This window comes from Phyllobates terribilis, unplaced genomic scaffold (genome assembly GCF_046119375.1).
Source record: "Phyllobates terribilis strain yellow unplaced genomic scaffold, ASM4611937v1 Scaffold_7__3_contigs__length_470593459, whole genome shotgun sequence".
NCBI lineage: Eukaryota > Metazoa > Chordata > Amphibia > Anura > Dendrobatidae > Phyllobates > Phyllobates terribilis.
The window spans coordinates 207,946,287-208,018,375 of NW_027362767.1; positions in this window are offsets into that span (position 1 = coordinate 207,946,287).

Sequence of the window (72,089 nt, forward strand, 5' to 3'; positions counted from 1 at the left end):
AGGCTGAGGCCAGGCCGGTACATTACCACTCTGGGCCTCACGAAAGGGTATTGGCAGATTCTATGGATTCCAAGTGGAAGATAGCCTATTCAACGCAAGATGGTTGTTTTCAGTATGTCAGGATGCCATTTGGGTTGCAAGGAGCCACCGCCACCTTCCAGAGAGCCATGGTCTGAATCCCAGCTTCCCACAAGAAGTACACAGCAGCCTCCTTGGATGACATTGTGATCTTCAGCCAGGATTGGGGAAGTCATGTGGGCAAGTCCAGTCAGTAATTGATGCTTTAAGGAAGGCAGGTTTTTTTTTTTTATCAACCCAAAGAAATATTCCATGGGGATGGAAGAAGCCAAGTACTTGGGATATGTCGTAGGCAGGGGCAAGATCAAGCCCCAAGTGAATAAAGTTGACGCAATACAGAATTGGGCACAACTGCTCTCAAAGAAGCAGGTCAGAGCGTTTCTAGGCATTAGTGGATTACCACCGTTGATTCATTCCTAACTTCACCATGATAGCGGCACCTCTGACAGACCACCTTTAGGGTTCGAAACCGGCTATGGCCAAGTGGTCCCCAGAAGCTGAGACAATGTTCCAGGAACTGAAGCTAGCCTTGTGTAATCAGCCAGTATTGGTGTCTCTGGACTTCTCCAAAGAGTTTGTGGTCCAGACGGATGCATCAGATGTGGGATTAGGTGTTGTCTTGGCTCAGGAAGTGAATGGCGAAGAACACCCAATAACTTGCTGAAGTCGGAAACTGTCTCCCTTTTAGAAAAACTTCTCCATCGTGGAGAAGAAATGTTTGGCCATCAAGTGGGCAGTGGACCTTTTAGGCAGAAAGTTCAGGTTAGTTTCAGGCCATGCCCCGCTGAGGTGGATGTGGGAGAAAAAGGGCAACAATGCTCGAGTGACCAGGTGGTTCTTAGCTCTTCAGCATTTTAGTTTCCATGTAGAGCATAGGTCCAGGAAACTACATGGTAATGTGGACAATCTGTCAAGGGTCCACTGTTTTGATAGTGGAAGGTGCCAAGCTACCCAGCTTTGGGCAGAGGGGGGAGTATGCAAGATGGCAATTCCTCGAGTGGAGATATGTATCATCGAGGCTGGAAGCCTCAGTGATGTTAGCCTGGAAAAACGGGCTACAGCACGTATAGTGCTGAGAGAGTTAATAGGCGTGTCAAGAGCCAGGTTTACGAGCAGTCAGAGAGAGGGGTGGGACTGGCTGCTCACATATCCTTACCCCAGGGTGCAGGACAGCAGATTTAAGGAAGTCCAGCTGTGTCATTAGGACTCAATGTGGGCAAGGTGAAAAGACCCTGCCTGTGTGGTTTAGTCTCTGCTAGAGGCTCAGTGAAGGCTTGATGTTTAAACAGGTGTGCCATGCTATGTACGGACAGTTAATTTTATGGTTTAATTCTGTTTTATCTTTTGTACCCAGAAGAGGCTGTTTTGTTAAGTTGGGCGGTTTATGGACATTTAATAAACCGCATGTTTGTTTTGAACCAACGAACTGGATCCTTGTGTGTGCACCAGTGTGTACCAGAGAGCCGATCCCTTACAATTGCCAATGTGTTAAGTAAACAATGTCTGACCTTTTCAACTCCCCCTGCTGTTTTTACATTTGTGTTACATGCATGCAGCTCATGCAGCTAGGTTCAGATAGGGCGAGACGGGTTTCATGAATTCTTTGGAATCCTGGGGGAACCATTACTCAGGGCGACCATAGGCTGCAGCTTCTCTCAGGCACACGATAGATTCAATTGCTGACCAGACACATCTGACAAGAGTCTTTTTCAACAGTTTAACAGTGGAATTTAATCTGAAGCACGGGCAGTGCAATTCAGGGATATTACAGCAACAATCTTCATCACAGTACAGTCTGAGTTTCTTGAGCAACCGGCTCCAGTAACAATACAACAGTTTCTTCACAAGGCACAGTATTACAGTCTCTTCAATAGCATAATTCAGCATAGATTAGATCTCTTAGCAGCACACTTCTATGCATACAAAACCACAGGCTTTTCCTTCACATGGACACAATAGTACACAGCATTCTTTATCCTGCATGGAGATGGAGGGGGGAGGGTTCGATGAGGGAGATGATCCCTGTGAGACAATTCCTTCCAGTCCTTATCTTCCTGCCCAATAATACTCTGTACTGTTAGTTCAGGGAGTTTATCTGACCCTTGTTTAGTTTCTCTCATGATCTGAATCCTGTTCAGTTGCCTTCTGTCAGATCCAGATAACACACCACCTTTCCCGTTGGCTTCAGCCAGACTACAATAACAAGTTCCCCACAATCCCCCTGGGGCTCTGCTAAAACACTCCCTGTCTCCTCTGTGACTGTGTTAACCCCTCTAGTTGCTGGATGCTTCTGAAGCACAACACTTCCTGTCTCCTGTACTTGTGTTATTTGGAACAGTTGCTGGATGCTTTTGAAGCAACAGCACTACTTCTGCATGTCACATTTGCAATTGTGTATTTTTTTATGAACTTATATGAACTTTTTTGTTCAGGGATAGTCACTATTTTTTCATACATAAAAAGCCTTTTCCACTAAATAATTTGAACAAATTGCCCTTTTTCTCCAAAAATATTTTTTTGGTTTCCCATATGTCTTGCATTGGTGGCCTAGCACCTTGTGTTGTTCATGCTTGCAAGGTGGAAGCAAAGCTAAACTTTGACATCTTGAAAAGTGCAGAAAAAAGGCAGCAAGAAAAGCAGCAAAAAAGACAGCAAAACCTGTTTTTTTGTTTGCAGCATTTTTACTGCCAAGAGATCAGGATTTGACTGCAGAAAAAAGCGTCAAAAAAGCAACGTGTGAACATAGCCTATTTCTTTTTTTTAACAGTGAAAAGTCACTAAAGCACTGATGGTAAAACTGACATACAAACCAAACACCGATGAAAACTGGATCCAAAACACTGATGAACATTAACAATGAAAAATCACTGACATCTTGAATGAAGCGTTGTATCTTATATACAGTGGTGGCCAAAAGTATTGGCACCACTGCAATTCTGTCAGATAATGCTCAGTTTCTTCCTGAAAATGATTGCAATCACAAATTCTTTGGTCTTATTATCTTCATTTAATTTGCTTGCAAGGAAAAAACACAAAAGAGAATGAAGCAAAAATCAAATCATTGATCATTTCACACAAAACTCCAAAAAAGGGCCGGACAAAAGTATTGGCACCCTCAGCCTAATACTTGGTTGCACAACCTTTAGCCAAAATAACTGCGAACAAACGCTTCCGGTAACCATCAATGAGTTTCTTACAATGCTCTGCTGGAATTGTAGACCATTCTTCTTTGGCAAACTGCTCCAGGTCCCTGATATTTGAAGGGTGCCTTCTCCAAACTGCCATTTTGAGATCTCTCCACAGGTGTTCTATGGGATTCAGGTCTGGACTCATTGCTGGCCACCTTAGAAGTCTCCAGTGCTTTCTCTCAAACCATTTTATAGTGCTTTTGGAAGTGTGTTTTGGGTCATTGTCCTGTTGGAAGACCCATGACCTCTGAGGGAGACCCAGCTTTCTCACACTGGGCCCTACATTATACTGCAAAATTTGTTGGTAGCCTTCAGACTTCATAATGCCATGCACACGGTCAAGCAGTCCAGTGCCAGAGGCAGCAAAGCAACCCCAAAACATCAGGGAACCTCCGCCATGTTTGACTGTAGGGACCGTGTTCTTTTCTTTGAATGCCTCTTTTTTTTTCCTGTACACTCTATGTTGATGCTTTTTCCCAAAAAGCTCTACTTTTGTCTCATCTGACCAGAGAACATTCTTCCAAAACGTTTTAGGCTTTCTCAGGTAAGTTTTGGCAAACTCCAGCCTGGCTTTTTTATGTCTCGGGGTAAGAAGTGGGGTCTTCCTGGGTATCCTACCATACAGTCCCTTTTCATTCAGACGCCGACGGATAGTACGGGTTGACACTGTTGTACCCTCGGACTGCAGGGCAGCTTGAACTTGTTTGGATGTTAGTCGAGGTTCTTTATCCACCATCCGCACAATCTTGCGTTGAAATCTATCGTCAATTTTTCTTTTCCGTCCACATCTAGGGAGATTAGCCACAGTGCCATGGGCTTTAAACTTCTTGATGATACTGCGCACGGAAGACACAGGAACATTCAGGTCTTTGGAGATGGACTTGTAGCCTTGAGATTGCTCATGCTTCCTCACAATTTGGTTTCTCAAGTCCTCAGACAGTTCTTTGGTCTTCTTTCTTTTCTCCATGCTCAATGTGGTACACACAAGGACACAGGACACAGGTTGAGTCAACTTTAATCCATGTTAACTGGCTGCAAGTGTGATTTAGTTATTTCCAACACCTGTTAGGTGCCACAGGTAAGTTACAGGTGCTGTTAATTACACGAATTAGAGAAGCATCACATGATTTTTCAAACAGTGCCAATACTTTTGTCCACCCCCTTTTTAGGTTTGGTGTGGAATTATATCCAATTTGGCTTTAGGACAATTCTTTTTGTGTTTTTTCATTGAAGACAAATTAAATGAAAATAATAATACCAAAGAATTTGTGATTGCAATCATTTTCAGGAAGAAACTGAGTATTATCTTACAGAATTGTAGGGGTGCCAATACTTTTGGCCACCACTGTATATACATATACAGTATGCTCCCACAGGTGTTAGTTTAGCAGTGCATATATAATAATGAGTCCTGCTTAGTATATCAGGTAGGATACCTTCATGAGTAATAAATCATACCACAAAGTAAGTGTAAAATGATCCGAAATCTCATGATGGCAATTTGTATGCCATCAATGCATGACGAGCAGAAGCACAGGGCAGCTTAGAAGTAAGTAGGAACCACAGTACTTTACATGACAATTAAAATCTTTGTTTCTAATTATGATATTCTTTGTATGTATCAATTAGGTTTTCAAATCTGCAATAAAAATAATAGAATTGTAGCAAAATTATCTAACAATAAAAATCAACTAAAAGACTTAAATAGCTCTGCAACACTATTCTTGTAGAAAATACCAAAACCCCTAGACATGGGCTTTACAGACCATATTATCTTTGACCAATGTTATCTGTATGTGTCCAAAAAAATATCTGGAAAATGAGAGGAGAGTGCTGGTAAGTGCGATACCACCAAAGGTGTATGAAAAGGGAAAGTGAGTATGTAAACTCACCTGAAACAAGTGTGAAAGCTCAAACTTCCAAAGGCTGCAGCTGCTTCCACACAGTCCTAATGGGCACAGTCAGGTCTCAGGATAATGTTGCTTGGGAATAAAAAAGCGCTGTCTCGGTGAGTGCTGCCAGTGAAGAGGAGATCCGGGATGCCATAAACAAAACAGATATTTATTCAAACAACGCGTTTCGGAGCACATCTGGCTTCTTCATCAGCTACATAATGAACAGGATGTCAGTCATGATCTTTTATAGGGCTCAATCTTGATGTAAAACAACTTGATTGGTAGATAAAAGACTGTTACAAAAGTATATACAGTCATGGCTGAAAGTGTTGGCACCTTTGAAATTGTTCCAAAAAATGTAGTATTTCTCCCAGAAAATTATTGCAAGATAAACAATGTAAAAGTGCAATAGGGTGTTAAAAAGAAAACAAAGGGTAGTGGGTGCTCACGCTTAGGGGTTATGTGAGACACAACACCTAGAAATGCATAAATCACAGCCACCGCAGCTTCCAAAGGATATATATACAAATGTGCCAAGGGCGATGGATGCAGATAAATGACAAGTTACAATGAAATGAAGAATTGTTGGTTTAATGTCAACGAGTTTTGGAGTCACAATAGAAAGATGTGCTTTACCAAAAAGCTCTATCTTGGTCTCATGTGTCCACAAGAAGCTTTCCCAGAAGGATTTTGGCTTACTCACATACATTTTGGCAAACTGCAGTCTAGCTTTTAAATGTTTCTGTGTCAGCAGTGGGGTCCTCCTGGGTCTCCTGTCAAAATGTCGACGGATAGTTTGTGCTGACACTGATGCACACTGAGCCTGCAGGACAGCATGAATTTCTTTGGAACTTTGGAACCATCCGGACTATCCTGCATTGCAGCCTTTCATCAATTTTTCTCTGCCATCCAAGTCCAGGGAGATTAGCTACAGTGCCATTAGTAGTAAACCTCTTGATTATGTTGCGCACAGTAGACAAAGGAACATCAAGATCTCTGGATATGGACTTGTAACCTTGAGATTGTTGATATTTTTCAACAATTTTGGTTCTCAAGTCCTTAGACAGTTCTCTCCTCCTTTCTGTTCTCCATGCTTAGACACACAATACAAAGATTGAGTCAACTTCTCCCCTTTTTATCTGGTTTCAGGTGTGATTTTCATATTGCTCACACCCGTTATGCCATAGGAGACTTTGAACGAGCATCACTTGCTTTAAATAAAATTATTTGCCCACAATTTTGGAAAGGTGGCAACAATTTTTTCCAGCCTATTTATGGGGTTTTGTGTGAAATGATGTCCAATTTGCATTTTTTTGTTTTTTTCTGTTGTTCCAATACACACAAAGGAAATAAACCTGTGTATAGCAAAACATGTGGCATTGTAATAATGTTCTGGGAGAAATATTTCATTTTCTGGAACAATTTCAAGGGTACTGACGCTTTTGGCCATGACTTTATGTAGCTAGATATACAGATTTAGCAACTTGTTAGAAAGTAATTAAGCTATATATAGCAAATTAAAATATGCATTGGTATACTAAAGAAATCTGTGTTATTAAACAGTGGCACTGCAATTGAATAAAAGACAAAGATATTGTTAGTGTATGTTAAATGATATTTTTTTTGTTTCCGGTTACCATTTTATATACCATTCAGCATACAGAAACAATTTCTTTGTATTTTATTCGGTTGCAGTGCCACTAATAATAATAATAATAATAATAATCTTTTTATTTTGCTTATTAACATATATATAGCACTATATATTTCATTTTATATTTTATCTTATACATTATTTTCCATCTTTATGTAGGCTGTAGCCAGGCCCTTTAGTGATAGTTGGGTGTACTGGGGTGTCTGTCCTTGTGAGGCGAATTCATATAGTGCTGGGCAGCCCGCCTGATCTAATAGTGTGGGCGTCATCAATAGGCTGTAAGCCAGACACTGTGCACCACATCTATCTGTGTGACTGGCGTCCTATGCAAGCCTCAATTGTGTGCATTTTAAATACTAGGCAGCCAGCACCTCCATAAATTGGTAGGTTTGTGAGTGGTTGTTTTCATCAGTATTTTGCACCTGTGCTATCCACGCCTTCATGATGGAGGTCTACCTCCAAACCAGGCAATGTTAATACACTTCCTTCACATTCTCCTTAATAGGCACCTCCTATTCCCCACCAGCAATGGGGCATAACTGACAATGGGACAGAACTATTCATTTCTCCCTCCATCCTCCCCGCTCATCTCACCTCCTCCTCATAACTATTCCTCAATATTCACTCCTGTGTCTCCAAACACAGACAGCCCATTCATGCTCTCTCCTGCTCCCACCTGCTAACACTTTCCCTGCTCCTTCTGATTGCCGGCGATATCTCTCCAAATCCTGGTCCTCCTCACCACATCCCCAGAGTCACTTCCACATCCTATCCACGATCTGTCACAAACTCTTCTAACCTTATTCCCAGCCACCCAGCCCCCGCCTCCCCAGCTCCACTAAAATGAGCTCTATGGAACGCTCGCTCCATGTGCTGGCTCACCCCCTCTGACACGGCCTTCCCAGCTGCATTTTCTTACTGTGGATTCCATCTTTCTCACACCCCTCGCTCCAATGGCAAGCATGGTGGAGGAGTAGGTTTTCTCCTGTCAGATAACTGCTTCTTCACCCCAATTCCACTGCCACCCTCCATTACTCTTCCCTCCTTTGAAGTGCACTTTGTACGCATCTACTCCCCCTCCACCCTCCAAATGGCCATTGTTAACCGCCCCCCAGGACTAGCCACCACCTTCTTTGACCACTTCACCACCTAGCTGCTTCATTTCTTTTCCGCTGACATCCCCACTATCATCATGAGTGACTTCAACATCCCCATTGACACTTCCCACTCATCTGTCTCCAAGCTTCTATCCCTCACTTCTTCGTTCGGCCTTGCTCAATGGTCTTCTGCCCCCACTCACAAAGATGGCCACACACTGGACCTCATCTTCACCCACCTCTATTCCCTATCTAACCTCTCTAGCTCACCTCTCCCTCTTTCTGACCACAACCTACTCACATTCTCTACCCTCTCCTCTCCAGGTGCTCAAGCCCCACTCCACAAACTTACACACCCTCGTAGAAATCTCAAACACCTTGACCTACAATCACTTTCTGAATCCCTTCTCCCTCTCACAGGCATAAATTTATTACACGATGCATATGCTGCTGCCACTTTATATATCACCCAACAGCTGCAGCTCTCAATTCGGTCGCCCCCTTTACACATACCACAGTTCACTTACACAACCGGCAACCCTGGCACACCAACCTAACTAAAGAACTGCGAAGGACCTCCAGAGTTGCTGAGCGGAAATGGAAAAGGTCCCACTCCAACGATCACTTCATCGCATTCAAGCAGTCCCTCACTACCTTCAAGTCCACACTCACTGCAGTAAAACAAACATACTTCTCATCTCTCATATCCTTCCTGTCTCACAACCCTAAACAGCTATTCAAAACGTTCAATTCTCTCCTCCATTCCCCAGCGCCTCCTCCCTCTCCTCTCATTTCAGCCAAAGACTTTGCCACATTCTTCAAGCAGAAGATTGATAACATCAGACAAAGCTTTTGCCTAAAGTCCCCACAGCCCCTCCTCACACCTACTCAATTCTCCTCCTCCAAAACCAGCTTCTCCACCATTACGGAAGATCAACTCTCCTCTTTACTCTCCAAATCACACCTGCGAACTTGACCCAACCCCGTCCCGCCTCATCCCTAACTTTACCACTATCCTCATCCTAACCCTAACCCACCTTTTCAACCTGTTACTAACAACTAGTGTCTTCCCCTCATGCTTCAAACATGCCTCGATCACACCCATCCTCAAAAAGCCATCCCTTGACCCATCCTCTCTGTCTAGCTATTGTCCCATATCACTTCTCCCCTATGCCTCAAAACCACTGGAAAAACATGTCCACTCTGAACTGTCCTCCCACCTCTCCTCCTACTCACTCTTTGACCGCCTCCAATCTGGCTTCCGACTGCACCACTCCACTGAAACTGCCCTGACTAAAGTCACCAACGACCTACTTACTTCCAAATCCAAGCGACTCTACTCTGTCCTCCTCCTCCTGGACCTGTCATCTGCCTTTGACACAGTCGACCAGTCCCTCTTACTACAGACTCTCTCATCTCTTGACATCACAGACTTGGCCCTATCTTGGATCTGTTCATACCTAACTGATAGGACATTCAGTGTCTCCCACTCACACACCACCTCCTCATCTCGCCCCCTATCTTTCGGTGTCCCCCAGAGTTCAGTCCTAGGACCCCTGCTCTTCTCCATCTACACCTTCAGCTTGGGACAGTTCGTAGAGTCCCATGGCTTTCAGCATCACCTCTATGCTGATGACACACAGATCTACCTCTTTGGACCCGATATCTCCTCCCTACTAACCAAAATCCCACAATGTCTGTCCGCTATTTCATCCTTCTTCTCTGACAGATTTCTAAAACTGAACAAAACTGAAATTCATCATCTTTCAACGGTCTCACTCAACCCCCCTAACTGACATATCCATCAAAGTCAATGGCTGCCCACTCTCCCCAGTCCCGCAAGCCCGCTGCCTCGGGGTAACCCTGGACTCTAACCTCTCCTTTAAACCACATATTCAAGCCATTTCCACTTCCTGCCGACTCCAACTCAAAAATATCTCCCGGATCCGCACATTCGTCAACCACGAATCTGAAAAAACACTAGTGCACGCCCTTATTATTTCCCGCCTCGACTACTGCAACCTCTTGCTCTGTGGCCTCCCTTCTACCACTCTCGCACCCCTTCAATCTATCCTAAACTCTGCTTCCCGACTAATCCACCTGTCCCCCCCGCTATTCCCCGCCCTCTCCTCTCTGTCAATCCCTTCACTGGCTCCCCATTGCCCAGAGATTCCAGTTCAAAACCCTAACCATGGCATACAAAGCCATCCACAACCTGTCTCATCCATATATCTATGACCTAGTCTCCCGGTACTTACCTACACGCAACCGATCCTCACAAGATCTCCTTCTCTACTCCCCTCTTATCTCCTCTTCCCACAATCATATACAAGATTTCTCCCGTGCATCCCCCCTACTCTGGAACTCTCTACCTCAACACATCAGACTCTCGCCTACTGTGGAAACCTTCAAAAGGAACCTGAAGACCTACCTCTTCCGACAAGCCTACAACCTGCAGTAACCCTTGCTCCACCTTTTGCTGCACGACCAGCTCTACCCTCACCTACTGTATCCTCCCCCATCCCCTGTAGATTGTGAGCCCTCGCGTGCAGGGTCCTCTCTCCTTCTGTACCAGTCACCGACGTGTATTGTTCAAATTTATTGTAATTGTTTGTGCTATGTATATCCCTTTCACATGTAAAACACCATAGAATGAATGGTGCTATAATAATAAATAATAATAATAATAACATTGTAACAAATTTCACACAGGATGACTCCTAGTCAACTACAACAGGGCAACCTAGTAAACGACAATGCCAAAAATATTATGGCTTCCATGCAATTAGGCAAAGTAATACATGCTTGCTGCATGGCATACGCTCTTAATTTGATTGTGCAACTTTTTTTTAACTATACCCTCTTCAACAAAGTTGTGCTCATTGCCAGAAGAGTGTTAGGGCATTTCAACCATTTTTACATGGGGAAGATCTCCCAGGTGTATTTGTTGACACATACTGTTATGACTGAGTCACTGGCTGATTTCCAAAATTGAATCATGCCGTCACAGCCTGACACTGAGGAGCGCAAGCATGCCTGCGCTTCTCAGTGTCTGCGGGATGACAGGCTGGATGGCAGCTTTCTGCTGCGATCCAGCCTGTCATCTCGATGTAGCAGAGCTGGAGCTGTCCTGGGAACCATCGAAAGGTAAGGATGATGTTGCTTTATTATTTTTCTTTTATTGCAGGAGATCGTTGGCTTCAGCTGGAATGGGCGTGATGGTAAGTATGGTTTAATTTAGAACAATAAAGAATTGTGTGTTTATTTCAATTAAAGGACTTTATTCTGGGTGTTGTGTTTTTTTTAAATACTTTACTAGAAATTCATGGCGGTCTTGTCTAATATTGGCGTGACCCCATGAATTTCAGGCTTAGGGCCAGCTGATAATACCAAGCTGGCCCTAAACCCTTTATTACCCAGTGAGCCACCGCACCAGGGCCCTGGATGAGTTGGGTACAGCGCCAGAAGATGGCACTTCTATGAACGCGCCATTTTCCGGGGTGGGTGCGGACTGCAATTTGCAGCGGGGGGGGGGGGCAGAAAGCTTGGGCCTCCCGGCGCTGCAGATTCCAGCCACCTGCTGCCTAGTTGTACCTGGCTGGACACAAAAATAGGGCGAAGCCCCACGTATTTTTTTTTTTAATTATTTCATGAAATTCATGAAATAATTAAGAAAAAAAGGGCTTCCCTATATTGTTGTGTCCAACCAGGTACAAATAGGCAGCTGGTGGTTGGGGGCAGCCCGTTCCTGCCTGCTGTACCTGGCTGAACACAAATATAGTGTGAAGCCCCACGTCAATTTTTTTTAAATTATTTCAGGAAATTCAGGAAATAATTAAAAAAAAATTGATGTGGGGCTGCGCCCTATATTTGTGTCCAGCCAGGTACAGCAGGCAGGAACGGGCTGCCCCCAACCACCAGCTGCCTATTTGTACCTGGTTGGACACAACAATATAGGGAAGCCCTTTTTTTCTTAATTATTTCATGAATTTCATGAAATAATTAAAAAAAAAAATACGTAGTGCTTCGGCCTATTTTTGTGTCCAGCCAGGTACAGCAGGCAGCTGGGGGCTGGAATCCACAGCGCAGGGAGGCCCAAGTTTTCTGGGCCCCACCCGCTGCAAATTGCAGTCCGCAGCCACCCCGGAAAATGGCACGTTCATAGAAGCGCCATCTTCTGGCGCTGTACCCAACTCATCCAGGGCCCTGGTGCGGTGGCTCACTGGGTAATAAAGGGGTTAGGGCCAGCTTGGCATTATCAGCTGGCCCTAAGCCCGAAATTCATGGGGTCACGCCAATATTAGACATGACCACCATGAATTTCTAGTAAAGTATTTAAAAAAAAACACAAACACCCAGAATAAAGTCCTTTAATTGAAATAAAGACACAATTCTTTATTGTTCTAAATTAAACCATACTTACCATTACGCCCATTCCAGCTGAAGCCAACGATCTCCTGCAATAAAAGAAAAATAATAAAGCAACCTCATCCTTACCTTTCCATGGTTCCCAGGACAGCTTCAGCTCTGCTACATCGAGATGACAGGCTGGATCGCAGCAGAACGCTGCCATCCAGCCTGTCATCCCACAGACACTGAGAAGCGCAGGCATACTTGCGCTCCTCAGTGTCAGGCTGTGACGACATCCCGATGAGCCGAGTCTCTCACGCTCACCGCATGCGCAGGAGAATTCTCCCACGCTGTCAGTGACGTGCATGAGGTGAGCCGAGTTCATTGGACATGAACTCGGCTCATCTGGATGCTGTCACAGCCTGACACTGAGGAGCGCAAGCATGCCTGCGCTTCTCAGTGTCTGCGGGATGACAGGCTGGATGGCAGCGTTCTGCTGCGATCCATCCTGTCATGTGAATGTAGCAGAGCTGAAGCTGTCCTGGGAACCATGGAAAGGTAAGGATGATGTTGGTTTATTATTTTATTTTTATTGCAGGAGATCGTTGGCTTCAGCTGGAATGGGCGTGATGGTAAGTATGGTTTAATTTAGAACAATAAAGAATTGTGTCTTTATTTCAATTAAAGGACTTTATTCTGGGAGGGGGCCAATATTCATGGCTCCCTTCCTGGGCTAATAATATCAGCCCCCAGCTGTCTGCCTAGCCTTTGCTAGCTATTAAAATAGGGGGGACCCAAAGTCATTTTTTTTGGGGGGGGTTCCCCATTTTAATAGCTAGTAAAGGCTAGGTATTCAGCTGGGGGCTGATATTAGTAGCCTGGGAAGCTCTGTGGGTATTACCCCCTTCCCAGGCTTCAAACATCTGCCCCAGCCGTCTGCTTAACCTCCGCTAGAGACTAAAATTAAGGGGAACCCCACGCCAATTTTGTTTTTAATAAATCCTTTATTTTAACACTAAATGACAAGTACAGTAACCAACACTGTCACTGTACTTCATATATATGTGACTGACATGTTTCTATCTATCTAATCTATGTGTGATGCTCTATCTTTCTGTTGTAAATTGTCGGGTACAGATGCTGAATTGCCAGCCGGCTTTTTTAAAGAGACGGTGCATGAAAACACTAATATTTTTTTTAATAAATCCTTTACACTAAATGACAATTACAGTAAGCAACACTGTCACTGTACTTCATATATATGTGACTGACATGTTTCTATCTATCTAATCTATGTGTGAAGCTCTATTCTTTCTGTTATAAATTGTCGGGTACCGGTGTATGCCGCTGCTGAATTGCCGGCTTTTCATGTTTCACTGTGAGCACTGTTCCCATCGATTTGGGCAACCACCTCCCCCAATGCATTCTACATTATTGTTAGTTGTTTTCCTTCATGTAGAATTAACCTACAAGGAAAGAAAGGGTTTATTTTCATTCCGATATTTGTGTCCCATTGACTTGCATTGGTTTCCGGTATCGGAATCGGCGATATCCGATTCTTTTTGGGTATCAGCCCGATCCGATATTTCCTGATATCGGAAGGTATCGCTCAACACTAATCATGATGCATATATTGCAGAAACTGTATGAGCAACATCAGGAGGAAAAGTGATGGATAAAATTATACAGCATCCAAACTGGATGAAGGATTTGCTAAGAAACCAGCGAAGGATTTAGCTCCTGTGATGGAATAGGCAGAAAGAGAAACATTTTTATGTAAATAAAATTCTTCGTCTTCTGTAAATCAAATTTTTGGTACTTCTCAGTATCCTCATTTTTACTGAAATTTATTGGGGGCAGGATCTAGGGTGAATTCCCTAGTAAGGACGCTGCACGGGGATTTAGCAAAGAAAAATTCTTGGTATTTCATTAATGTAATAATCTTTAAAGAAATTATCAATGTTTGTGTACGTATTTAATATTTTTTGGGGGGCCAGATGAAGTTGCCCAGTAGAACCCTGCACAAGATTGGGCCCCTGTGCAGAGATACGCACAAAGAGCAACATTTATTATTGAAAAATTGTTGGGCTTTGATGGCTCCCAAATTTCTTTCGGCCTCAGATTCTTACTTATTTTTACTCAAATTAATACTTTTTGGGAGGCACCAACTGTAGTGAATTTGCCCTGTAGGACCCTGTACGGTATTAGGCCCTAGCGCAAAGAACAAATTGAAGAATTATTGTAACTTAGCAAACAAAAATTCTTGCTATTCCGTTAATTAAATTTTCTTGAACAAAATTCTCAATTTTTGTATAAATGCTGATTTTTTTGGGGGTAGAGTAAAGTTTCATGGTAGAAATCCGCACAGAATAGGATCCATGCTCAGTACTGGGAACATAAAAGGCTCTGGTAGTGTTTCTTTATTTATACTCCCTATATTCACTATGAAAAAATATCAGGTAGCTCAGGAGATGGATCCTACTCAATGCTGTTAGATACATTTTCAAGAGATTGTGATATCAAACAGTTATCTTCAGAAGTATTCACTTCTTCAAGAATTTAATTTATATTAGCAATGGCTAATTGTTCTGGAGATGAAATATATATTTCCGGTTCGTCAGCTACAACAACACAGTTCTTCAATATAGGTCCTTCATACAGCAGTGTCATTTGTTGGCACATGGATGGTGATGGAGGCATGGAGGTTGATTTCTCAGTTATTAAAGCTCCAATTCTCTGGACACCATGTTAACCATGGAAAGCAGGGCCGGCTCCAGGTTTTTCTGGGCCCCGGGCGAAAGAGTCTCAGTGGGCCCCTTTAACACATACACGATTCATGATGCAGAGATACAGCGGAGAAATATATATATATAGTACAATGCAAAGATTCCACTTCTTACATTACATGAGTGATATCTATTGTAAATTCCACAATAGCTCAGAAACCGGTGAATCGCTCCACACAGAATACTGGCCCCCATATAAGGCTCCATACGGAATACTGGCCCCCATATAACGCTTCATACGGAATACTGGCCCCCATATAAGGCCCCATACGTTATACTGGCCCCCATATAAGGCCCCATACGGAATACTGGCCCCCATATAAGGCCCCATACGCAATCCTGGCCCCCATATAAGGCCCCATACGGAATACTGGCCCCCATATAAGGCCCCATACGTTATACTGGCCCCCATATAAGGCCCCATACGGAATACTGGCCCCCATATAACGCTCCATACAGGAGACTGGCCCCCATAAAATGCTCCATACAGAATACTGCCCCCCTTATAACGCTCCATACAGAATACTGGCCCCCATAAAACGCTCCATGCAGGCTGTTCCCCCCACATAATGCCCTATGGAGGCTGTTCCCCCCACATAATGCCACATACAGGATGTCACCCCCCATATAATGCCCCATGCAGGATATCACCCCCCATATAATGCCCCATGCAGGATGTCACCCCCCCATATAATGCCCCTTGCCTCCATACATTAACCCCTTTACCCCCGAGGGTGGTTTGTACGTTAATGACCGGGCCAATTTTTACAATTCTGACCACTGTCACTTTATGAGGTAATTACTCTGAAACGCTTCAACGGATCCCCCTGATTCTGAGACTGTTTTTTCGTGACATATTGTACTTCATGATTTTGGTAAAATTTCTTCGATATCACTTGTGTTTATTTGTGAAAAAAATGGAAATTTGGCGAAAATTTTGAAAATTTCATAATTTTCAAAATTTGAATTTTTATGCCCTTAAATCAGAGAGATATGTTACACAAAATAGTTAATAAATAACATTTCCCACATGTCTACTTTACATCAGCACAATTTTGGAACCAATTTTTTTTTATTAGTGCGCAATAAGGGTTAAAAGTTGATCAGTGATTTCTAATTTTCCAACAAAATTTACAAAACCATTTTTTTAGGGACCACATCACATTTGAAGTCACTTTGAGAGGTCTTTATGACAGAAAATACCCAAAAGTGACACCATTCTAAAAACTGCACCCCTCAAGGTGCTCAAAACCACATTCAAGAAGTTTATTAACCCTTCAGGTGCTTCACAGGAATTTTTGGAATGGGGAAGAAAAAAATGAGCGCTTAACTTTTTTCACAAAAATGTTACTTTAGACCCCAATTTTTTTATTTTTGCAGGGGTAACAGGAAAAAATGGACCCCAAAATTTGTTGTGCAATTTCCCCTGAGTACACATATACCCCATACGTGGGGAAAAAACACTGTTTGGGTGCACAGCAGGGCTCAGAAGGGAAGGAGCGCCATTTGACTTTTTGAATGTAAAATTTGCTTGAATAATTAGCAGACGCCATGTTGCGTTTGGAGAGCCCCTGATGTGCCTAAAAAGTGGAAACCCCCCACAAGTGACAGCATTTTGGAAACTAGACCCCTCAGGGAACTTATCTAGATGTGTGGTGAGCATCTTGAACCCCCAGGTGCTTCACAGAAGTTTATAACATGGAGCCGTGAAAATAAAATTTTCACATTTTTCCCACAAAAATGTTTTTCAGCCCCCAATTTTGCATTTTCATAAGGGTAAGAGGAGAAATTTCACCATGCAACTTGTTGTGCAATCTCTCTTGAGTAAGCCGATACCCCATATGTGGGGGAAAACCACTGTTTGGGCGCACGGCAGGGTTAGGAAGGGAAGGAGTGCCATTTGACTATTTGAATGTAAAATTTGCTTGAATAGTTAGCGGATATGCCTCTGATGTGCCTAAACAGTGGAAACCCCCCACAAGTGACACCATTTTGGAAACTAGACCCCTGAGGGAACTTATCTATATGTGTGGTGAGCACCCTTAACCCCCATGTGCTTCACAGAAGTTTAGAACATGAAGCCGTGAAAATAAAAAAATCTAACTTTTTCCACAAAAATGATCTCTTTAACCCAATTTTTTTAGTTTCACAAGGGTAAGAGGAGAAAATGGAACCTAAAAACTGTTGTGCAATTTCTCCTGAGTACGCCAATACCCCATATGTGGGGAAAATACACTGTTTGGGTGCACGTCAGGGTTAAGAAAGGAAGGAGCACTGTGTGACTTTTTGAACGCAAAATTGCCTGGAATCAAGAGCGGACGTCATGTCGCATTTCGGGAGCCCCTGATGTGCTGAAATAGTGGAAACCCCCCATAAGTGACCCCATTTTGGAAACTAGACCCCTCAAGAATTTTATCAAGGGGTATAGTGAACATTTTGAACCCAAAGGTACGACAGAATTTGATAACATTAGATCATCATATTGAATAAGTTGTCATTAGTCTTGAGCGCAAGTGCTCGCTACTTGAGTTTGCATCGAGTACTCGGGTATGCACCAAGAATCGCGGGTGCTTGAATGACATGCTTGAGTTCCCGCCCGCAAGTTTCACGGTTGTTAGACACCCAAAAAAAACATGCGGGGATCGCTAGTGCATGGCAGGCGATCCCAGCAGTTTTTTTTTTGGCCGCGAAGCATATGGGGCGGAGACTCGAGCATGTCACTCGAGCACCCGCGATACTCAGTGCATACCCGAGCACCCGATGCAAACTCAAGTAGCGAGCACTTGCGTTCATCACTAGTCGCCATATCGTCATCATTTTTTTTTTCTTTACTTTTGAAAAAAACCCAACCCTAGCCCCAACCCTAATGCAACCCCAACCCTAACCCCAACTGTAATACAGCCCTAACCCTAACCCTAGCACAATCTAACCCAAGAGTTTATTTTTTACGCCGTTCCTCGTGCGGTATAAGTGATTAGACGACTTTATTCTTCGGGTCGGTGTGATTACAGCAATACCAGATTCATATCGGGTTTTTATGACTGACAGCTGTCACACACTAAAAGACGCTTTTTTTGCAAAGACTAGTGTTTGCATCACCATATTTTGAGAGCTATAATTTTTCCATATTTTGGCAGACAGTCATGTGACGGCTCGTTTTTTGCGGGACAAGTTGACGTTTTTATTGGTGCCATTTTCAGGCACGTGACATTTTTTGATCGCTTTCTATTCTGATTTTTGGAGGCAGAATAAACAAAAACCAACAATTCAGGAATTGTTTTTTTTGCGTTTTTTTTATGCCATTCCACGTGTGGTAAAATTCATAATGTAACATTATTCTTCGGGTCAGTGCATTTACAGCGGTACCACATTTATATCGTTTTTTTTAATGTTTTGCCGCTTTTACACAATAAAAACGATTTTCTAGAAAAAATAATTTTTTTGTATCGCTTTATTCTGAGAGCTATAACTTTTTTTTTTTTGGACAATAGAGCTGTCTGGTGGCTTGTTTTTTGCGGGACAAGATGACGTTTTCAGTGGTACCATTTTTATTTACATTCGTCTTTTTGATCGTGTGTTATTCCATTTTTTGTTTGGCAGTATGATGATAAAGCATTGTTTTTTGCTTCGTTTTTTATTTTATTTTTTTACCGTGTTCACTAAAGGGGTTAACTAGTGGGACAGTTTTATAGGTCAGGTCATTCCAGACGTGGTGATACCAAATATATGTACTTTTATTTATTTTATTTTTTTTTCATAATAAATAAATATTATGGGTTCAATATCTTTTTATTTTTTGGGGATTATTTTTTTCTAAATATTTTTACAATTTTTTTTTTTTTCACTTTTGTACTTTTTTTTTTTACTTTTACACATTGTCCCACTATGGGACTTTCACTTTTTGCAGCCTGATCGGCTGCATGGCATAGAGAGCAAAACACAGGCCAAGTATAACATATTGAACAGAACATGGTGCCAAGTCCAAATGACAGGCACCACGTCCAAAATGCCTACTCAAATAAATGCATACAAAAACAGGAGGACACTTGAGTATAGTGGCAAACAATTAGTACAATTTTATTTAAATACATCATTCAAGATTTATATAGAAAAAATGTTTAAAATAGCAGGAGGGGGTAAGGTGCAAGGTGATCAAAGCTGGGGGGTACCCTGGGGGGATGGGCGGTATAGAATGGTCAATTAGTCCATATAGTTAGAGAGTCAGCAAAATCATGTACAGTGGCAATCAAAGTTGATACAATGAAATGTACAAAGAGGCCAAAGCCTCATGCAACGAGACCAGATCCTAATACAAAAAAGTATCCTGCCTCCTGCTGACCCGGATGTTGTCATAACGACATCGGGTCGTCATGGCAACATCCGGAAGCCGCCGAAGACATCGGTGAACGCCGTCAGGAGAGGTGAGTATACCGATCACCTCCCCCCTTGCCACGGCAATGCTGCGATCAACTTCGATCGCAGCATTTCGGGGGTTAATGTGCCAGGAGCGGTGCGGGACCGGTCCCAGCACATAGCACCGGGTGTCAGCTGTGACAATCAGCTGACACCCGGCTGCGATTGCCCCGCACCGCTTGTGTGCGGGCGCGATCGCAGCGCGCGTAATAATACGTAGTTGGTTCATAAGTCCCAGGGCACAGCTACGTACTATTACTGACATGGTCTGAAAGAGGTTAAAAAAAAAATCTAATACTCACCTCACTCCTCCTCACCTGCTGCCGCTGCTCAGGTCCGGACTCTAGCGTCGCCGGCATCGTCCCGCTCTGCGCTGCCTGTGATGGCTCAGGGGAGGGCGCGGTGGAAAGACGTCACTGCACTCTCTGACCTGAGACATCACAGGGAGCGCACAGCAGGAAGACAGCGGATCTGCGAAGGCACGGGGAGAGCTAAGTATCCGGCTGCAGGGGCCCTGAGCAAGCAGGGGAGAAGGGCGGGCGCTGGCACCACTCTCCTCCGCCAATAGCCCGGCGGGGTGCCCAACCGTGAGTGGGCCCCCTGTCTGCTCAGGGCCCCGGCACTTGCGTGGGTGCTGACTCCGGCCCTGATGGAAAGTACTATCTAAAGTTGATAGGACACACAAAGTATTTTTGCCACAAACATGCTTAGCCGTCATCAAGTCCAGGGAGCATTAGTGATAAAATGCATGGTCGATCAGGTTTAGTGTAGAGCACAGGCCTTGTCAGGTGGATACTGAATTGGCCACTGTGCTGGAAATGTTAAAAATGTTTAATCATTCTCATGGAGTTACAGACAGTGACAGAATGGTGTGCCTAATCAAAAATATAAGAGGGATAATTTTTGGACAGGTTTTTTTTTATTTTAAAAAATATGAACAGTCTGTCTACACTTTGTGTTAAGTTTGCTCTTGGTTACCACCCTTTTACTCATAGCCAGATAGGTTGAGGTCAGGTGGACATTACTAAGACTGTGTTTTCATCAGAGAGCTCAAAAAGGGATTAATACAGTCCTTAGAAACCTCAAAGTGCAACACTTACACTCTTACACTGTGTGCCGAATTATTAGGCAAATGAGTATTTTGATCACATGATATTTTTTATACATGTTGTCCTACTCCAAGCTGCATAGGCTTGAGAGCCAACTACCAATGAAGTAAATCTGGTGATGTGCATCTCTGTAATGAGGAGGGGTGTTGTCTAATGACATCAACACCCTATATAAGGTGTGCTTAATTATTAGGCAACTTCCTTTCCTTTGGCAAAATGGGTCAGAAGAGAGATTTGACGGGCTCTGAAAAGTCCAAAATTGTGAGATGTGTTACAGAGGGATGCCGCAGTCTTGAAATTTCCAAACTTTTGAAGCGTGATCACCGAACAATCAAGCGTTTCATGGCAAATAGCCAACAGGATCGCAAGAAGCGTGTTGGCCAAAAAAGGCGCAAAATAACTGCTCATGAACTGAGGAAAATCAAGCGTGAAGCTGCCGAGATGCCATTCGCCACCAGTTTTGCCATATTTCAGAGCTGCAACGTTACTGGAGTATCAAAAAGCACAAGGTGTACGATACTCAGGGACATGGCCAAGGTAAGGAAGGCTGAAAAACCACCACCTTTGAACAAGAAACATAAGATAAAACGTCAAGAATGGGCCAAGAAATATCTTAAGACTGATTTTTCAAAGGTTTTATGGACTGATGAAATGAGAGTGACTCGTGATGGGCCAGATGGATGGGCCAGAGGCTGGATCAGTAAAGGGCAGAGAGCTCCACTCCGACTCAGACGCCAGCAAGGTGGAGGTGGGGTACTGGTATGGGCTGGTATCATCAAAGATGAACTTGTGGGACCTTTTCAGGTTGAGGATGGAGTGAAGCTCAACTCCCAGACCTACTGCCAGTTTTTGGAAGACAACTTCTTCAAGCAGTGGTACAGGAAAAAGTCGGTATAGTTCAAGAAAAACATGATTTTCATGCAGGACAATTCTCCATCACATGCATCCAACTACTCCACAGCGTGGCTGGCCAGTAAAGGTCTAAAAGAAGAAAAAATAATGACATGGCCCCCTTGTTCACCTGATCTGAACTCCATAGAGAACCTGTGGTTCATCATAAAATGTGAGATCTACAGGGAGGGAAAACAGTACACCTCGGAACAGTGTCTGGGAGGCTGTGGTGGCTGCTGCACGCAATGTTGATGGAAAACAGATCAAGCAACTGACAGAATATATGGATGGAAGGCTGTTGAGTGTCATCATAAAGAAAGGTGGCTATATTCATCACTAATTTTTTGGGTTTTGGTTTTTGCATGTCAGACATGTTTATTTCTAAATTTTGTGCACTGATATTGGTTTACCTGGTGAAAATAAACAAGTGAGATGGGATTATATTTGGCTTTTATTAAGTTGCCTAATAATTCTGCACAGTAATAGTTACCTGCACAAACAGATATCCTCCTAAGATAGCCAAATCTAAAAAAAAACCAACTCCAACTTCCAAAAATATTAAGCTTGGATATTTATGAGTCTTTTGGGTTGATTGAGAACATAGTTGTTGATCAATAATAAAAATAATCCTCTAAAATACAACTTGCCTAATAATTCTGCACACAGTGTATTTTCTGCACAAATAGAGGCTTTGCAGTATTGATATTCACTTCAAATGTAATTGCTGTAAGTGCAATTTTTGCTGAAAAAAAATTTGTCAAGCCTGGTAAATTTGAATTTCAAAAGATTTGATTGTCTCTACCTACTTTGTGGAATATGATACGCCTTGCTATTGGAGTGATCTTTGACGGACCACTCCTGGGGAGGGTAATAATGGTCTTGAATTTGTAAACAATCTGTCAGAATCTGGAATGATGAGGACCAAACTCTTTAGAGATGGTTGTGTAACCTTTTCCAGGCTGAGCATCAACACTTCTTCTGATGTCCTATAATACACTTCCACAAGCACACGTGTGGTGACGATCAGACTTTGATAGACTGTTCTTTGAATAAAACAGGTGGCCCACTCACACCTGATTGTCATCCCATTGATTGAAAACATCAGGCTCTAATTTCACTTTCAAATCTGCTAAGCCTAATGGTTCAAATACTTTTGCCATTCACAGACAGGTGATATTTTTCCTCATTTAAAAATGACAAAATCTAACGTTTTTAACTTTTTTTTTATTAGGTTTTCATTATCTGAAAATCAAATGTAGTTTGTTGTCAAAATCTATGCAGAAATATGGAAAATTGTGTAAGTCTTACAGATTTTCAAGCACCACTGTACTGTGTAAGCATTCATTAATCTATTGTTTTATCTCAAAGCATTTTTCATAAGCAAAACAAGTGAAAATAAAGTTTTTTTTATGCAAACTTATTTTTATAAAGTCCATGTAAACAGCATCATAAATACACAGGAGCATGTATAATTCTTTTTTTTTTTTCAACATTTCTACAGTAGAAACCAGAGGCATACTGGGATACAATAAGGGCTTATGCACTTCTGTGAGTGCAAATAATCGATTCAGTGCAAAAACAGCTGTGTGAATGATATCCTTCAAACTTTTAATTTTAAGCTTATGTGAAACAAGCTTTAGGCCAGAAAAGAAAACCAAGAGTTTGTAAAAAAAAAAACAACAAAAAAAAACTTATTTTTTACATTTATTTTCAAGTTCAACATTGGCCAAATCTGCACACTGTGAAGTAGTTCTACTGAATAGGGACAGATTTGCAACATTCTCCAACCATCTCACTAAATTAGTGCATCTAACTGATGCAAAAGGAGCCGCGACCAAGTACTGACTGCATTTACTGAACAGACATTTCAGTAGGGAAACATTTCGGATTTTAAAATCATTTTTCAAGCTGTTGTTATAAAGTATTCTAATTTACTGAGATAATGACTTTTGTGTTTTCATTGGCTGTAAGCCATAATCATCAACATTAACAGAAATAAACACGTGAAATAGATCCCTCTGTGTGTAATGACTCTATATAATAGATCCCTCTGTGTGTAATGACTCTATATAATAGATCACTCTGTGTGTAATGACTCTATATAATAGATCCCTCTGTGTGTAATGACTCTATATAATAGATCACTCTGTGTGTAATGACTCTATATAATAGATCCCTCTGTGTGTAATGACTCTATATAATAGATCCCTCTGTGTGTAATGACTCTATATAATAGATCCCTATGTGTGTAATGACTCTATATAATAGATCGCTCTGTGTGTAATGACTCTATATAATAGATCCCTCTGTGTGTAATGACTCTATATAATAGATCCCTCTGTGTGTAATGACTCTATATAATAGATCCCTCTGTGTGTAATGACTCTATATAATAGATCCCTCTGTGTGTAATGACTCTATATAATAGATCCCTCTGTGTGTAATGACTCTATATAATAGATCCCTCTGTGTGTAATGACTCTATATAATAGATCGCTCTGTGTGTAATGACTCTATATAATAGATCCCTCTGTGTGTAATGACTCTATATAATAGATCCCTCTGTGTGTAATGACTCTATATAATAGATCCCTCTGTGTGTAATGACTCTATATAATAGATCCCTCTGTGTGTAATGACTCTATATAATAGATCACTCTGTGTGTAATGACTCTATATAATAGATCCCTCTGTGTGTAATGACTCTATATAATAGATCACTCTGTGTGTAATGACTCTATATAATAGATCCCTCTGTGTGTAATGACTCTATATAATAGATCCCTCTGTGTGTAATGACTCTATATAATAGATCCCTCTGTGTAATGACTCTATATAATAGATCCCTCTGTGTGTAATGACTCTATATAATAGATCCCTCTGTGTGTAATGACTCTATATAATAGATCCCTCTGTGTGTAATGACTCTATATAATAGATCCCTCTGTGTGTAATGACTCTATATAATAGATCGCTCTGTGTGTAATGACTCTATATAATAGATCCCTCTGTGTGTAATGACTCTATATAATAGATCACTCTGTGTGTAATGACTCTATATAATATGAGTTTCACTTTTTGTATTGAAGAACTGAAATGAATTAACTTTTTGATGATATTCTAATTTACTGAAATGCACCTATAGCAGTTTTTTATTGCAAATCCAAGAGGGATAAAAAGCATAAAAGAAAGACTAATATTCCTCTTTTTTCCAGGGTATTCAAAAAGTAAAAAATATGCACAATGTGAACCTCGGCCAGAAAAAAAACGTAGACATCAACAACTACCTAGCTGTCATTAACAGTCATGGAAATCTAATATTCCATATAGTAAGATGAACAGACTCTTATGAACAGCCCTTAAATAAATAATGATGTCTTATTTATTCCCATTTTCTTGTGAAATGATATCCCAGTAAATTGATTAGGGATTCTATCTATAAAACAAAAAAAATGATCCTTTTGTCTTTCTACCCAGTTAATTCTTCTCTTTTCTATTAGGTCTGTGACATCACATGATTAAAAACTGACTAACTGAAAGCTCTATGTAGAAACAGTAAGTCTCTCTTTCCTGCATGAGTCATGAGTCACTGCAAAAGTCCTTGGCAGGGAGAGGAGGGAGCAGTTGTGTCAGGAGGTTAAGAGGAGAATGATAAATGCTGGGAAAAGAGACTTCCTGTTTCTACATAGAGCAGAAAAAAGAGACGAATTAACTGGGCGGAAAGGCAAAATGAGCAATTGTAAGTGCACAGTGCTGTATAATATGATGACTGCAATATATTAAGAGACTAAAAACTTTGATGGGAAGAGGAGGAGTGATTCTTTAAAGAAAATAAATCAGCTAGATGTTTATGCGGAAAATTAAATCAGATACTGAAATATTTATTTTTCTAATTTGGTTTTATTTTCTGATGATGGGGTTAGTCATTCTGCCTTTGCCGCTACCCGGCTGTGCGATCGACGGCTCAGACAAGGACAAATGGACATTAGACGGCCGCCTATCGATGACTCATTTTATTATCTATTGTCTTTTAAATATTATTAACTTCTTTTGTGATGTACCAGAAATATGAATAACAAGAAGGATTCATTTTTAAACTCAACCAATTCAACCTATTGAATACCAGTACAGATCTATTGGAACATGCTGCAATGCACTCAAATGTTCATGTGTCCGCTCGCTCTGATAATAATGACTGCTGAGAAACTCTATAAAGCAGGATTTGTTACTCTGTGATCAGACGGAAAACTGCAATATTTCAGCTGTTTTTTTTTCTATATATATATAGCGACAAGGAAAATGAAACAAAATAAAAAATATAAGTTTTCCCATGAAAAGCTGATTTACAATAGGTCATTGTCAGGGGAGATAATCTCTTTTAATAAAACCATTTGTAAATATTGCTGTCACCAAACTGGTAGAGATAAGAGATACCATATTTAAAGATAAAAAATAATCTTTTGTTTCGCTCTTTAAATTGGAGAAAGGGTAAATTAAGTCCTTGCCTGGTTGATCAGCATCTTTAGACATCATTCTAAAATTGCAATTATCTACTATAACTTCAACTGTCATCACGTGGAATAGATTCTTTTAATAAATAATAGCTGCATAACCATTAATCATTCGGAAAAATCTCCCGGGACAAAAATTTGTTTTTACTTTATATAGCTTCATAATTCTTAGGCTCTCGCTCCCTTAGGCATTAAGAGCTAGAGACAAATGTTTGTCAGCGGATGATAGATGTGGCATAATATAAAGAAGGGTGTGACCTTGTGAATTCTATAGGCGCTATTTTTATTTAAAGGTCACCTTCTGAACATAATGAGATATTAGAAATACATTTTAATGTTTTATCTCTTAATCTTTATACGACACGTCTAATAATAGGAGGTCTGAACATTAAACATTGTAAATGACTTCTATAAGTGAAGTGGGAGCTGCTTACAAAATGCATGTTCAAATATGAGTTTATTGCTTAGTGGCAGAGTTTTTCTGCAGAAATTACATATTAGCTACAAATGATGGATCAGAAATGATCGGATCAGGCAAAATTTAAATTTGGATGTTCTTGGGAACTTTTATTCGGAGAAAAGTTATTCTCCACAAATTAAATGTAGCTTATTATACCCTGAGTGTTAGAAACCTCCTGTTTGTTTTTTCCATCTTGTGTTTTGCGGTCACGTGACCACCTTCCTTTATATTCCAGCTCCGCCCTTTTGGCTGTGCTGGACTTCAGTGTTGTTTGACTGTTTTTCTAGCCAGGTGCTTCTGTGCCTATCTCTGTCAGTTCGCTTGGTCCTTCTGGGACCTCTAGTACCTTTTTGTCAGTTTGTCTTTTTGTGTTCTGCAACAACTTCTCTGTTTAGGAGGTGTCCCATTTTTGTTCCAGTACTTAGTTCTTTTAGGGACCCCTCCCCTTATGCTATAGGTCTTCGTTCAGACTAGCCGAGGACTAAGGCGGATCTGTTCGCTAGGAACAGGCAGCCCGCTACATCGTAGGGATTCAACTTAGTCTTACTGTAGGGAAAGCTTTCCCCTATCTTTCCTTAGTATATGTTGCACATCATAACAGTAAGTCCAGCCCAAAAAACTAAAAGGAAAGAAATTCGGGGATCAGTATGGTTTCCGTCCAGGATTTGGCTCAACACTTGCAGGGATTGTCTCTGGAGGTGGCCGAGCTCCAGCAACATGTGAGTAGCTGTTCTGGAGCGCATTTTGTGGAACCGAAGGTAGGACTGCTTGATGTTTTTTATGGTAAACAGCAAGATTTTTTTTCCTTTAAAAATGCTTGTTTGTTATATTTTCGTTTGATACCAAGGTCCTCTGGGAATGAATCACAGCGCATTGGTTTTATTATGTCACTTTTGCGCAAAGAACCACAGGGGTGGGCCTTTTCTCTCCAACCTAATGATCCATGCTTAAGGTCTGTAGAAGAATTTTTTTTCGGCTATGGGTCTATTATATAACGATCCTGATCGAATCTCACCTGCTAAGGCAGAACTCAGGCGTTTGAATCAGGGGACAGGTGATGTTGAAAATTATTGCACACGCTTTAGAAGATGGGCTTCAGAAGTCAAATGGAATGATCCTGCTCTGAAATGTCTATTTCTTGCTGGTCTGGGTGAAAGGGTTAAGGATTTGCTAATTGCATTCCCCGCACCTGAGACTCTGCAGGATGCCATGCAATTATCTGAATGAGGTAAAGACTCCTGTAATGCCAGGTCCTAGTCCCCAGAAAATCTGCTCTGACGGCGGAGAACCGATGGAGGTTGGGGCGAAGTCGCTCCCCTCTCAGGAAAGAGACCGGAGGTTCGCCAAGGGATTGTGTCTTTATTGTGGTAAAGCAGACCATTTAATTAAGGATTGTGAGCTTCGTTTAAGTAAAGAAAAAAAAAATGGTCAGGTACGCCCGTATTGCTTGTTTACGCTCTGCAGGAGTATTTCTTTCTGGGAGTACTACTTTGCAGGGAGATTTGATTGAATTTCAGGTATTTGTGGATTGTGGTTCAACACTTAATGTGATTGATAAAGGGTTTTTGGAAAAACTTAACTTGAAATCCAAACCTTTGTCATCACCTATTTCTGTGATTGCAATTGATAACACTCCCTTGAAATATATTACTCACAAGGTTGCTGCATTTCCCCTCACTATCAATGGAGTTCAGCAAGAAATTTTGGACTTGGTTGTTTTGGATAATTTACCCTCTCCGGTCGTTCTAGGTTTGCCTTGGTTAAAACTGCACAATCCTTTGCTGGACTGGTCTACTAATGTGATTAAGTCTTGGAGTCCGAAGTGCTATGATAAATGTTGTAATGGTCGCATCGCGGCTGAGGAAAAAGGGGAATTACCAGTACCTATTCAAGATTTTTGGAGGTTGTTTTTGGAGGAGGAGTCTCAAGTTTTACCTCCTCATAGGGATTATGATTACGCCATTGAGTTTGTTCCGGGAGCTACTCTTCCCAAGAGTCGCTTGTTTAATCTAACTATCCCTGAAAGAAAGGCCTTGGAGGAATACATACAGACTAGCCTGGCTGCTGGTCACATTAGACCTTCTAAGTCGCCTGTGGCAGTTGGATTTTTCTTTGTTAAAAAAAAGGACGGTGGTTTACGTCCATGTCTGGATTTTCGTGAAATTAATAAGATTACCGTACGCAATTCCTGCCCATTGCCGTTAATTCCTGACTTGTTTAACCAGTTGGTGACAGCAAAGTGGTTCTCTAAAATTGATCTCCAGGGGGCATACAATTTGTTACGAGTGAAGGAGGGTGATGAATGTAAAACTGCTTTTAACACTCCGGTGTAGCGCTGGCGTCACTGCCCTCTGCTAGGCAGGGACGCTGCTCCCCTCACCGCTCTGCTGTCAGCGCGCGCTCCGTCCCGGCGTCCTCTCCCCGCTCTGCTGTCAGCGCGCGCTCCGTCCCGGCGTCCTCCTCCTGCTCTACTGTCAGCGCGCGCTCCGTCCCGGCGTCCTCCTCCTGCTCTGCTCTCAGCGCGCGCTCCTTCCCGGCCCCTGTGCTTAGGGCGCGCGCGCGCTTCCCTCCTCTTAAAGGGGCCGCGCGCGCCGCCCTAAAGAGTCCCCGGCCAATGGCCGGAGGACTTCATCATATATAAGGCACCTCCTCCAAAATGGAGGTGCCCGAGCAATGTTGTTTGCACCTGTGTCTCACCTGTGCTTCAGCCCTCAGGTCCCGTTGCCAGTTACCTGCCAGTTTCCTGCCAGTTTCCTGCCAGTTTCCTGCTAGTTACCTGCCTGATTCCTGCCTGAATACTTGTTACCTGTCTGCCAGTCTGAGGTCCGACGGTCTGCCTTACTACTCCTGTCAGTCTGTCTAAAGGACCAGCCTGCCCGCTCACCTGGGAGCGCATATCAGCTACCTGCCTGCTTGCCTGAGGTCCGACGGTCTGCCTTACTACTCCGGTCAGTCTGTCTATGGACCAGCTTGCCCGCTCACCTGGGAGCGCTTCTCCGTTATCTGCCTGCTTGCCAGCCCGGAGGCTCCGTTGTCACGTGCTGTGACCACCAGCTATCTCAGAGACTCTTGCCCGCTCACCTGGGAGCGCATCTCCGTTACCTGCCTGCTTGCCAGCCCGGAGGTCCCGTTGTCACGTGCGGTGACCACCAGCTATTCCAGAGACTCTTGCCCGCTCACCTGGGAGCGCTTCTCCGTTACCTACCTGCCTGCCAGCCCGGAGGTTCCGCCGTCACGTGCCGTGACCACCTGCTATTCCAGAGACTCTCGCTTGCTCACCTGGGAGCACACATCTACCATCTGCCTGCTAGCCTACCCGGAGGCTCCGCCATCACAGGTCGTACCTACCCCTTACCCAGAGACTGCCCTGATCACTTGCCGTAACTCCCTGTCCGTTCACCCAGAGACTGCCACCCGCTCCCTTACAAGGGCCGCCCCCTTGTATAGTAGCTCAGAGGTTCCGCCTCCCGGACCCGTTACAGTTTGCTCGGGCCATGGAACCCGGTGGCACCCAAGCTCCCTCGCTCTCGGACCTCTGTCTTGAACTGTCCCGTCAGAAGTCCCAACAGGAGGCCATCCTGGGTCATCTGCGGAATGTTAATACTCGCCTGAACACCCTGTCTGATCCTGCAACTACGGCCAGTACCATGGTATCCTTTTCCGGACCCCGGCTCTCTGCACCTCCTCGCTTCGGAGGCGACTCCGTCCTGGCTCGGGGCTTCATAAATCAGTGCACCCTGCATTTTGAACTATTGTCCCACCAGTTTAACTCCGACCGAGCCAAAATTGCATTCATCATGTCCCATCTCACCGGGGAGGCTCTGGCCTGGCTAAATCCTCTATGGGAGAGAGGAGACCCCCTGGTGTCCGACTTGCCTGCCTTTCTCACGGCTTTCCGGAAAGCCTTCGACGAACCCGGACGGAGGACCTCATCCGCATCATCTCTGCTACGCCTCCGTCAGGGAAGCCTCACCGTGGGTCAATATGCCGTACGGTTCCGTACCCTTGCCTCGGAGCTGGCCTGGGATAACGAAGCTCTGGTATCCGTCTTCTGGGAGGGTCTGTCCGGCCGTATTAAAGATGAACTTGCTGGTCGGGACATTCCTACCACTCTCGATGACCTAATAACTCTTGCCACCCGGATTGACCTACGGTTCCAGGAACGTGCCAAAGAGGTCACCCGTGAAAAGGGGCTTCCACGTCTGGTTCCTACTTTTCTGAAACCCGTCACTCCTTCCGTTTCTCCCCAGGTACACTCTCCTGAGCCTATGCAGGTCGACCAGACCAAGATGGTCAAATTCCGTCAGGACTTTCGCCGTGCCGAGGGGAGCTGCTTCTACTGTGGCAGTAAGGAGCATCGGATCCGTGCCTGCCCGGAGAGGTCGGGAGAACGCCTGTGTCTAGGTTCGCTCAGAGGACTTGATCTAGACAAAAATAAATCCTCTCCATCCCTGCTGCTGTCTGTCTCAATCATCTGCGGGGAGAATCGTTATTCCGAACTAGCCCAACTTGACTCTGGAGCAGCCGGAAATCTTATTTCACTGTCCCTGGTGGAGAAATACCGCATCCCCACCAAACCTCTGGCTGTACCCTTGTCTGTTGTTGCCGTGGATGGGGGCCTCTTATCTCGCCCCATCCAATTCATCACCGAATCCATTACTCTGCAAGTGGGTATGCTGCATTCAGAGAGTATCTCCCTTCACGTTCTGCCTGGACTCTCTCACGCCCTCTTGCTAGGTCTGCCTTGGCTCCAGAGACATGCACCCGTGCTTGACTGGCAAACCGGAGAAGTCCTTCGCTGGGGACAAGACTGTCATAAAACCTGTCTGGTTCCCGTCCATTCCGTCCGTCCCTCTCCTATCCCAGCTAATCTACCTGGACTTCCGATTCCTTATTGGTCTTGTGCTGATGTCTTTGATATGGAGGAGGCAGAGACATTACCACCTCATAGACCATGTGACTGCCCCATCGATCCCGCCAGAGTAATGCAGGTGGCCCCCGTGAGTCTAAATTGTCTCCCTCCTGGTAAGACGTTCGTATCGGTACCTGATCGGGAGAGGATCCTACACTGGGGTCATTCGTCTAAACTAGCTGGTCACGCCGGTCAGAAAAAGACCCTCCAGCTTATTACCCGGCACTACTGGTGGCCTAACCTGCACAAGGATGTTATGGACTTTGTTTCTGCCTGTGTGTCCTGCGTCCGCAACAAGGTTCCGAGACACCTGTCGGCCGGCCGCCTTCTTCCTCTGCCAGCACCTGCTGCCCCCTGGCAGCATATAGCGATGGACTTCGTAACTGATCTGCCCGTCTCTGCCGGTTGTACGGTCATTTGGGTGGTCGCTGACCGCTTTTCCAAGATGGCTCACTTCATTCCCCTGCCAGGTCTTCCGTCTGCACCCGAGCTGGCTAGAGTCTTTATCCGCCACATCTTCCGTCTTCATGGCCTGCCCCGTCACATCGTGTCGGATCGAGGAGTACAGTTCACTTCTCGTTTCTGGAGAGCCACTTGTAAATTGCTAGACGTCACTCTGGACTTCTCCTCCGCTTACCACCCACAGTCTAATGGTCAAGTGGAGCGGATCAATCAGAACCTGACCAGTTACCTCCGGCACTTCGTTAATGCTCACCATTCTGACTGGGTGGATCTCCTGCCATGGGCCGAATTCTCGTACAACAATCACAAGAGCGAGTCTTCCTCCATATGGGAGAGTACCCGGTCCGCACTCCTTCTGTCATCCGAGCGTATGAAAAGGCACGCTGACAAAGGACGTCTGGATCCTCCTCAATTCCGTCCTGGGGATAAAGTCTGGCTCTCGTCCAAATATGTCCGGCTCAAGATCCCTTCCTATAAGTTGGGGCCTCGGTTCATCGGCCCACTGGAGGTTATCAGTCAGATCAACCCGGTGGCCTATAAATTGAAACTCCCGGCCAACTTACGGATCCCTAACTCCTTCCATGTATCTCTCCTCAAACCTGTGGTACTTAACTCTTTTTCTAAGTCTACAGGTACGCCTCTTGCTCCGGTTTCTGCTGAGGACGAGTTTGAGGTAGAGAACATTCTTGCCACCAAAAGGGTAAGAGGAAAGACCTTTTTCTTGGTAGATTGGAGGGGGTTTGGTCCTGAGGAGAGAACGTGGGAGCCCCGGGAGAATATCCATGCCCCTCTCATCCTAGCTAAATTTCTGTCTGGCCTAAAAAAGGGGGGGCCTAAAGGGGGGGGTACTGTAGCGCTGGCGTCCCTGCCCTCTGCTAGGCAGGGACGCTGCTCCCCTCACCGCTCTGCTGTCAGCGCGCGCTCCGTCCCGGCGTCCTCTCCCCGCTCTGCTGTCAGCGCGCGCTCCGTCCCGGCGTCCTCCTCCTGCTCTACTGTCAGCGCGCGCTCCGTCCCGGCGTCCTCCTCCTGCTCTGCTCTCAGCGCGCGCTCCTTCCCGGCCCCTGTGCTTAGGGCGCGCGCGCGCGCGCTTCCCTCCTCTTAAAGGGGCCGCGCGCGCCGCCCTAAAGAGTCCCCGGCCAATGGCCGGAGGACTTCATCATATATAAGGCACCTCCTCCAAAATGGAGGTGCCCGAGCAATGTTGTTTGCACCTGTGTCTCACCTGTGCTTCAGCCCTCAGGTCCCGTTGCCAGTTACCTGCCAGTTTCCTGCCAGTTTCCTGCCAGTTTCCTGCTAGTTACCTGCCTGATTCCTGCCTGAATACTTGTTACCTGTCTGCCAGTCTGAGGTCCGACGGTCTGCCTTACTACTCCTGTCAGTCTGTCTAAAGGACCAGCCTGCCCGCTCACCTGGGAGCGCATATCAGCTACCTGCCTGCTTGCCTGAGGTCCGACGGTCTGCCTTACTACTCCGGTCAGTCTGTCTATGGACCAGCTTGCCCGCTCACCTGGGAGCGCTTCTCCGTTATCTGCCTGCTTGCCAGCCCGGAGGCTCCGTTGTCACGTGCTGTGACCACCAGCTATCTCAGAGACTCTTGCCCGCTCACCTGGGAGCGCATCTCCGTTACCTGCCTGCTTGCCAGCCCGGAGGTCCCGTTGTCACGTGCGGTGACCACCAGCTATTCCAGAGACTCTTGCCCGCTCACCTGGGAGCGCTTCTCCGTTACCTACCTGCCTGCCAGCCCGGAGGTTCCGCCGTCACGTGCCGTGACCACCTGCTATTCCAGAGACTCTCGCTTGCTCACCTGGGAGCACACATCTACCATCTGCCTGCTAGCCTACCCGGAGGCTCCGCCATCACAGGTCGTACCTACCCCTTACCCAGAGACTGCCCTGATCACTTGCCGTAACTCCCTGTCCGTTCACCCAGAGACTGCCACCCGTACCTTACAAGGGCCGCCCCCTTGTATAGTAGCTCAGAGGTTCCGCCTCCCGGACCCGTTACATCCGGTAGGTCATTTTGAGAATCTGGTGATGCCTTTTGGTCTTACCAATGCACCTGCATTTTTCAGAACCTTATTAATGACATCCTGAGACCTTTGATTGGTAAGAATGTGGTTGTGTATTTGGATGACATTTTGATTTATTCACCAGATCTGGAGTCCCATTGGCTGAGTGTACATGAAGTTTTGCAGTTATTGAGTGATAATTCACTCTTTGCTAAGCTGGAGAAATGTGAGTTCGCTGTGCAGAAAATTAGTTTTTTGGGCTACATTGTCTCCAGCGAGGGCTTTGAGATGGACCCTGTGAAGGTTCAGGCTGTGCAGGAATGGCCTAGGCCTATTAGTTTGAAATCTATACAGAGATTTTTGGGTTTTGCCAATTATTACAGGAAATTCATTAAGAATTTTTCTGTAATTGTCAAGCCTCTGACCGATCTCACCAGGAAAGGTGCGAATACGGTCCAATGGACTACTGAGGCCATTGAAGCATTTAAGTATCTCAAAGAGAGGTTCAGTTCAGCCCCTATCCTTATGCAGCCTGATGAGACCAAGCCTTTTTTGGTCGAGGTCGATGCTTCATCGGTGGGGGTCGGAGTAGTCTTGTCTCAGGAGAACAGGGATGGAGTATATCCTTGTGCCTTCATTTCGAAAAATTTCTTGGAAACCGAACTGAATTATGATGTTGGAAATCGGGAGTTGCTGGCTATTAAGCTCACTTGTGAACATTGGCGTAATTTTTTAGAAAGCGCTAGATTTCCTATTCAGGTTTTCACAGATCATAAGAATTTGATCTATCTGGATGCTGCCAAGCGCTTGAATGCCCGTCAAGCTAGGTGGGCACTTTTTTTTTCTCGGTTTCATTTTTCTGCTACCTATATCCCTGGTACTAAGAATGTTAAAGCCGATGCTTTATCTCGCAGCTTCTCTCCTACGGTCGGTGCTGAGGAGGAGGAGCGCATTTTACAGAAAGGAGTTGTGGTGGCGGCATTGGACTCCGTTTTGGAGAATGGGATTCTGAAAGCTCAAGATGATGCTCCATCTAACACTCCCCATGGGAGGTTGTTCGAGCCTAGAGCCTTTAGGAGAGATTTGTTTGTAGAGTGTCATGAGTCTCGGTTGGCAGGTCATCCAGGAATTTCGGAGACTAAGAGACTTATCAGTCGCAGTTTTTGATGGACTGGATGGCAGAAGGAAGTCATCAAGTGGGTGCGTCAATGTACTGTGTGTGCTAGGTCAAAGGTTTCACATACTCCTGCTGCAGGGTTGCTTTGCCCTCTGGAGGTTCCTAGTGCACCTTGGACGCATCTCACAATGGATTTTATTACTGATCTTCCTGTGTCCGAGGGTTTTACTGTCATCTGAGTCGTCGTGGACCATTTTAGTAAGATGTGTCATTTGGTTCCATTAATTAAGTTGCCCTGCTCCAAGACACTCGATAAAGTGTTTGTTAAGGAGATTTTCAAGCTTCATGGCGTTCCCACGGATATTGTTTCTGATAGAGGACCTCAGTTTGTGGCTCGCTTTTGGCGTGCTTTTTGTGACAGTTTGGGAGTCCATTTGTCATTTTTGTCTGGGTATCATCCTGAGTCTAATGGACAGACTGAAAGAAAGAACCAGGATGTTGAACAGTTTTTGCGATGATTTGTGGCGGACAATCAAGAGGTGTGGTCTGAGTTTTTGCCTCTCGCAGAATTTGCTCTTAACAATCATACATCCTCCTCTGCTGGGTTCTCCTTTTTTTTGTTGTACTGGGAGACATCCATCTTTTGGTTCGTTCTCCAAATTGGGGTCGGCGGTGTCGGAGGAGGAGAATTTTTCCGGTGATTTGGAGAGAGTTTGGACTAATGTACGTTGCAACCTTCAAGAGGCTAACAAGAAGTCCAAGAAGTATTTTGACAGGAAACGTAAGGAGGTTTTGTTTACTGTGGGTGACATGGTTTGGTTGTCCTCAAAGAACCTGCGGTTGAGGATTCCCTCTAAAAAACTGGGTCCTAAGTTTGTGGGTCCATTTAAAGTGCTTCAGGTTGTTAACCCGTCTGCTGTTAGGTTGGATGTCCCTACTTCCTGGAAGATTAATCCTGTGTTTCATGTTTCCTTGTTGAAAAAGGCTGATGTATCAGATAGGGACGTCACTGTCACAGTTCCTCCTGTGGTGGAAGACGGCGAATATGAAATTTCTCATATCTTGAATTCTAGATGGCATAGAGGGAGATTACAGTATCTTGTCTCCTGGAAGGGTTTCGGTCCCGAAGACAACTCCTGGGACGGATGATGTCTCTGCTCCTAGGCTTGTTAAAGCTTTTCACAAGACGTTTTCGGATAGGCCTGGGCCTGGAGGATCCGAAGGATCCTCATAAAAGAGGGGGTACTGTTAGAACCCTCCTGTTTGTTTTTTCCATCTTGTGTTTTGCGGTCACGTGACCATCTGCCTTTATATTCCAGCTCCGCCCTTTTGGCTGTGCTGGACTTCAGTGTTTGACTGTTTCTCTAGCCAGGTGCTTCTGTGCCTTTCTCTGTCAGTTCGTTTGGTCCTTCTGGGACCTCTAGTACCTTTTTGTCTGTTTGTCTTTTATGTGTTCTGCAACAACTTCTCTGTTTAGGAGGTGTCCCATTTTTTGTTCCATAGTTCTTTTAGGGACCCCCCCCCTAATGCTATAGGTCTTCGTTCAGACTAGCCGAGGACTAAGGCGGGTCTGTTCGCTAGGAACAGGCAGCCCTCTACATCGTAGGGATTCAGCTTAGTTTTACTGTAGGGACAGTTTTCCCTTATCTTTCCTTAGTTCATGTTGCAGATCATAACAGGCTCTGTCCTAGGACCCCTACTCTTCTCAATCCATACCCTTGGCCTGGGACAGCTCATAAAATCCCATGGCTTCCTGTACCATCTGTATGCTGATGACACCCAGATCTACCTCTCTGGCCCAGATGTCACCTTTCTGCTGTCCAGAATCCCAGCATGTCTAGCAGCCATATCCTCCTTTTTCTCCTCCCGTTCCTCAAGCTCAATGTGGACAAAACTGAACTCATCATCTTTCCCCCATCTCGCATATCGTTCCCACCTGATCTTTCTATCACAATAAATGACATCACTCTTTCCCCTGTACCGACAATCCGCTGCCTCGGAATAACCCTTGACTCTGCTCTGTCTTTCAAACCCCTCACCCAAGCTCTCGCCACCTCCTGTCGCCTCCAGCTCAAAAATATTTCCAGAATCCGTCCTTTCCTCAACCTTCAATCTACTAAACTGCTTGTGCATGCCCTCATCATCTCCCGCCTCGACTACTGCAACATCCTCCTCTGTGGCCTACCTGCTAACACTCTCGCATCCCTCCAGTCCATCCTTAACTCTGCTGCGTGACTGGTCCATCTCTCGCCTCGCTACTTGTCTGCTACCCCCCTTTGCAAATCCCTTTGCAAATCCCAATTGCCCAGCGTATCCAGTTCAAACTACTAACACTGACCTATAAAGCCACCCATAACCTCTCTCCTCCGTACATCTCTGAACTAATCTCCCGATATATTCCCTCACGTAATCTCCGGTCCTCCCAAGACCTCCTTCTCTCCTCCACACTTATTCGTTCCTCATGCAATCGCCTCCAAAGTTTCTCACGAATATCCTCCGTCCTATGTAATTCTGTGCCTCAACATGTCCGATTATCCGCCACACTTAGATGCTTCAGACTAAACCTGAAAACCCATCTCTTCAAACAAGCTTGCAGCCTGCCATGACCTTGCCTGCTGCCACCTCAACACCAGAGCTACTTCAACCCCTCAGCCTACTGTCTCCTCCCCTATTCCTGTAGAATGTAAGCCTGCAAGGGCAGGGTCCTCGTCCCTCTGTACCAGTCTATCATTGTTAGTCATTTACTGTAAGTGATATCTGTATTTGCAATGTAACCCCTTATGTACAGTGTGGCGCCCCTGAGGGTTCAGTCGCCACAGAGGTACTGCACCTCACCCAGAGGTGTGGTATCTCCTTCTCTCAGGTAAAGATGGAGTACTGCCCGGGACCCCAACCCTCGAATTCAACACTACACTACTCCAGGCCGGCTGGAAGGGCATTATGCACTTCTTCTGCTGCCCTGTCCCTGGCTGGAGTGGGGGGAACCAAAGAGAGGGGGAACCAGTAGTGGGTGTGGGTGGAGGACGTAGTTCAAGGGGAGCACTTTTATAGGAGGTATATATAAAGGGAAGCCATCTTAGGGTGGCAGTGCAGAGCAGTGCAGTGAATAGTAAGGAGAGAGGAGGGGAGCAGAGTCTCTTCAGGAGCTCTGCTCCAGAGTGGGGCCTAGTGAGAGAGGCCCAGGAGAGGAGTGGGAGCAAGGGAGGAATGCTTCGGGAACAGAAGGGATCCCAGGGGGTATGGTGAGTGCAGGATGGCACCCGTACGCCCGAATCTGCCTGGCGTCAGAGGGATCAGGCCGCAGGAAGGGAACAGGTCCCTGGACCAGCCGTGTTACTCCAGGTCTCGGCTGGAAAACCAGAGGCTTCTGCACTTCCATGGTGCAGCTGCCACATCCTCACCCTAGCCGCCGTGAAGGGCACCAAGTAGGTCGGGAACTCCAGGTTGCCCAGAGGGATCTCAGAGTACCCGATCGGGACTGTGTATGGGGAGCGCAGGGCAGGAGGGAGAAGACCGAGCGGGAAGTTGGCCAAGGAAGGAACATAAAGAAAGGGGGTCCCGTTAAGTGCTTCTAATATACCTGAGAGAGTGCTGAACCCCTGCTGTGCGACGCGGGAGTCTGACACCTGGACAGTGTACCCGAGGAACCTAAAAAGAACTGTGAGTAAACTCGGATGATTGCACTCCACTGTCTCTGTCAGTTATTTCCACCACGCTATCGCGCCTGCACTACAACGCCCAGCATCACCATCTGCACCTACACTGCCCCGGGGGCCCGCTCCGCCTGTGGGGAGCAGAAACATCCCAGCTGCCATCCCATCACCCCCGGAGGTCTGCAGCTGCGCCGGTACTCATTACCGGGAACCACAGGTGGCGTCACGAGACAAAAACTGTTAACAAACAAAACCGGGAGCCGACTGCCGTGACATCCCACAGAAGGTAAAGGCCCGGGTACCGAGTCTCCCCCATATTCCCACTGGGCGAGTCATACAGCACCATGGAATCAATGGCGCTATATAAATAAATAATAATAATATTTACAGCCTCCATATACATTAAATTTCTCTTCAGCCTCTGTTTACAGCCTCCATATACAGTGCATCGCTCCATAGCCACTGTTTACAGCCTCTATATACAGTATATAGCTCCTCAGCCTCTGTTTACAGCCTTCATATACAGTACATCGCTCCTCAGCCTCTGTTTACAGCCTCCATATACAGTATATCGCTCCTCAGCCTCAGATTACAGCCTCCATATACAGTACATCCCCACTCCGCCTCTGTTTACAGCCTCCATATACAGTACATCGTTCCTCAGTTTCATTCTGCAGCCTCTATATACAGTACATTGCTCCTCAGCCTCCGATTACAGCCTCTATATACAGTACATCTCTTTTCAGCCTCTGTTTACAGCCTCAATATACAGTACATTGCTCCTCGGCCTTCCTCTGCCTCTGCCGCTGGTTCCGTCCTCTGATCTTGCTGCTTCTCTGGACAGGCAGGATGAGTCCTGCCCTCACGTGTACAGCGTGCCTCTGCATGTGCGTGTCCTCCTCTTCCTGATGAGGCAGGATATTTAAAGGTACAGTGAAGATGAGGCGTGCTCAGAGCTGCTGGATGATGCCTCTGCAGTGCTGTACCTGCCAGTAAATCCTCTATGGTCTCCTCACAGCAGCATATTACAGAATGTGATGTGACTGCAGGGGATGTAATGGGTGGTACAGCACTGCTGAAGCCGTGGGGGCCCTGAACAGTTGTAGGGGATCAGCCCTTACCGGACATTGAATACTCTGTGGCTTTAAGAAACCATGCTCCCCTTTGGGTTTTCTGCTTGTGGACTTGTGTCTCCCCTGCTTCTTGGTCTGTGCTGGGAGAGGGAAATGAACAAGGAAGCAGAGGGACCTGTGTGTGTGTCTGAAGGAGCAGAGAGGCTTCTGCCTGTTCCAGATAAAGAGAGTCTATAAAAAGAAACTGTAAATCTCTGGAAAGATAAGACCATGGACTTTATCAAGATTTGTTGTCAGGACTGTGTCAAGAGTAGAGAAATCCATCCCTTTTTGAAGAACGTTTTTCCTGAAGGATGATGACCTGAGGTAACACACAACACAGAGTACCAGCCATTTTACCTCAGTGAAAGTGAAACAAGGTTTGCCTGCCTGCAGAAGAAAGAGATCCAATATACAAAGAAAAGGTCTCGAGTGACGTGATACTGCTCGGTTACACCACGAACAAGCGTCAACCATCATCTGTGTCTGATTTTCACAACACTGAGTGACTCACCGGTGGTGAACTGTGCTAATGTTTAGTGTAGTTTTCTTTAGTTAGGACGCTGTAGCAATGTGGCCCGATTAGCAGAAAGTCAGATAGGGGACTAGTCTAGAGTAGTATGTGAAACTTGCTGTGTACTTCTGTATTGAGCTTTCATTGCCAAAGCTGGAGCATAGCTTTGTGACTCGCTTCAGCTGTTCCTTCCTGTATTCATGTTATTGATATTGTCATTGTAAATATTGTTATTCTCTCTTCCCGGCATATAATCCCTTTGTACATAATAAAGCCGGAGTTTTGTTTCAGCCTTTTCGTCTGCTGTGCCGTACTTGAATCCTGCCTTGCGGTGTTCTTTGGACACCGCTGCACAGTGACAAGAAGACCGGCCCGGGGGCATGTGCCCGCCCACCCCTGATATTGATCTTAATGATGTATTCTCATGGTCACTTTGTAATTATTGAGTGTAAAGAGCAGAAATGTAAAATGTAATCACAGTGTGAGACCAGAGAACCCCAGAAATAAAGCACAGAGCAAAGCGCGGATCGCCACTGGGAATAAAGGCAACTACACAGAGACATAGGGTGCAAATTACAGACTTTTATTAATGGTGGATGGGAAGCAGGTGATTTAATGCCAAGAATATGTGAGATCCATGGACTTTTATTGATTCAGGGGAATAGGAAAAAATTCCCTCCCAACTCCTCTTAGGAAAGTCAGACTAGTTCTCAGGATTAACGATTATAATACATTTCATTAATCCGGGGGAAGGCGAAAAAACCTCATTGAACCATCGGCCAATTTAGGTTCAAGTGAGGAAAAATTCCTTCCCGACTCCACGCATGGCCGTCAGACTAGTCCCTGAATCATTACTAAGTAATTGTGGTATTGATTAGGGGGTGGATGAATGGTGGGGGGCAACTGTGTTGATCCAGAGGAAGGAGAGAAAAAACCCCTTTATGACATCTGCCAATTTGTCCTGATATAAGGGGAAAAACAATCCTTCCTGACTCCGAACACGGCAGTCGGAAAATAGTCCCTGGATCAAATGCCCATACTGATACTCACCTCATACCACCACGTGAAGTGCCGAGATGGAAATCTGCCTCCAAGACTCCATGCTGGTAATTATCCCGGACTTGATGGTCTTGGCTACAAATAGTTCTTCAGAGCCAAAGGAATCCATGTCTTCAAGAGATGTCGAGGTCAGGCCAGAGGTCAGAGGACTCAGAGCCAAGAGACTGGGGCAGCATTATGGTGTTATTCACGGCACAGAATCAGCAGAGAGAGTCGTTGTCCAGGGCAAGCCAAGGTCGGGTCCACAAGCAGCGGGCGGAGGAGGCACACGGTTCTGGGCAGGTGACGCGGGTTCATCCTACTGTGTCCAGCTTGGTGACAAAAGTCGGACACAGGGTGAAGAGCTGGTTCATCCTCCGGCCAATCCAGATGGTTCACTCCAGAACATGCTGCAAGAGAAAGAAGTGTACAGAGATGTAAAAACCAGCATTTTCTCTCCTCTCCTCCTCCTATATACACCTGGCATGTATGTATATAGTGACCTACCATACCATGAATCATGGACTAAGCTGAACACTCCCCTTTAGTCTATAGAAACATTTCTCCATCCATTACTGAAGCCTGGAGGATTTCTATCACTTTTATCGTCATAGTCTATAAACCCTAAATTCCATTTGTAATAAGTCTTCACTTACATGGAAAGGTATAAAGGGCGGCCGTGCTCTCCTCTGCTCCAGTTCCTCCCAACAGATGGTCCCGAAAAATGGGTGGTCTCTGATGTTCCCTGACACACCCAGGCGCCTCTCTGGATTCTTCCGCAGCAGCTTCTTTATTAGATGTTTCACGTCTACATCGAGCCATGTTGGAAATTTTGGCTTCTCGGTGGTAACTGACTTGTAGACAATTTGCTTCTGGGGACCGTTGAAAAATGGGGAACGTCCAGATGACATTTTGGATACCACTATCCCCAGGCTCCACCAGTCTGCTGCTACGCTGTAAGCTTTCTCCAGGAGCACCTCTGGGGCCATGTAGCGGAAGGTTCCCGTCCGTCCATAGATCTTACTGGACGCGGTCAGACCGTCTTTCGCCACCCCAAGATCTATAATTCGGGCGTGACCATCTTTATCCAGCATGATGTTGGCTGGTTTGATGTCTCTGCAAAGGAAAAATAAAGATGTATCACTTGGTTTTCACATATAGACCTAGGCTGCAGACATAGTTCATTGACATCACTGACGTTCCCAAGATAATACAAGCCCTCTTCTCTTACCGATGGGCGATGCCATGCCCGTGGAGGAACTGGAGGCCACAAATTAACTCTGCTGTGATAAACCTGATGAAAAAAGGATATGGTTTAGTATCAATGACATGAAATCATCCTGAAGGGAAAACTTATTATAATCTCTAATATAACCTATTGACTGCATAGTAAAGCTTAAAGGGGTATTCCCAACACTGAAAGTTATCACTTTCCCATAGGATAAGTGGTAACATACTGAGTGATGGGGGCCTAAGTGGTGGGATTCCCATCGGTCCAGAGAGCGCAGCTCTGAAATGTACTGGCCTTGCATGCAAACTACTGCTCCATTTTGGGTTTTGTACACGGCTTTCTCTGGCCGTCCCTTAAAGAATGAATGGAGCTGTGGTGTGCCACGAATTGATGGGCATTTTTAGAGCTTTGTTTTCGGAATCGGTGAACGTCCTAGTGGTCAGATAATCGGGATAGAGGAGAACTGTCAGCGTCAGGAATAATTCTTTACGTATCCCCATAGACCACAAATGGTACCAGATATTAAACACTAAATCTCTCCAAACAGTCAGAAGAACCACATAGTATATCACACATATGTCCTGTGTGGAGGAAAATGTGTGGTGTAATGCACGTAGAGAGGTTTATTTGGGTGGGATGAGTTATCATGTGTGGTGTAATGCACGTGGAGAGGTTTATTTGGGTGGGATGAGTTTCCATGTGTGGTGTAATGCATGTGGAGAGGTTTATTTGGGAGGGATGACTTACCATGTGTGGTGTAATGCACGTAGAGGGGTTTATTTGGGTGGGATGAGTTATCATGTGTGGTGTAATGCACGTGGAGAGGTTTATTTGGGTGGGATGAGTTTCCATGTGTGGTGTAATGCACGTAGAGGGGTTTATTTGGGTGGGATGAGTTACCATGTGTGGTGTAATGCACGTGGAGAGGTTTATTTGGGTGGGATGAGTTACCATGTGTGGTGTAATGCACGTAGAGGGGTTTATTTGGGTGGGATGAGTTACCATGTGTGGTGTAATGCACGTAGAGGGGTTTATTTGGGTGGGATGAGTCACCATGTGTGGTGTAATGCATGTAGAGAGGTTTATTTGGGTGGGATGAGTTACCATATGTGGTGTAATGCATGTAGAGAGGTTTATTTGGGTGGGATGAGTTACCATATGTGGTATAATGCATGTAGAGGGGTTTATTTGGGTGGGATGAGTTACCATGTGTGGTGTAATGCATGTAGAGAGGTTTATTTGGGTGGGATGAGTTACCATATGTGGTATAATGCATGTAGAGGGGTTTATTTGGGTGGGATGAGTTACCATGTGTGGTGTAATGCATGTAGAGAGGTTTATTTGGGTGGGATGAGTTACCATGTGTGGTGTAATGCATGTAGAGAGGTTTATTTGGGTGGGATGAGTTACCATGTGTGGTGTAATGCATGTAGAGAGGTTTATTTGGGTGAGATGAGTTACCATGTGTGGTGTAATGCACGTAGAGGGGTTTATTTGGGTGGGATGAGTTACCATGTGTGGTGTAATGCATGTAGAGGGGTTTATTTGGGTGGGATGAGTTATCATGTGTGGTGTAATGCACGTAGAGAGGTTTATTTGGGTGGGATGAGTTACCATGTGTGGTGTAATGCAAGTAGAGAGGTTTATTTGGGTGGGATGAGTTACCATGTGTGGTGTAATGCACGTAGAGCTGTTTATTTGGGTGGGATGAGTTACCATGTGTGGTGTAATGCATGTTGAGCTGTTTATTTGGGTGGGATGAGCTACCATGTGTGGTGTAATGCATGTAGAGAGGTTTATTTGGGTGGGATGAGTTACCATGTGTGGTGTAATGCATGTAGAGAGGTTTATTTGGGTGGGATGAGTTACCATTTGTGGTGTAATACATGTAGAGGGGTTTATTTGGGTGGGATGAGTTACCATGTGTGGTGTAATGCACGTAGAGGGGTTTATTTGGGTGGGATGAGTTACCATGTGTGGTGTAATGCACGTAGAGAGGTTTATTTGGGTGGGATGAGTTACCATGTGTGGTGTAATGCATGTAGAGAGGTTTATTTGGGTGGGATGAGTTACCATGTGTGGTGTAATGCATGTAGAGCTGTTTATTTGGGTGGGATGAGTTACCATGTGTGGTGTAATGCATGTAGAGGGGTTTATTTGGGTGGGATGAGTTTCCATGTGTGGTGTAATGCATGTAGAGAGGTTTTTTTGGGTGGGATGAGTTACCATGTGTGGTGTAATGCATGCAGAGCTGTTTATTTGGGTGGGATGAGTTACCATGTGTGGTGTAATGCACGTAGAGAGGTTTATTTGGGTGGGAAGAGTTACCATGTGTGGTGTAATGCATGTAGAGAGGTTTATTTGGGTGGGATGAGTTACCAGGTGTGGTGTAATGCACGTAGAGCTGTTTATTTGGGTGGGATGAGTTACCATGTGTGGTGTAATGCATGTTGAGCTGTTTATTTGGGTGGGATGAGTTACCATGTGTGGTGTAATGCACGTAGAGAGGTTTATTTGGGTGGGATGAGTTGCCATGTGTGGTGTAATGCATGTAGAGGGGTTTATTTGGGTGGGATGAGTTACCATGTGTGGTGTAATGCACGTAGAGAGGTTTATTTGGGTGGGATGAGTTACCATTTGTGGTGTAATACATGTAGAGGGGTTTATTTGGGTGGGATGAGTTACCATGTGTGGTGTAATGCACGTAGAGGGGTTTATTTGGGTGGGATGAGTTACCATGTGTGGTGTAATGCACGTAGAGAGGTTTATTTGGGTGGGATGAGTTACCATGTGTGGTGTAATGCATGTAGAGAGGTTTATTTGGGTGGGATGAGTTACCATGTGTGGTGTAATGCATGTAGAGCTGTTTATTTGGGTGGGATGAGTTACCATGTGTGGTGTAATGCATGTAGAGAGGTTTATTTGGGTGGGATGAGTTACCATGTGTGGTGTAATGCATGTAGAGCTGTTTATTTGGGTGGGATGAGTTACCATGTGTGGTTTAATGCATGTAGAGCTGTTTATTTGGGTGGGATGAGTTACCATGTGTGGTGTAATGCATGTAGAGGGGTTTATTTGGGTGGGATGAGTTTCCATGTGTGGTGTAATGCATGTAGAGAGGTTTATTTGGGTGGGATGAGTTACCATGTGTGGTGTAATGCATGTAGAGCTGTTTATTTGGGTGGGATGAGTTACCATGTGTGGTGTAATGCACGTAGAGAGGTTTATTTGGGTGGGAAGAGTTACCATGTGTGGTGTAATGCATGTAGAGAGGTTTATTTGGGTGGGATGAGTTACCATGTGTGGTGTAATGCATGTAGATAGGTTTATTTGGGTGGGATGAGTTACCATGTGTGGTGTAATGCATGTAGAGAGGTTTATTTGGGTGGGATGAGTTACCATGTGTGGTGTAATGGATGTAGAGAGGTTTATTTGGGTGGGATGAGTTACCATGTGTGGTGTAATGCACGTAGAGAGGTTTATTTGGGTGGGAAGAGTTACCATGTGTGGTGTAATGCATGTAGAGGGGTTTATTTGGGTGAGATGAGTTACCATGTGTGGTGTAATGCACGTAGAGGGGTTTATTTGGGTGGGATGAGTTACCATGTGTGGTGTAATGCACGTAGAGGGGTTTATTTGGGTGGGATGAGTTACCATGTGTGGTGTAATGCATGTAGAGAGGTTTATTTGGGTGGGATGAGTTACCATGTGTGGTGTAATGCATGTAGAGAGGTTTATTTGGGTGGGATGAGTTACCATGTGTGGTGTAATGCATGTAGAGAGGTTTATTTGGGTGGGATGAGTTACCATATGTGGTATAATGCATGTAGAGGGGTTTATTTGGGTGGGATGAGTTACCATGTGTGGTGTAATGCATGTAGAGAGGTTTATTTGGGTGGGATGAGTTACCATGTGTGGTGTAATGCATGTAGAGAGGTTTATTTGGGTGGGATGAGTTACCATGTGTGGTGTAATGCATGTAGAGAGGTTTATTTGGGTGAGATGAGTTACCATGTGTGGTGTAATGCATGTAGAGGGGTTTATTTGGGTGGGATCAGTTACCATGTGTGGTGTAATGCACGTAGAGGGGTTTATTTGGGTGGGATGAGTTACCATGTGTGGTGTAATGCATGTAGAGAGGTTTATTTGGGTGGGATGAGTTACCATGTGTGGTGTAATGCACGTAGAGCTGTTTATTTGGGTGGGATGAGTTACCATGTGTGGTGTAATGCATGTTGAGCTGTTTATTTGGGTGGGATGAGCTACCATGTGTGGTGTAATGCATGTAGAGAGGTTTATTTGGGTGGGATGAGTTACCATGTGTGGTGTAATGCATGTAGAGAGGTTTATTTGGGTGGGATGAGTTACCATTTGTGGTGTAATACATGTAGAGGGGTTTATTTGGGTGGGATGAGTTACCATGTGTGGTGTAATGCACGTAGAGGGGTTTATTTGGGTGGGATGAGTTACCATGTGTGGTGTAATGCACGTAGAGAGGTTTATTTGGGTGGGATGAGTTACCATGTGTGGTGTAATGCATGTAGAGAGGTTTATTTGGGTGGGATGAGTTACCATGTGTGGTGTAATGCATGTAGAGCTGTTTATTTGGGTGGGATGAGTTACCATGTGTGGTGTAATGCATGTAGAGGGGTTTATTTGGGTGGGATGAGTTTCCATGTGTGGTGTAATGCATGTAGAGAGGTTTTTTTGGGTGGGATGAGTTACCATGTGTGGTGTAATGCATGCAGAGCTGTTTATTTGGGTGGGATGAGTTACCATGTGTGGTGTAATGCACGTAGAGAGGTTTATTTGGGTGGGAAGAGTTACCATGTGTGGTGTAATGCACGTAGAGCTGTTTATTTGGGTGGGATGAGTTACCATGTGTGGTGTAATGCATGTAGAGGGGTTTATTTGGGTGGGATGAGTTTCCATGTGTGGTGTAATGCATGTAGAGAGGTTTTTTTGGGTGGGATGAGTTACCATGTGTGGTGTAATGCATGCAGAGCTGTTTATTTGGGTGGGATGAGTTACCATGTGTGGTGTAATGCATGTAGAGGGGTTTATTTGGGTGGGATGAGTTACCATGTGTGGTGTAATGCATGTTGAGCTGTTTATTTGGGTGGGATGAGTTACCATTTGTGGTGTAATGCATGTAGAGAGGTTTATTTGGGTGGGATGAGTTACCATGTGTGGTGTAATGCACGTAGAGCTGTTTATTTGGGTGGGATGAGTTACCATGTGTGGTGTAATGCATGTAGAGGGGTTTATTTGGGTGGGATGAGTTTCCATGTGTGGTGTAATGCATGTAGAGAGGTTTTTTTGGGTGGGATGAGTTACCATGTGTGGTGTAATGCATGCAGAGCTGTTTATTTGGGTGGGATGAGTTACCATGTGTGGTGTAATGCACGTAGAGAGGTTTATTTGGGTGGGAAGAGTTACCATGTGTGGTGTAATGCACGTAGAGCTGTTTATTTGGGTGGGATGAGTTACCATGTGTGGTGTAATGCATGTTGAGCTGTTTATTTGGGTGGGATGAGTTACCATTTGTGGTGTAATGCATGTAGAGAGGTTTATTTGGGTGGGATGAGTTACCATGTGTGGTGTAATGCATGTAGAGCTGTTTATTTGGGTGGGATGAGTTACCATGTGTGGTGTAATGCATGTAGAGGGGTTTATTTGGGTGGGATGAGTTTCCATGTGTGGTGTAATGCATGTAGAGAGGTTTTTTTGGGTGGGATGAGTTACCATGTGTGGTGTAATGCATGCAGAGCTGTTTATTTGGGTGGGATGAGTTACCATGTGTGGTGTAATGCATGTGGAGAGGTTTATTTGGGTGGGATGAGTTACCATGTGTGGTGTAATGCATGTAGAGAGGTTTATTTGGGTGGGATGAGTTACCATGTGTGGTGTAATGCACGTAGAGAGGTTTATTTGGGTGGGAAGAGTTACCATGTGTGGTGTAATGCACGTAGAGCTGTTTATTTGGGTGGGATGAGTTACCATGTGTGGTGTAATGCATGTTGAGCTGTTTATTTGGGTGGGATGAGTTACCATGTGTGGTGTAATGCATGTAGAGAGGTTTATTTGGGTGGGATGAGTTACCATGTGTGGTGTAATGCACGTAGAGCTGTTTATTTGGGTGGGATGAGTTACCATGTGTGGTGTAATGCATGTTGAGCTGTTTATTTGGGTGGGATGAGTTACCATGTGTGGTGTAATGCATGTTGAGCTGTTTATTTGGGTGGGATGAGTTACCATGTGTGGTGTAATGCACGTAGAGAGGTTTATTTGGGTGGGATGAGTTGCCATGTGTGGTGTAATGCATGTAGAGGGGTTTATTTGGGTGGGATGAGTTACCATGTGTGGTGTAATGCACGTAGAGAGGTTTATTTGGGTGGGATGAGTTACCGTTTGTGGTGTAATACATGTAGAGGGGTTTATTTGGGTGGGATGAGTTACCATGTGTGGTGTAATGCACGTAGAGGGGTTTATTTGGGTGGGATGAGTTACCATGTGTGGTGTAATGCAAGTAGAGAGGTATATTTGGGTGGGATGAGTTACCATGTGTGGTGTAATGCAAGTAGAGCTGTTTATTTGGGTGGGATGAGTTACCATGTGTGGTGTAATGCACGTAGAGAGGTTTATTTGGGTGGGATGAGCTACCATGTGTGGTGTAATGCATGTAGAGAGGTTTATTTGGGTGGGATGAGTTACCATGTGTGGTGTAATGCATGTTGAGCTGTTTATTTGGGTGGGATGAGTTACCATGTGTGGTGTAATGCACGTAGAGAGGTTTATTTGGGTGGGATGAGTTACCATGTGTGGTGTAATGCACGTAGAGCGGTTTATTTGGGTGGGATGAGTTACCATTTGTGGTGTAATACATGTAGAGGGGTTTATTTGGGTGGGATGAGTTACCATGTGTGGTGTAATGCACGTAGAGGGGTTTATTTGGGTGGGATGAGTTACCATGTGTGGTGTAATGCACGTAGAGGGGTTTATTTGGGTGGGATGAGTTACCATGTGTGGTGTAATGCATGTAGAGAGGTTTATTTGGGTGGGATGAGTTACCATGTGTGGTGTAATGCATGTAGAGAGGTTTATTTGGGTGGGATGAGTTACCATGTGTGGTGTAATACATGTAGAGGGGGTTTATTTGGGTGGGATGAGTTACCATGTGTGGTGTAATGCATGTAGAGCTGTTTATTTGGGTGGGATGAGTTACCATGTGTGGTGTAATGCATGTAGAGGGGTTTATTTGGGTGGGATGAGTTTCCATGTGTGGTGTAATGCATGTAGAGAGGTTTATTTGGGTGGGATGAGTTACCATGTGTGGTGTAATGCATGTAGAGCTGTTTATTTGGGTGGGATGAGTTACCATGTGTGGTGTAATGCACGTAGAGAGGTTTATTTGGGTGGGAAGAGTTACCATGTGTGGTGTAATGCATGTAGATAGGTTTATTTGGGTGGGATGAGTTACCATGTGTGGTGTAATGCATGTAGAGAGGTTTATTTGGGTGGGATGAGTTACCATGTGTGGTGTAATGCATGTAGAGGGGTTTATTTGGGTGAGATGAGTTACCATGTGTGGTGTAATGCACGTAGAGGGGTTTATTTGGGTGGGATAAGTTACCATGTGTGGTGTAATGCACGTAGAGGGGTTTATTTGGGTGGGATGAGTTACCATGTGTGGTGTAATGCATGTAGAGAGGTTTATTTGGGTGGGATGAGTTACCATGTGTGGTGTAATGCATGTAGAGAGGTTTATTTGGGTGGGATGAGTTACCATGTGTGGTGTAATGCATGTAGAGAGGTTTATTTGGGTGGGATGAGTTACCATGTGTGGTGTAATGCATGTAGAGAGGTTTATTTGGGTGGGATGAGTTACCATGTGTGGTGTAATGCATGTAGAGAGGTTTATTTGGGTGGGATGAGTTACCATGTGTGGTGTAATGCATGTAGAGAGGTTTATTTGGGTGGGATGAGTTACCATGTGTGGTGTAATGCATGTAGAGAGGTTTATTTGGGTGAGATGAGTTACCATGTGTGGTGTAATGCACGTAGAGGGGTTTATTTGGGTGGGATGAGTTACCATGTGTGGTGTAATGCATGTAGAGAGGTTTATTTGGGTGGGATGAGTTATCATGTGTGGTGTAATGCACGTAGAGAGGTTTATTTGGGTGGGATGAGTTACCATGTGTGGTGTAATGCAAGTAGAGAGGTTTATTTGGGTGGGATGAGTTACCATGTGTGGTGTAATGCACGTAGAGCTGTTTATTTGGGTGGGATGAGTTACCATGTGTGGTGTAATGCATGTTGAGCTGCTTATTTGGGTGGGATGAGCTACCATGTGTGGTGTAATGCATGTAGAGAGGTTTATTTGGGTGGGATGAGTTACCATGTGTGGTGTAATGCATGTTGAGCTGTTTATTTGGGTGGGATGAGTTACCATGTGTGGTGTAATGCACGTAGAGAGGTTTATTTGGGTGGGATGAGTTACCATGTGTGGTGTAATGCACGTAGAGCGGTTTATTTGGGTGGGATGAGTTACCATTTGTGGTGTAATACATGTAGAGGGGTTTATTTGGGTGGGATGAGTTACCATGTGTGGTGTAATGCACGTAGAGGGGTTTATTTGGGTGGGATGAGTTACCATGTGTGGTGTAATGCACGTAGAGAGGTTTATTTGGGTGGGATGAGTTACCATGTGTGGTGTAATGCATGTAGAGAGGTTTATTTGGGTGGGATGAGTTACCATGTGTGGTGTAATGCATGTAGAGCTGTTTATTTGGGTGGGATGAGTTACCATGTGTGGTGTAATGCATGTAGAGGGGTTTATTTGGGTGGGATGAGTTTCCATGTGTGGTGTAATGCATGTAGAGAGGTTTTTTTGGGTGGGATGAGTTACCATGTGTGGTGTAATGCATGTAGAGCTGTTTATTTGGGTGGGATGAGTTACCATGTGTGGTGTAATGCACGTAGAGAGGTTTATTTGGGTGGGAAGAGTTACCATGTGTGGTGTAATGCATGTAGAGAGGTTTATTTGGGTGGGATGAGTTACCATGTGTGGTGTAATGCACGTAGAGCTGTTTATTTGGGTGGGATGAGTTACCATGTGTGGTGTAATGCATGTTGAGCTGTTTATTTGGGTGGGATGAGTTACCATGTGTGGTGTAATGCATGTAGAGAGGTTTATTTGGGTGGGATGAGTTACCATGTGTGGTGTAATGCATGTTGAGCTGTTTATTTGGGTGGGATGAGTTACCATGTGTGGTGTAATGCACGTAGAGAGGTTTATTTGGGTGGGATGAGTTACCATGTGTGGTGTAATGCACGTAGAGCGGTTTATTTGGGTGGGATGAGTTACCATTTGTGGTGTAATACATGTAGAGGGGTTTATTTGGGTGGGATGAGTTACCATGTGTGGTGTAATGCACGTAGAGGGGTTTATTTGGGTGGGATGAGTTACCATGTGTGGTGTAATGCACGTAGAGAGGTTTATTTGGGTGGGATGAGTTACCATGTGTGGTGTAATGCATGTAGAGAGGTTTATTTGGGTGGGATGAGTTACCATGTGTGGTGTAATGCACGTAGAGCTGTTTATTTGGGTGGGATGAGTTACCATGTGTGGTGTAATGCATGTTGAGCTGTTTATTTGGGTGGGATGAGCTACCATGTGTGGTGTAATGCATGTAGAGAGGTTTATTTGGGTGGGATGAGTTACCATGTGTGGTTTAATGCATGTAGAGAGGTTTATTTGGGTGGGATGAGTTACCATTTGTGGTGTAATACATGTAGAGGGGTTTATTTGGGTGGGATGAGTTACCATGTGTGGTGTAATGCACGTAGAGGGGTTTATTTGGGTGGGATGAGTTACCATGTGTGGTGTAATGCACGTAGAGAGGTTTATTTGGGTGGGATGAGTTACCATGTGTGGTGTAATGCATGTAGAGAGGTTTATTTGGGTGGGATGAGTTACCATGTGTGGTGTAATGCATGTAGAGGGGTTTATTTGGGTGGGAAGAGTTTCCATGTGTGGTGTAATGCATGTAGAGAGGTTTATTTGGGTGGGATGAGTTACCATGTGTGGTGTAATGCATGTAGAGCTGTTTATTTGGGTGGGATGAGTTACCATGTGTGGTGTAATGCACGTAGAGAGGTTTATTTGGGTGGGAAGAGTTACCATGTGTGGTGTAATGCATGTAGATAGGTTTATTTGGGTGGGATGAGTTACCATGTGTGGTGTAATGCATGTAGAGAGGTTTATTTGGGTGGGATGAGTTACCATGTGTGGTGTAATGCATGTAGAGAGGTTTATTTGGGTGGGATGAGTTACCATGTGTGGTGTAATGGATGTAGAGAGGTTTATTTGGGTGGGATGAGTTACCATGTGTGGTGTAATGCACGTAGAGAGGTTTATTTGGGTGGGAAGAGTTACCATGTGTGGTGTAATGCATGTAGAGGGGTTTATTTGGGTGAGATGAGTTACCATGTGTGGTGTAATGCACGTAGAGGGGTTTATTTGGGTGGGATGAGTTACCATGTGTGGTGTAATGCACGTAGAGGGGTTTATTTGGGTGGGATGAGTTACCATGTGTGGTGTAATGCATGTAGAGAGGTTTATTTGGGTGGGATGAGTTACCATGTGTGGTGTAATGCATGTAGAGAGGTTTATTTGGGTGGGATGAGTTACCATGTGTGGTGTAATGCATGTAGAGAGGTTTATTTGGGTGGGATGAGTTACCATATGTGGTATAATGCATGTAGAGGGGTTTATTTGGGTGGGATGAGTTACCATGTGTGGTGTAATGCATGTAGAGAGGTTTATTTGGGTGGGATGAGTTACCATGTGTGGTGTAATGCATGTAGAGAGGTTTATTTGGGTGGGATGAGTTACCATGTGTGGTGTAATGCATGTAGAGAGGTTTATTTGGGTGAGATCAGTTACCATGTGTGGTGTAATGCATGTAGAGAGGTTTATTTGGGTGGGATGAGTTATCATGTGTGGTGTAATGCACGTAGAGAGGTTTATTTGGGTGGGATGAGTTACCATGTGTGGTGTAATGCAAGTAGAGAGGTTTATTTGGGTGGGATGAGTTACCATGTGTGGTGTAATGCACGTAGAGCTGTTTATTTGGGTGGGATGAGTTACCATGTGTGGTGTAATGCATGTTGAGCTGTTTATTTGGGTGGGATGAGCTACCATGTGTGGTGTAATGCATGTAGAGAGGTTTATTTGGGTGGGATGAGTTACCATGTGTGGTGTAATGCATGTTGAGCTGTTTATTTGGGTGGGATGAGTTACCATGTGTGGTGTAATGCACGTAGAGAGGTTTATTTGGGTGGGATGAGTTACCATGTGTGGTGTAATGCACGTGGAGCGGTTTATTTGGGTGGGATGAGTTACCATTTGTGGTGTAATACATGTAGAGGGGTTTATTTGGGTGGGATGAGTTACCATGTGTGGTGTAATGCACGTAGAGGGGTTTATTTGGGTGGGATGAGTTACCATGTGTGGTGTAATGCACGTAGAGGGGTTTATTTGGGTGGGATGAGTTACCATGTGTGGTGTAATGCACGCAGAGAGGTTTATTTGGGTGGGATGAGTTACCATGTGTGGTGTAATGCATGTAGAGAGGTTTATTTGGGTGGGATGAGTTACCATGTGTGGTGTAATGCACGTAGAGCGGTTTATTTGGGTGGGATGAGTTACCATTTGTGGTGTAATACATGTAGAGGGGTTTATTTGGGTGGGATGTGTTACCATGTGTGGTGTAATGCACGTAGAGGGGTTTATTTGGGTGGGATGAGTTACCATGTGTGGTGTAATGCACGTAGAGGGGTTTATTTGGGTGGGATGAGTTACCATGTGTGGTGTAATGCATGTAGAGAGGTTTATTTGGGTGGGATGAGTTACCATGTGTGGTGTAATGCATGTAGAGCTGTTTATTTGGGTGGGATGAGTTACCATGTGTGGTGTAATGCATGTAGAGCTGTTTATTTGGGTGGGATGAGTTACCATGTGTGGTGTAATGCATGCAGAGGGGTTTATTTGGGTGGGATGAGTTACCATGTGTGGTGTAATGCATGTAGAGCTGTTTATTTGGGTGGGATGAGTTACCATGTGTGGTGTAATGCATGTAGAGCTGTTTATTTGGGTGGGATGAGTTACCATGTGTGGTGTAATGCATGTAGAGGGGTTTATTTGGGTGGGATGAGTTTCCATGTGTGGTGTAATGCATGTAGAGAGGTTTATTTGGGTGGGATGAGTTACCATGTGTGGTGTAATGCATGTAGAGCTGTTTATTTGGGTGGGATGAGTTACCATGTGTGGTGTAATGCACGTAGAGAGGTTTATTTGGGTGGGAAGAGTTACCATGTGTGGTGTAATGCATGTAGATAGGTTTATTTGGGTGGGATGAGTTACCATGTGTGGTGTAATGCATGTAGAGAGGTTTATTTGGGTGGGATGAGTTACCATGTGTGGTGTAATGCATGTAGAGGGGTTTATTTGGGTGAGATGAGTTACCATGTGTGGTGTAATGCACGTAGAGGGGTTTATTTGGGTGGGATAAGTTACCATGTGTGGTGTAATGCACGTAGAGGGGTTTATTTGGGTGGGATGAGTTACCATGTGTGGTGTAATGCATGTAGAGAGGTTTATTTGGGTGGGATGAGTTACCATGTGTGGTGTAATGCATGTAGAGAGGTTTATTTGGGTGGGATGAGTTACCATGTGTGGTGTAATGCATGTAGAGAGGTTTATTTGGGTGGGATGAGTTACCATGTGTGGTGTAATGCATGTAGAGAGGTTTATTTGGGTGAGATGAGTTACCATGTGTGGTGTAATGCACGTAGAGGGGTTTATTTGGGTGGGATGAGTTACCATGTGTGGTGTAATGCATGTAGAGAGGTTTATTTGGGTGGGATGAGTTATCATGTGTGGTGTAATGCACGTAGAGAGGTTTATTTGGGTGGGATGAGTTACCATGTGTGGTGTAATGCAAGTAGAGAGGTTTATTTGGGTGGGATGAGTTACCATGTGTGGTGTAATGCACGTAGAGCTGTTTATTTGGGTGGGATGAGTTACCATGTGTGGTGTAATGCATGTTGAGCTGCTTATTTGGGTGGGATGAGCTACCATGTGTGGTGTAATGCATGTAGAGAGGTTTATTTGGGTGGGATGAGTTACCATGTGTGGTGTAATGCATGTTGAGCTGTTTATTTGGGTGGGATGAGTTACCATGTGTGGTGTAATGCACGTAGAGAGGTTTATTTGGGTGGGATGAGTTACCATGTGTGGTGTAATGCACGTAGAGCGGTTTATTTGGGTGGGATGAGTTACCATTTGTGGTGTAATACATGTAGAGGGGTTTATTTGGGTGGGATGAGTTACCATGTGTGGTGTAATGCACGTAGAGGGGTTTATTTGGGTGGGATGAGTTACCATGTGTGGTGTAATGCACGTAGAGAGGTTTATTTGGGTGGGATGAGTTACCATGTGTGGTGTAATGCATGTAGAGAGGTTTATTTGGGTGGGATGAGTTACCATGTGTGGTGTAATGCATGTAGAGCTGTTTATTTGGGTGGGATGAGTTACCATGTGTGGTGTAATGCATGTAGAGGGGTTTATTTGGGTGGGATGAGTTTCCATGTGTGGTGTAATGCATGTAGAGAGGTTTTTTTGGGTGGGATGAGTTACCATGTGTGGTGTAATGCATGTAGAGCTGTTTATTTGGGTGGGATGAGTTACCATGTGTGGTGTAATGCACGTAGAGAGGTTTATTTGGGTGGGAAGAGTTACCATGTGTGGTGTAATGCATGTAGAGAGGTTTATTTGGGTGGGATGAGTTACCATGTGTGGTGTAATGCACGTAGAGCTGTTTATTTGGGTGGGATGAGTTACCATGTGTGGTGTAATGCATGTTGAGCTGTTTATTTGGGTGGGATGAGTTACCATGTGTGGTGTAATGCATGTAGAGAGGTTTATTTGGGTGGGATGAGTTACCATGTGTGGTGTAATGCATGTTGAGCTGTTTATTTGGGTGGGATGAGTTACCATGTGTGGTGTAATGCACGTAGAGAGGTTTATTTGGGTGGGATGAGTTACCATGTGTGGTGTAATGCACGTAGAGCGGTTTATTTGGGTGGGATGAGTTACCATTTGTGGTGTAATACATGTAGAGGGGTTTATTTGGGTGGGATGAGTTACCATGTGTGGTGTAATGCACGTAGAGGGGTTTATTTGGGTGGGATGAGTTACCATGTGTGGTGTAATGCACGTAGAGAGGTTTATTTGGGTGGGATGAGTTACCATGTGTGGTGTAATGCATGTAGAGAGGTTTATTTGGGTGGGATGAGTTACCATGTGTGGTGTAATGCACGTAGAGCTGTTTATTTGGGTGGGATGAGTTACCATGTGTGGTGTAATGCATGTTGAGCTGTTTATTTGGGTGGGATGAGCTACCATGTGTGGTGTAATGCATGTAGAGAGGTTTATTTGGGTGGGATGAGTTACCATGTGTGGTTTAATGCATGTAGAGAGGTTTATTTGGGTGGGATGAGTTACCATTTGTGGTGTAATACATGTAGAGGGGTTTATTTGGGTGGGATGAGTTACCATGTGTGGTGTAATGCACGTAGAGGGGTTTATTTGGGTGGGATGAGTTACCATGTGTGGTGTAATGCACGTAGAGAGGTTTATTTGGGTGGGATGAGTTACCATGTGTGGTGTAATGCATGTAGAGAGGTTTATTTGGGTGGGATGAGTTACCATGTGTGGTGTAATGCATGTAGAGGGGTTTATTTGGGTGGGAAGAGTTTCCATGTGTGGTGTAATGCATGTAGAGAGGTTTATTTGGGTGGGATGAGTTACCATGTGTGGTGTAATGCATGTAGAGCTGTTTATTTGGGTGGGATGAGTTACCATGTGTGGTGTAATGCACGTAGAGAGGTTTATTTGGGTGGGAAGAGTTACCATGTGTGGTGTAATGCATGTAGATAGGTTTATTTGGGTGGGATGAGTTACCATGTGTGGTGTAATGCATGTAGAGAGGTTTATTTGGGTGGGATGAGTTACCATGTGTGGTGTAATGCATGTAGAGAGGTTTATTTGGGTGGGATGAGTTACCATGTGTGGTGTAATGGATGTAGAGAGGTTTATTTGGGTGGGATTTGTTACCATGTGTGGTGTAATGCACGTAGAGAGGTTTATTTGGGTGGGAAGAGTTACCATGTGTGGTGTAATGCACGTAGAGCGGTTTATTTGGGTGGGATGAGTTACCATTTGTGGTGTAATACATGTAGAGGGGTTTATTTGGGTGGGATGTGTTACCATGTGTGGTGTAATGCACGTAGAGGGGTTTATTTGGGTGGGATGAGTTACCATGTGTGGTGTAATGCACGTAGAGGGGTTTATTTGGGTGGGATGAGTTACCATGTGTGGTGTAATGCATGTAGAGAGGTTTATTTGGGTGGGATGAGTTACCATGTGTGGTGTAATGCATGTAGAGCTGTTTATTTGGGTGGGATGAGTTACCATGTGTGGTGTAATGCATGTAGAGCTGTTTATTTGGGTGGGATGAGTTACCATGTGTGGTGTAATGCATGCAGAGGGGTTTATTTGGGTGGGATGAGTTACCATGTGTGGTGTAATGCATGTAGAGCTGTTTATTTGGGTGGGATGAGTTACCATGTGTGGTGTAATGCATGTAGAGCTGTTTATTTGGGTGGGATGAGTTACCATGTGTGGTGTAATGCATGTAGAGGGGTTTATTTGGGTGGGATGAGTTTCCATGTGTGGTGTAATGCATGTAGAGAGGTTTATTTGGGTGGGATGAGTTACCATGTGTGGTGTAATGCATGTAGAGCTGTTTATTTGGGTGGGATGAGTTACCATGTGTGGTGTAATGCACGTAGAGAGGTTTATTTGGGTGGGAAGAGTTACCATGTGTGGTGTAATGCATGTAGATAGGTTTATTTGGGTGGGATGAGTTACCATGTGTGGTGTAATGCATGTAGAGAGGTTTATTTGGGTGGGATGAGTTACCATGTGTGGTGTAATGCATGTAGAGGGGTTTATTTGGGTGAGATGAGTTACCATGTGTGGTGTAATGCACGTAGAGGGGTTTATTTGGGTGGGATAAGTTACCATGTGTGGTGTAATGCACGTAGAGGGGTTTATTTGGGTGGGATGAGTTACCATGTGTGGTGTAATGCATGTAGAGAGGTTTATTTGGGTGGGATGAGTTACCATGTGTGGTGTAATGCATGTAGAGAGGTTTATTTGGGTGGGATGAGTTACCATGTGTGGTGTAATGCATGTAGAGAGGTTTATTTGGGTGGGATGAGTTACCATGTGTGGTGTAATGCATGTAGAGAGGTTTATTTGGGTGAGATGAGTTACCATGTGTGGTGTAATGCACGTAGAGGGGTTTATTTGGGTGGGATGAGTTACCATGTGTGGTGTAATGCATGTAGAGAGGTTTATTTGGGTGGGATGAGTTATCATGTGTGGTGTAATGCACGTAGAGAGGTTTATTTGGGTGGGATGAGTTACCATGTGTGGTGTAATGCAAGTAGAGAGGTTTATTTGGGTGGGATGAGTTACCATGTGTGGTGTAATGCACGTAGAGCTGTTTATTTGGGTGGGATGAGTTACCATGTGTGGTGTAATGCATGTTGAGCTGCTTATTTGGGTGGGATGAGCTACCATGTGTGGTGTAATGCATGTAGAGAGGTTTATTTGGGTGGGATGAGTTACCATGTGTGGTGTAATGCATGTTGAGCTGTTTATTTGGGTGGGATGAGTTACCATGTGTGGTGTAATGCACGTAGAGAGGTTTATTTGGGTGGGATGAGTTACCATGTGTGGTGTAATGCACGTAGAGCGGTTTATTTGGGTGGGATGAGTTACCATTTGTGGTGTAATACATGTAGAGGGGTTTATTTGGGTGGGATGAGTTACCATGTGTGGTGTAATGCACGTAGAGGGGTTTATTTGGGTGGGATGAGTTACCATGTGTGGTGTAATGCACGTAGAGAGGTTTATTTGGGTGGGATGAGTTACCATGTGTGGTGTAATGCATGTAGAGAGGTTTATTTGGGTGGGATGAGTTACCATGTGTGGTGTAATGCATGTAGAGCTGTTTATTTGGGTGGGATGAGTTACCATGTGTGGTGTAATGCATGTAGAGGGGTTTATTTGGGTGGGATGAGTTTCCATGTGTGGTGTAATGCATGTAGAGAGGTTTTTTTGGGTGGGATGAGTTACCATGTGTGGTGTAATGCATGTAGAGCTGTTTATTTGGGTGGGATGAGTTACCATGTGTGGTGTAATGCACGTAGAGAGGTTTATTTGGGTGGGAAGAGTTACCATGTGTGGTGTAATGCATGTAGAGAGGTTTATTTGGGTGGGATGAGTTACCATGTGTGGTGTAATGCACGTAGAGCTGTTTATTTGGGTGGGATGAGTTACCATGTGTGGTGTAATGCATGTTGAGCTGTTTATTTGGGTGGGATGAGTTACCATGTGTGGTGTAATGCATGTAGAGAGGTTTATTTGGGTGGGATGAGTTACCATGTGTGGTGTAATGCATGTTGAGCTGTTTATTTGGGTGGGATGAGTTACCATGTGTGGTGTAATGCACGTAGAGAGGTTTATTTGGGTGGGATGAGTTACCATGTGTGGTGTAATGCACGTAGAGCGGTTTATTTGGGTGGGATGAGTTACCATTTGTGGTGTAATACATGTAGAGGGGTTTATTTGGGTGGGATGAGTTACCATGTGTGGTGTAATGCACGTAGAGGGGTTTATTTGGGTGGGATGAGTTACCATGTGTGGTGTAATGCACGTAGAGAGGTTTATTTGGGTGGGATGAGTTACCATGTGTGGTGTAATGCATGTAGAGAGGTTTATTTGGGTGGGATGAGTTACCATGTGTGGTGTAATGCACGTAGAGCTGTTTATTTGGGTGGGATGAGTTACCATGTGTGGTGTAATGCATGTTGAGCTGTTTATTTGGGTGGGATGAGCTACCATGTGTGGTGTAATGCATGTAGAGAGGTTTATTTGGGTGGGATGAGTTACCATGTGTGGTTTAATGCATGTAGAGAGGTTTATTTGGGTGGGATGAGTTACCATTTGTGGTGTAATACATGTAGAGGGGTTTATTTGGGTGGGATGAGTTACCATGTGTGGTGTAATGCACGTAGAGGGGTTTATTTGGGTGGGATGAGTTACCATGTGTGGTGTAATGCACGTAGAGAGGTTTATTTGGGTGGGATGAGTTACCATGTGTGGTGTAATGCATGTAGAGAGGTTTATTTGGGTGGGATGAGTTACCATGTGTGGTGTAATGCATGTAGAGGGGTTTATTTGGGTGGGAAGAGTTTCCATGTGTGGTGTAATGCATGTAGAGAGGTTTATTTGGGTGGGATGAGTTACCATGTGTGGTGTAATGCATGTAGAGCTGTTTATTTGGGTGGGATGAGTTACCATGTGTGGTGTAATGCACGTAGAGAGGTTTATTTGGGTGGGAAGAGTTACCATGTGTGGTGTAATGCATGTAGATAGGTTTATTTGGGTGGGATGAGTTACCATGTGTGGTGTAATGCATGTAGAGAGGTTTATTTGGGTGGGATGAGTTACCATGTGTGGTGTAATGCATGTAGAGAGGTTTATTTGGGTGGGATGAGTTACCATGTGTGGTGTAATGGATGTAGAGAGGTTTATTTGGGTGGGATGAGTTACCATGTGTGGTGTAATGCACGTAGAGAGGTTTATTTGGGTGGGAAGAGTTACCATGTGTGGTGTAATGCATGTAGAGGGGTTTATTTGGGTGAGATGAGTTACCATGTGTGGTGTAATGCACGTAGAGGGGTTTATTTGGGTGGGATGAGTTACCATGTGTGGTGTAATGCACGTAGAGGGGTTTATTTGGGTGGGATGAGTTACCATGTGTGGTGTAATGCATGTAGAGAGGTTTATTTGGGTGGGATGAGTTACCATGTGTGGTGTAATGCATGTAGAGAGGTTTATTTGGGTGGGATGAGTTACCATGTGTGGTGTAATGCATGTAGAGAGGTTTATTTGGGTGGGATGAGTTACCATATGTGGTATAATGCATGTAGAGGGGTTTATTTGGGTGGGATGAGTTACCATGTGTGGTGTAATGCATGTAGAGAGGTTTATTTGGGTGGGATGAGTTACCATGTGTGGTGTAATGCATGTAGAGAGGTTTATTTGGGTGGGATGAGTTACCATGTGTGGTGTAATGCATGTAGAGAGGTTTATTTGGGTGAGATCAGTTACCATGTGTGGTGTAATGCATGTAGAGAGGTTTATTTGGGTGGGATGAGTTATCATGTGTGGTGTAATGCACGTAGAGAGGTTTATTTGGGTGGGATGAGTTACCATGTGTGGTGTAATGCAAGTAGAGAGGTTTATTTGGGTGGGATGAGTTACCATGTGTGGTGTAATGCACGTAGAGCTGTTTATTTGGGTGGGATGAGTTACCATGTGTGGTGTAATGCATGTTGAGCTGTTTATTTGGGTGGGATGAGCTACCATGTGTGGTGTAATGCATGTAGAGAGGTTTATTTGGGTGGGATGAGTTACCATGTGTGGTGTAATGCATGTTGAGCTGTTTATTTGGGTGGGATGAGTTACCATGTGTGGTGTAATGCACGTAGAGAGGTTTATTTGGGTGGGATGAGTTACCATGTGTGGTGTAATGCACGTGGAGCGGTTTATTTGGGTGGGATGAGTTACCATTTGTGGTGTAATACATGTAGAGGGGTTTATTTGGGTGGGATGAGTTACCATGTGTGGTGTAATGCACGTAGAGGGGTTTATTTGGGTGGGATGAGTTACCATGTGTGGTGTAATGCACGTAGAGGGGTTTATTTGGGTGGGATGAGTTACCATGTGTGGTGTAATGCACGCAGAGAGGTTTATTTGGGTGGGATGAGTTACCATGTGTGGTGTAATGCATGTAGAGAGGTTTATTTGGGTGGGATGAGTTACCATGTGTGGTGTAATGCACGTAGAGCGGTTTATTTGGGTGGGATGAGTTACCATTTGTGGTGTAATACATGTAGAGGGGTTTATTTGGGTGGGATGTGTTACCATGTGTGGTGTAATGCACGTAGAGGGGTTTATTTGGGTGGGATGAGTTACCATGTGTGGTGTAATGCACGTAGAGGGGTTTATTTGGGTGGGATGAGTTACCATGTGTGGTGTAATGCATGTAGAGAGGTTTATTTGGGTGGGATGAGTTACCATGTGTGGTGTAATGCATGTAGAGCTGTTTATTTGGGTGGGATGAGTTACCATGTGTGGTGTAATGCATGTAGAGCTGTTTATTTGGGTGGGATGAGTTACCATGTGTGGTGTAATGCATGCAGAGGGGTTTATTTGGGTGGGATGAGTTACCATGTGTGGTGTAATGCATGTAGAGCTGTTTATTTGGGTGGGATGAGTTACCATGTGTGGTGTAATGCATGTAGAGCTGTTTATTTGGGTGGGATGAGTTACCATGTGTGGTGTAATGCATGTAGAGGGGTTTATTTGGGTGGGATGAGTTTCCATGTGTGGTGTAATGCATGTAGAGAGGTTTATTTGGGTGGGATGAGTTACCATGTGTGGTGTAATGCATGTAGAGCTGTTTATTTGGGTGGGATGAGTTACCATGTGTGGTGTAATGCACGTAGAGAGGTTTATTTGGGTGGGAAGAGTTACCATGTGTGGTGTAATGCATGTAGATAGGTTTATTTGGGTGGGATGAGTTACCATGTGTGGTGTAATGCATGTAGAGAGGTTTATTTGGGTGGGATGAGTTACCATGTGTGGTGTAATGCATGTAGAGGGGTTTATTTGGGTGAGATGAGTTACCATGTGTGGTGTAATGCACGTAGAGGGGTTTATTTGGGTGGGATAAGTTACCATGTGTGGTGTAATGCACGTAGAGGGGTTTATTTGGGTGGGATGAGTTACCATGTGTGGTGTAATGCATGTAGAGAGGTTTATTTGGGTGGGATGAGTTACCATGTGTGGTGTAATGCATGTAGAGAGGTTTATTTGGGTGGGATGAGTTACCATGTGTGGTGTAATGCATGTAGAGAGGTTTATTTGGGTGGGATGAGTTACCATATGTGGTATAATGCATGTAGAGGGGTTTATTTGGGTGGGATGAGTTACCATGTGTGGTGTAATGCATGTAGAGAGGTTTATTTGGGTGGGATGAGTTACCATGTGTGGTGTAATGCATGTAGAGAGGTTTATTTGGGTGGGATGAGTTACCATGTGTGGTGTAATGCATGTAGAGAGGTTTATTTGGGTGAGATGAGTTACCATGTGTGGTGTAATGCACGTAGAGGGGTTTATTTGGGTGGGATGAGTTACCATGTGTGGTGTAATGCATGTAGAGAGGTTTATTTGGGTGGGATGAGTTATCATGTGTGGTGTAATGCACGTAGAGAGGTTTATTTGGGTGGGATGAGTTACCATGTGTGGTGTAATGCAAGTAGAGAGGTTTATGTGGGTGGGATGAGTTACCATGTGTGGTGTAATGCACGTAGAGCTGTTTATTTGGGTGGGATGAGTTACCATGTGTGGTGTAATGCATGTAGAGGGGTTTATTTGGGTGGGATGAGCTACCATGTGTGGTGTAATGCATGTAGAGAGGTTTATTTGGGTGGGATGAGTTACCATGTGTGGTGTAATGCATGTTGAGCTGTTTATTTGGGTGGGATGAGTTACCATGTGTGGTGTAATGCACGTAGAGAGGTTTATTTGGGTGGGATGAGTTACCATGTGTGGTGTAATGCACGTAGAGCGGTTTATTTGGGTGGGATGAGTTACCATTTGTGGTGTAATACATGTAGAGGGGTTTATTTGGGTGGGATGAGTTACCATGTGTGGTGTAATGCACGTAGAGGGGTTTATTTGGGTGGGATGAGTTACCATGTGTGGTGTAATGCACGTAGAGAGGTTTATTTGGGTGGGATGAGTTACCATGTGTGGTGTAATGCATGTAGAGAGGTTTATTTGGGTGGGATGAGTTACCATGTGTGGTGTAATGCATGTAGAGCTGTTTATTTGGGTGGGATGAGTTACCATGTGTGGTGTAATGCATGTAGAGGGGTTTATTTGGGTGGGATGAGTTTCCATGTGTGGTGTAATGCATGTAGAGAGGTTTTTTTGGGTGGGATGAGTTACCATGTGTGGTGTAATGCATGTAGAGCTGTTTATTTGGGTGGGATGAGTTACCATGTGTGGTGTAATGCACGTAGAGAGGTTTATTTGGGTGGGATGAGTTACCATGTGTGGTGTAATGCATGTAGAGAGGTTTATTTGGGTGGGATGAGTTACCATGTGTGGTGTAATGCATGTAGAGAGGTTTATTTGGGTGGGATGAGTTACCATATGTGGTATAATGCATGTAGAGGGGTTTATTTGGGTGGGATGAGTTACCATGTGTGGTGTAATGCATGTAGAGGGGTTTATTTGGGTGAGATGAGTTACCATGTGTGGTGTAATGCATGTAGAGAGGTTTATTTGGGTGGGATGAGTTACCATGTGTGGTGTAATGCACGTAGAGGGGTTTATTTGGGTGAGATGAGTTACCATGTGTGGTGTAATGCATGTAGAGAGGTTTATTTGGGTGGGATGAGTTACCATGTGTGGTGTAATGCATGTAGAGAGGTTTATTTGGGTGAGATGAGTTACCATGTGTGGTGTAATGCACGTAGAGGGGTTTATTTGGGTGGGATGAGTTACCATGTGTGGTGTAATGCATGTAGAGAGGTTTATTTGGGTGGGATGAGTTATCATGTGTGGTGTAATGCACGTAGAGAGGTTTATTTGGGTGGGATGAGTTACCATGTGTGGTGTAATGCAAGTAGAGAGGTTTATGTGGGTGGGATGAGTTACCATGTGTGGTGTAATGCACGTAGAGCTGTTTATTTGGGTGGGATGAGTTACCATGTGTGGTGTAATGCATGTTGAGCTGTTTATTTGGGTGGGATGAGCTACCATGTGTGGTGTAATGCATGTAGAGAGGTTTATTTGGGTGGGATGAGTTACCATGTGTGGTGTAATGCATGTTGAGCTGTTTATTTGGGTGGGATGAGTTACCATGTGTGGTGTAATGCACGTAGAGAGGTTTATTTGGGTGGGATGAGTTACCATGTGTGGTGTAATGCACGTAGAGCGGTTTATTTGGGTGAGATGAGTTACCATTTGTGGTGTAATACATGTAGAGGGGTTTAATTGGGTGGGATGAGTTACCATGTGTGGTGTAATGCACGTAGAGGGGTTTATTTGGGTGGGATGAGTTACCATGTGTGGTGTTATGCACGTAGAGAGGTTTATTTGGGTGGGATGAGTTACCATGTGTGGTGTAATGCATGTAGAGAGGTTTATTTGGGTGGGATGAGTTACCATGTGTGGTGTAATGCATGTAGAGCTGTTTATTTGGGTGGGATGAGTTACCATGTGTGGTGTAATGCATGTAGAGGGGTTTATTTGGGTGGGATGAGTTTCCATGTGTGGTGTAATGCATGTAGAGAGGTTTTTTTGGGTGGGATGAGTTACCATGTGTGGTGTAATGCATGTAGAGCTGTTTATTTGGGTGGGATGAGTTACCATGTGTGGTGTAATGCACGTAGAGAGGTTTATTTGGGTGGGAAGAGTTACCATGTGTGGTGTAATGCATGTAGAGAGGTTTATTTGGGTGGGATGAGTTACCATGTGTGGTGTAATGCACGTAGAGCTGTTTATTTGGGTGGGATGAGTTACCATGTGTGGTGTAATGCATGTTGAGCTGTTTATTTGGGTGGGATGAGTTACCATGTGTGGTGTAATGCATGTAGAGAGGTTTATTTGGGTGGGATGAGTTACCATGTGTGGTGTAATGCATGTTGAGCTGTTTATTTGGGTGGGATGAGTTACCATGTGTGGTGTAATGCACGTAGAGAGGTTTATTTGGGTGGGATGAGTTACCATGTGTGGTGTAATGCACGTAGAGCGGTTTATTTGGGTGGGATGAGTTACCATTTGTGGTGTAATACATGTAGAGGGGTTTATTTGGGTGGGATGAGTTACCATGTGTGGTGTAATGCACGTAGAGGGGTTTATTTGGGTGGGATGAGTTACCATGTGTGGTGTAATGCACGTAGAGAGGTTTATTTGGGTGGGATGAGTTACCATGTGTGGTGTAATGCATGTAGAGAGGTTTATTTGGGTGGGATGAGTTACCATGTGTGGTGTAATGCATGTAGAGCTGTTTATTTGGGTGGGATGAGTTACCATGTGTGGTGTAATGCACGTAGAGAGGTTTATTTGGGTGGGAAGAGTTACCATGTGTGGTGTAATGCATGTAGATAGGTTTATTTGGGTGGGATGAGTTACCATGTGTGGTGTAATGCATGTAGAGAGGTTTATTTGGGTGGGATGAGTTACCATGTGTGGTGTAATGCATGTAGAGAGATTTATTTGGGTGGGATGAGTTACCATGTGTGGTGTAATGGATGTAGAGAGGTTTATTTGGGTGGGATGAGTTACCATGTGTGGTGTAATGCACGTAGAGAGGTTTATTTGGGTGGGAAGAGTTACCATGTGTGGTGTAATGCATGTAGAGGGGTTTATTTGGGTGAGATGAGTTACCATGTGTGGTGTAATGCACGTAGAGGGGTTTATTTGGGTGGGATAAGTTACCATGTGTGGTGTAATGCACGTAGAGGGGTTTATTTGGGTGGGATGAGTTACCATGTGTGATGTAATGCATGTAGAGAGGTTTATTTGGGTGGGATGAGTTACCATGTGTGGTGTAATGCATGTAGAGGGGTTTATTTCGGTGGGATGAGTTACCATGTGTGGTGTAATGCATGTAGAGCTGTTTATTTGGGTGGGATGAGTTACCATGTGTGGTGTAATGCACGTAGAGAGGTTTATTTGGGTGGGATGAGTTACCATGTGTGGTGTAATGCATGTAGAGCTGTTTATTTGGGTGGGATGAGTTACCATGTGTGGTGTAATGCATGTAGAGCTGTTTATTTGGGTGGGATGAGTTACCATGTGTGGTGTAATGCATGTAGAGCAGTTTATTTGGGTGGGATGAGTTACCATGTGTGGTGTAATGCATGTAGAGAGGTTTATTTGGGTGGGATGAGTTACCATGTGTGGTGTAATGCATGTAGAGGAGTTTATTTGGGTGGGATGAGTTACCATGTGTGGTGCAATGCATGTCGAGCTGTTTATTTGGGTGGGATGAGTTACCATGTGTGGTGTAATGCACGTAGAGGGGTTTATTTGGGTGGGATGAGTTACCATGTGGGGTGTAATGCATGTAGAGAGGTTTATTTGGGTGGGATGAGTTACCATGTGTGGTGTAATGCATGTAGAGGGGTTTATTTGGGTGGGATGAGTTACCATGTGTGGTGTAATGCATGTAGAGGGGTTTATTTGGGTGGGATGAGTTACCATGTGTGGTGTAATGCATGTAGAGAGGTTTATTTGGGTGAGATGAGTTACCATGTGTGGTGTAATGCATGTAGAGGGGTTATTTGGGTGGGATGAGTTACCATGTGTGGTGTAATGCATGTAGAGAGGTTTATTTGGGTGGGATGAGTTACCATGTGTGGTGTAATGCACGTGGAGAGGTTTATTTGGGTGGGATGAGTTACCATGTGTGGTGTAATGCACGTAGAGAGGTTTATTTGGGTGGGATGAGTTACCATGTGTGGTATAATGCATGTAGAGGGGTTTATTTGGGTGGGATGAGTTACCATGTGTGGTGTAATGCATGTAGAGAGGTTTATTTGGGTGGAATGAGTTACCATGTGTGGTGTAATGCATGTAGAGCTGTTTATTTGGGTGGAATGAGTCACCATGTGTGGTGTAATGCATGTAGAGTGGTTTATTTGGGTGGGATGAGTTACCATGTGTGGTGTAATGCACGTACAGGGGTTTATTTGGGTGGGATGAGTTACCATGTGTGGTATAATGCATGTAGAGAGGTTTATTTGGGTGGGATGAGTTACCATGTGTGGTGTAATGCATGTAGATGGGTTTATTTGGGTGGGATGAGTTACCATGTGTGGTGTAATGCATGTAAAACTGTTTATTTGGGTGAGATGAGTTACCATGTGTGGCGTAATGTATGTAGAGAGGTTTATTTGGGTGGGATGAGTTACCATGTGTGGTGTAATGCATGTAGAGGGGTTTATTTGGGTGGAATGAGTCACCATGTGTGGTGTAATGCACGTAGAGAGGTTTATTTGGGTGGGATGAGTTACCATGTGTGGTGTAATGCATGTAAAGCTGTTTATTTGGGTGAGATGAGTTACCATGTGTGGCGTAGTGCATGTAGAGGGGTTTATTTGGGTGGGATGAGTTACCATGTGTGGTGTAATGCATGTAGAGGGGTTTATTTGGGTGGGATGAGTTACCATGTGTGGTGTAATGCATGTGGAGAGGTTTATTTGGGTGGGATGAGTTACCATGTGTGGTGTAATGCATGTAGAGGGGTTTATTTGGGTGGGATGAGTTACCATGTGTGGTTTAATGCATGTAGAGAGGTTTATTTGGGTGGGATGAGTTACCATGTGTGGTATAATGCATGTAGAGGGGTTTATTTGGGTGGGATGAGTTACCATGTGTGGTGTAATGCATGTAGAGCTGTTTATTTGGGTGGGATGAGTTACCATGTGTGGTGTAATGCATGTAGAGAGGTTTATTTGGGTGGGATGAGTTACCATGTGTGGTGTAATGCATGTAGAGCTGTTTATTTGGGTGGGATGAGTTACCATGTGTGGTGTAATGCATGTAGAGGGGTTTATTTGGGTGGGATGAGTTACCATGTGTGGTGTAATGCATGTAGAGCTGTTTATTTGGGTGGGATGAGTTACCATGTGTGGTGTAATGCATGTAGAGGGGTTTATTTGGGTGGGATGAGTTACCATGTGTGGTGTAATGCATGTAGAGAGGTTTATTTGGGTGGGATGAGTTACCATGTGTGGTATAATGCATGTAGAGGGGTTTATTTGGGTGGGATGAGTTACCATGTGTGGTGTAATGCATGTAGAGCTGTTTATTTGGGTGGGATGATTTACCATGTGTGGTGTAATGCATGTAGAGAGGTTTATTTGGGTGGGTATTAGATACTCGCCGTGTAGTCTCGATGTTCAATTTGCCGCTCATTTCAATAAGAGACTCAAGGCTGCCGCCGGACAAATACTCCATGATGAAATAGGCCTGGCTCTGGGAATAAAGCACAATACATAGATATTATCCCTGACTACATGGATACATGGAAGAGATGACGGGAACAAGAAGACTCCTCGGTACCTGAGACTCCAGAGCGGCATCCAGGTGACTGAGGAATGGGGAGTCTCTGGCCGCCAGGAGTATCCGCCTCTCTCGCCGTAGGGCTTTGGCATTGTCCTGCTTCTCAATGATCTTAATGGCCTTGTAGATGTTTTGGCCGCGGACAGATGCCAGCACCACCTGAGGAAACACAGGGAGAAGAAGCATTAAAGAAGTCAGAGGTGAAAACCCTCTATTGTTATTTATACCCTTCAGGAACGGTTAGCTTTGTATTTTCCCGCTGACATAGCGGTGCGAGGACTTGTTTTCTGCTCGGCAGTTTGTAGTTGGTGGATGACACCGTTCATTTTACCATAAAATGTGCAGAAAAACATGAAAAAAAATCAAAAAGGGTTAAAATTGTGTTAAAAAAAACAAAGTAATCCTCCATTGTTCCTTGGATTTTTTACGGTGTTTGTTGAGTGGAAACATAATTCTCCAGGTCACTGTAATCACGGCGACACCAAACATACATGGAAGTTCTAAAACAAGAAACATTTTTAGATTCTCAAGTGTTTTTTAAATGTTGTACTTTATTTTTTATCCCTCTGAGGGGACATAAACCTGAAATCATCTGATCGCTTGTTCTATATACTGAAATACTACAGTATTGGGGGGAATAGTGAAACGGAGGTCTCCTGTGAAGTTCGGCTTATGGTTGGCCTTTACAGGAGTACAAAGATGGCGGTGACAGCAGCCTTCAGCAAGCCGCGCTGCCATGGTAATCCATCCATTCCTCGTCGTTGTGTTGTGGAGACCGATGGGATCCAGTGAGCGCGGACACTGGTCACCGCTACATTTAAATTGACAGTAGCATTTAAATGGTTAACAGCAGCGCTCAGAGTTCAGCTCCGGCCACTGCTGGCATCTACCGGGTGTAATACTTACTTGGCCGAAGCTGCCCTCACCCAGCACCTGATGGAACTGGAACCCGTTGATGGAAAGTTGGGTGTTGGATGTTATTGCGGTGCCGGATCCTAAAGGAATGAAAGAAGAAATATAATATTAGATTATTTGTAATAAATGTAATAAATCAAGTAGAGATTGTGAGAAAAGCCTCTAGAAAGCTGCAGACCTCATCTCTACTGGAAGAGGAGCCTATAAATGTATATAATTGTATAAAGTGGCCATTATACAGTGATGATTGTAAGTTTGTGAACCCTTCAGAATTTTCCATATTTTTTACAAAAATTTGACTGAAAACTACATCAGATTTTCAGAAAAGACCTAAAAATAGATGAAGAACCAAATAAAAACAATGAATCAAATACATAAGAACATTTTTCATTTTTAAATAAGGAAAATGATGCAATATCACGTATCTGTGAGTGGCAAAAGTATGTGAACCTTTAGGATGAGCAGATAATTAGATGGAGAAATTACAGTTTGGTGTTTTCTATCAATGGGAGGACAATCAGATGTGAGTGGGCGACCTGTTTTATTTACAGATCTATCAAAGTCTGATCTTCACAACACGATTGTGGTGGTGTATCATGGCGCGGTCCAAGGAGATGACTGAGGACCTGAGAAGAAACGTTGTTGATGCTCTTAAGGCTGAAGAAGATGGCAAAACCGTCTCTAACAGATATTTCATAATTGGATCATTTTCCTCATTTAAAAAATTACAAAAACAATTTTATTTTTTTACTTAAGTGCTTTATTTGGTCATTTATTTACTTTTAGGACTTGTGTGAAAATCTAATGTAGCTTTAGATCAAATTTATGCAGAAATATGGAAAATTCTGAAGGGTTCACAAACTTTCCAGCATCGCAGTACATGTTAGATCTGTAGCCCTATCTATATTATTATAAGGCTTGTGTAGACATCATATCGTTGAGAATGGCTGCACCTACAGATATCAGGGCCGGTCACAATCCTGCAGCATTATATGTGCCCACAGATGAGGCTTGATAAGGTGCCGCTGTTACGTGTAGTGCACCATATGAGGAGCAGTCATATACTGTACTATCATATCACCTGCCAGAACCTTTTACCACATACTCACACACTGCTGACGACATTTTTATTACATTTTTCAAATTTACGTAAAACCCCAGGAGAATCTCATGGAATGGGGTCTGAGCTTCAGTAATAAAACAGGAAACTTTTCTGCATATTTCTCACATTTCAGCCATGAACCTTCTACCTGAAGATCTGACGGGAAACTGTCACTTTGTCGTGCCCTGCTACTAACAAAGCTATAAAGTCCATGAGGACCATCCGGCCCCTGAGATAAAGTCCT